At 40.5% G+C, this 72,089-nt stretch overlaps 2 protein-coding genes across 5 annotated transcripts; both read right to left on the bottom strand.

The window, feature by feature from the left end:
• Positions 1–2,537: 2,537 nt before the first annotated feature.
• On the bottom strand, positions 2,538–53,903 carry MOBP (myelin associated oligodendrocyte basic protein). Of its 4 annotated transcripts, XM_073010323.1 has the most exons (6): positions 53,029–53,903; positions 41,662–41,744; positions 22,869–22,934; positions 20,106–20,315; positions 19,498–19,847; positions 8,576–8,657 (listed from the first exon to the last, which is right to left on the bottom strand). In XM_073010323.1, the coding sequence occupies exons 4-5, from the start codon at positions 20,309–20,311 to the stop codon at positions 19,532–19,534; spliced, it is 522 nt and encodes a 173-aa protein (XP_072866424.1). In that variant the 5' UTR covers positions 20,312–20,315; positions 22,869–22,934; positions 41,662–41,744; positions 53,029–53,903; the 3' UTR covers positions 8,576–8,657; positions 19,498–19,531. The 4 variants fall into 4 exon arrangements, with proteins under 4 accessions (XP_072866426.1, XP_072866425.1, XP_072866424.1 ...); XM_073010324.1 differs by lacking the exon at positions 22,869–22,934 and having other exon boundaries at positions 8,568–8,657; positions 19,536–19,847; positions 53,029–53,898; XM_073010322.1 differs by lacking the exon at positions 22,869–22,934 and having other exon boundaries at positions 53,029–53,898.
• On the bottom strand, positions 51,989–52,386 carry LOC119625909 (reactive oxygen species modulator 1). The gene has a single exon (XM_038004126.2). The coding sequence runs from the start codon at positions 52,333–52,335 to the stop codon at positions 52,096–52,098; it is 240 nt and encodes a 79-aa protein (XP_037860054.1). The 5' UTR covers positions 52,336–52,386; the 3' UTR covers positions 51,989–52,095.
• Positions 53,904–72,089: the final 18,186 nt, after the last annotated feature.

Below are 72,089 nucleotides of genomic sequence, written 5' to 3' on the forward strand. Positions count from 1 at the left end.
CATACATATAGAGAAGCAATATCTGCTGTGGTCAACTCCAATTTCTGGTGAGAATGTGAGAGCTAGCCTGGTTCCATACCTTTAGTCCAGACCCACTCTCCTCCCATACCCACTCACCACCACAAGACCATCAACCAATTAAAATGAGCACTTGTCAATACAGGTTATGTGCAATGTACCTGTGATTCTTGGCATCAAGCCCCATGTGGGTGGCAAAGATGGTAGCATAAGAGGAGAAGATGGTATTATACACTTAGGTGTGCTCCCCTGTCCTCTGAGGTAGTTGCATAGTTTTGGCATCAAAAGTTATGGTTTGGACCCTCTGTTTTTTAGTTGGAATTTTCATTTTTGAGTCTTTACATACTCAGTAAAACCATAAATGACTTCATCTTTAATACTGTTTCATTATTTACTCAGTCAGCAAATATTGACTCTGTTGGCCAGCAACACTTGTGATGAATGGACTTGCCCATGAACTTAGGAGCAGACACTTTCATTTTTATCTTTTAAATATATTACAAATATAAAAGTGTTTAATGCTGCAGGGTTCCATGAAAGGTGGACTCCAAAAGAAAAAGCATTAAGAGTGAAGAGCAAAAGTTGGTTAGTCCCTTAAAAAATTTTAAACAGGGGGCTCAGATTTTAAGACAAAATAAATCTTATACTCACATATACACACAAGCCTGATTTTTCCCCAGTATAAATAATGTCCTGGTATAACCAAGCTGGCTGTTGCATTCCCTGTATGAGACAGTCACTATATACCATTGTTCTAAAGTAGTTATATCCTAATGGTGGCTTAAATGTTTAAAACATACAGCTGCCTGGCCAGGCATTGTGGCTCACACCTGTAATCCCAGCACTTTGGGAGGCTGAGGTGGGAGGATTAACTTGAGGCCAGGAGTTCAAGGTGAGGCTGGCTAACATGGTGAATCCCTGTCTCTACTAAAAATACAAAACATTAGCTGGGTGTGGTGGCGCATGCCCATAATCCCAGCTACTTGGGAGCTGAGGTACGAGAATTGCTTGAGCCTGGGAGGCAGAGGTTGCAGTGAGCCGAGATTGTGCCACTGCACTCCAGCCTGAGCAACAGAGCAAGACTCTGTCTAAATAATAATAATAATATAGAGCTGCCTTAAGAAGCAGCTTTATAAAGCCTTGTTGGGTAAGATATGTACACTAAAGTTTTTTCATTTTCACAGATACTTGAGTTTTACAAGTCAGAAGGGAGAAGAAATTAGAGTGAATTGCCAGTCAAACCTCTTGGATGGGCAAGGACCAACCTGAGGTTTACTGTATCAGGAGCCATGACTTCCTGTCAGTGTGATTTTCAGCAAGGAGACATAGGGAATTGAAGGGAGGAAAACTACCTCTCCCGAAACACAACAAGCAGCAGAAAGAAGAAAGCTACAAAAAGTAAAAAGGGAAGACCAATCTCTTTTCCTTTCTTCCTCTCTCCTCACTTTCTCTTCTCTCTCTCTCTCTCACACACACACACACACACACACACTCTTTCATGAACACATTTGGTACTTTGGTACCAGATGCTCCCTCCTCCTTCTCTGGACTGCAGAAATTCTCTTAGTAGGACCCCAAGAGCTCACCAAAAAGAAACTTAGACCAGAAGAGGAAAAGTGTCACATGAGAAGCTGTGTTCAAACATTGACTGAGGACTTTTGAAGACTTAAAACAATGCAAGTAATAGTAAGTTAAAATTGTAGGTGAACACAAGTTAAGGAAAGCAGATTCAGCAGTGATAGGACTAATCCAACGTAATCTAATGTAACTGTGTCACCAGGCCATGTGGGAATTAGAGAGACTTGGAGACAGAATGCACCTGGCTGTGGGTCAGCACCATTATCAGGGCTCATTGCTGGTGGCTTGATGGTGGGAAACTGCATAAATCAGAGCAGGACTGGTTTGGGGAAAATCAGAGTCAGCAGCCAGGGGCAAGAACTGGAAAGAGAAAGCAGTGAAGTATAAAGTCCAGAGCAATAAAAATATAGAAAGGTTGTTAAGTAGCTCTGCTACAAATCTATCAACCAAGATCTTCTATAAATTTAAGCTGAAAAAAAAAAAAAAAACAGATATTGTGATCAGAGATGTAGGCACTGAGGTGAAGAAAGAAATGGAAGATAGGAGTTAGAAGAAAAGAGGTGGCAGTACAGATTGTTTGGAGGGGCATGGGGAGGCTACAGTAAATAGAAGGCTGTGGTCTCTTTCTGCCCCTAACTGCTCCTGCCCCACCCCCTACCTACTGAGGCAGTGAGCAAATCAGATAAGATCTCAAGTCTCAGAAAGAAGCTGTGGTTTAGGAAAATAATGCAGTTGCAGTTATGAATAAATATACTAGACAGCTGAAAGCAGTTGATCTTTGAGCCAGAGGAGAAAACGCACAAAAAAGGAAATGAACTAGACGATCTGAAAATTAAGAGTTAACTGGCAGATTACCATGGTAAAAAGATGAAAAGTTAGGGTCATCAGACAATGCAAAAATCCACATTAACAAGAATTGGAAAAAAAAAAAAAAAAAAAAAAAAGATGCCATTTATATTCTAAGCCAAATAATGAAGTGTCAGCAAGGCATCCGCTGGAAGAACAAAAATTTAAACTTGGAAAATGATTTTTTAACTGCTGCCAGCCAAAGCTCTAGTTGAAAATACATGCAAAATCTTGCAGCTGGCAATAGAGATCCTTAATGATCTCCCTGAACAGAAAACTAAGGCTTTGCTAAAGGATCTGACTCAGAAAGCTCATAAGCCCTAAGAGAAAGAACAGAAGCTGTCACAGCTACAGGAGAAAGGATGTTCACAAAGAATTCAAGAAATGTAGGGTGAATTATCATAAAAACAGATTATGTAAAAATCTGTTGAATCTCCATAAGAACAAAAACAGGCAGGATACCAGGCTTTTTCTTCTTCCTGCATCGAGATTTCTTTCTGGAAAGAATAGAGATGCTGCCTTCTTAAGACAAAAATTACAGGTAGCAAACCCAAAGGTTGATGTGCTTAAGAGATTAGAGAAATAAAATCAAATCCAGGAGGATCCACTAAATAACTTCCATCAATAAGAGGTCCTAGAAGCCAGCCTAGGGCTTCTAGCCTGGGGCATCCCATAGCATGCCCTTGTGAGTGCTGAGGTGCTCTAATCCCCACTATGCCATCCACCTGTTCTTGTTAGGAAAGAGGTCTGCCTAGCAGTGAATTGTTTGTGAATGGACTTCCACCTTGGAAGAGAAGGATATATAAGGTGTAAAGAAAAACTTTACCCTCTGATCTGCATGTAAACATGATTGAGTTAATAAATAGTCAAAATGTCTATTGAGTCCCACTTCCTCTGAATGACAGACTACCCAACTCTCCTTGACGGTGGATGCAATAGGATTATCTCCATTGCATCATTAATCAAGTAGAACTGCCTGGAGGTAGCATGGGCCACCACCTGGGCCAGGGAATTATTTTCATTGTATTTCAGAGATAGAGACACTCTAATATTGACCCTGGTATGGTTTCATTAATAGAGAATGACCCAAGAGCTCTTTCGTTCTGCATGAAGGGTAGATTTGGTTAATGTTGATGTAAATAACTTCCCACCTTTATCAGAAATACACACCATTAACTCACTGCAGAAAGGACTTCCACCACCATCAGTTACCGTCTCAAACAGGGACCCAGACGTTCTTCCTCACCCTTTCTTCCTAGTGATTTTAAACCTCTTAACTAAAAGACCACCATCCCTGCTGAAGGAACTTTAGAAACTTACACCCTCTTGCTCCAAAAGAAAACTTTCTTTCTAGACCCCAGTAACTTGGCATTATTTACCTTTCCCTCTATAAAATCCTTGCATCTTTTAGGTTCTAGAGAGGGGCCCACCAGTCTCTCCAGACACCACTACTGGGTCCCACAGATCCCCAGCCTCAGGTAATGAATTGACTCTTAAGAGAGTGCATATGCTTCACAACCCAATATGAATGCTGGAAATTAGACTTAATACTTTTTTAGAACTTAGTTTTATTAAGAGATCTTTTTGAGCCAAATGATCAAAATCTGATAGATAACTGATTTGCTATGACGTCAGGCCACTACTTAAGCTGTAGCTTCCTGTTTTCTCTACTCTCCTCAAATCTATTTTACATTTACCAATGTCGTTTATATGTCAATGTAGCTTATGCAACAGAAATGGATTTTAGTGCCATGTAAAATATAATACTTTTATATAAATTTGTTTAAAACTGAAAATATAGGAATAATTATCAGGACTGTTTCCTAATCTGTGTTCTTTTGCTCATCTGCACTTTGGTTAACCCAGTCAGTTGATCAAAGTCAAAGCACTGAACTTGATGATAGGTAAATTGTTGCCTAAGAGGAAATGAGTAGTCACTGAAATACCAGTCAATTAAACCCAAACCTGTGATGTCAAAGAGTACACTCTTTAATTCAGTAAACCATTTAGAAAAATCACTAACATGAGGATTCTATCAATATTTGTTGCATTCGTGAAAATGTAGTCAGACTCTTTTGTTCCAGTAAAATCCTTCATCTATATGAAGTTAGGAGTCAGCATAGACACTAAACACTACTTTTGTTGATGTGAAGGTGTGGCCTGGAGTCCTGCTGGCTCCATTTTCCTCTTATCTCATACAGTGGGATCTCCAAGTACACTAGGGTACTCTAAACCAATCTCTGTTTAGAAAATTCTAGGTTGCCACATCATGGTAGTAAGGTAAAGGTCATGGTTTCAGTGGCCATGGGGGTCATGAAAATCTCTCTCATTTCCCATTTACAAACACAAAGCATCCTGTGATGTAAGGTGAATGCGTAGTTGATGTTCAATAAGAAGTTATTTTATCACTCGCCTTATCCAACTGTTCCTGCAAGAGTATACCTCTACTACAATAGAAAGAGTGAGTATGCAAATTCTCTCCAAGTAACAACTGCACACCCTACTCTTGGGTCAACAGTATCATCTTTTTCCACTAAGGACACTTCATCTTACTCAGGCAGAGATACTAAATACCTGGTAATGGTGTTATTAACTGGACAGAGACGTATGTGATGGAGTCAGGCAGGAAGCCCTCCCAGGGCCCTTCCAGCCCTGAGTTTCCGCATTCTCTGGTGTAAGAACAGCAGCCTAGATGGACAGGGAACAAATTACTATCTCAGAGTACAAGTCCATCTCCCTGTAATCTGGTGGAATTTTTGCAACTTCCCTTCGTCAAAGTTTCCCCATGAATCTTTATTCGCTGGGAGGATTAGACTCTGCATTTTTTTTTCTCCAACTCTTATTTCTTCCACCTGGAACCATATGAGCCTCAAGTTTAGATCTGGAATTTAGATCTAAATATGAAGTCCTAGGCAAAAATGTAGTGGCAAAATGTTATCTTGAATTTTAAATAAATAAATAAAAATATAAATTCATCTGGAGAAAGAATTATATGGATCATTTCAAAGATGTGAGTTGAAATGATTTCTTTATAACTCTCTCTCCCATCCTCATGCCTCTGACCCCAACGCCATCACCCACATTGTGAACAGGCCATCTTTGCAGAGGAAATCAAAACCACAGGCAGAAACTGCCTCAAGGTCCTGCTACTAAGTCTGTAGATCCACCATAATCTACACTCTCGTTTTCTCCTTCCCTCTTTTCCAGTGAAAAGGCACCCCTGCTCCATGCCTGATCCTCTCACCTGAGCCTGATTTGGCCCCCTCAACTCCTCAGCTGCTGGCTCCATCAGTGATCCACTCCTTCTCCTTCACACACCCACTCCGCTGCCGCCCTCCCAGCAGCACTTTCACATGCTCAGGTGCCTCCTCAGTAAGTGCAACACTCCAGCCCCTGCCCTATTCCTCTGCCTTCCTTCATGGTCAAGCCTAGTGGAGAGGGTTGCATCTACAATTGCAAATTCCTGTTCCTCGCCTCCCATTTACTTCACACAGAGAGTGCCTTACACTGTCACCAACAGCTCCTTGTTGCTAAATACAATAGACACCTTTGACTTCTTAAAAATACCTGAACTTTTGAAAAAATATTCCTATAAAAAACAACAAACAAACATTCATTCTGTCAACAAGTGTTTATTGAGTTCTTACTAGTGCCAGGAACATGGGGGGAGGGGGGAACTGGAGCAAATAAACAGATGTTGGCAATCATGGAGTTTACATTAGGAGGGGAAAAGAGCCAAGCATTAAACAAGTAAATAAATGAACAGATTAGTTCCAGAGGGTGATAAGTGCTATGAAGACAACAAAACTTAGAGTGATCAAATAGAGTAACTATGGAAACAGCACCGAGTTTTCAAGGGAAGCACCTCTGAGATGATATTTGAGCGGAAGGCACCTGGCCAAGATCTTGGACCAGAGTATCACATGTGGAGTGAACAGCAAGAACAGAGTTCCAAGGTAGGCACAAGCACTGAGAATATATCACAACATACCGTTTATATGTACAAAAAGAAAGAACAGAAAGAAGGCAAGGAAGTGTAGTCTTGTTGGGTAGGGAAAGAGCTTCTGAATCAAAAGCAGAGTGAACCAAGCCTGGAAGAACAATGAGCCTTGTCCCCTGTGGGCTACGGCATGGCCTCTTCTCCCTTCCACTGGCCTCCTAGGTAGAAAAGCACTGGAGAGATTGGGGAGGAGAGTGCAGAAGGATTCATTGCCTGCATCTTTTCACTCTCCAATCCCGACTTTGGGAGCCAATAAACAATGTAGCTAAGTTTGGGCCCAAAACAAGCCAGGAAGACTCCCAGAGTAATCCCAGCTGGAATTTGAATAGAGACGGATTCACTCCAACCCCTCTTCTCCCACCACCCCAACTCTGGGTTGAATAGGGAAAGCAGTTCAAAAGGGCTCCTGCAAGGCCACTGCTGAGAATACAGTGCAGCCCTAAGTCAAGACCAGGCCACTGAAGGCGGTGTGTTGGCGTACAATCATCTCATGATCAGCTTCAGTGGTCAGGTTCCTCAGGGACTTGGAGAAGTCCCCAGAATTTGTGTGTGAGAGAGAAAGTGAGAGCCCAAAGACATTCTCTGAAAGCTAAGTTTCCCGACACACACACACACACACACACACACACATACACACACACACACCAGTCCACAGGAGCACAAGGTGATCTAAGGATCCTCCACTTGACCCAGGGGAAAACTCCCTCCCCGCAGCATGTGTTTGTGTGTAGGGGACGTGGTAGATCCGGGTGGAGTGAGGATCAGGGTTAGTTCCTAGGACCCTGACCAAGAGCCCATACTAAAGATCAAAGTCCTCTGCAAGAGTTTTGGGCTACAGATAGTGGGAGAAAAACAGAGAGAAGAGATGGGAAGTCAATACCCAACCCTGTCCCATTATAATTGGGTTCAAACCCCCTCACATCAGGAAATGGCTTCCCGCACAGGGAGAGAAATCTTGGACGGCTTAACCTCCTATAACTCACCCCTTTCCACACTTAACTCTCTTCTCCCCCAGGGCAAAGTTCCTCTCCTATTTTTCCTGATCTCACTCCACCATCAAATGAAAATGTGAAGAGGCCAGCCAGGGAAAGCACTAGGGGGACCAGGCCTCAGACTTTCCCAGGAATTAGCGGGTTAGATGTGGAAATAGGAACTCTGAGCATCCCTTCTGGTGGTGAAGTGCCATAAGGCCATGAGCCTGTGTCCCGAGGTGGGGTAGGGTCGCGGGAAACCGCCATGTATTTAGGATCACTTGGGAGAGGGGCTGGGGGTAGGGCATTGTGGTTGAAGCCAGATAACATTCCCAAGGTCACACAATTTGAAAGCAGTCAATTCTAGAGCTGGGATGATTCAGATGGGCTGAGCAAGGCTCAAAGGCAGTGCCTTAGAGGACTTGCTCTCACCCCAGCTGGGCCAGGAGGAGATGTTCAAAAAGCCTCATGTAAGGTTGGAGACAGGGCCCTGAGGAGTGGGAGAGGGCTGCTTTTCATGCCTTTTCTCTCTGCTTCAACACAATTCGCTGGCTACAACTGACACATGGATTTAGACAACTCCTACACTCTCTAGGGATTTCTTTGCATCTCTGGATCATATGGCAGTCTAATATCTTACTCAGAAAATAACTTGGATCTTCCCCAGAGCCAATTATGGCTCTGACTGTGGGCTGGCACAGGGAACTAATTAAGGAAACCAAATGGCACAGAGAAAGAGAGAAACCCAGAGATTAATTACAAAGGAGAAAGTCAAAAAGTAAAAGTTGAGCTCAGCAACAGGATGCCAGGGATAGAAGGGAATATTTGGAGGACAACATGTGGGTTGGCATTTGAGTGACCCTGACCCTGAGCCATGAAAGACCCTGGAGGCCTGTGCATATCCTGGAGAAGAAAGGACTGCAGGTGAAACAAAAAGAACTGTGCATGGAGCTCTGGAGCCTGCGGGTGCTGCTGGAACCCCCTGACTGGAGTACAACACACAGAGATAGCCCTGCTCACCTCCAGGCAGGCTGCCCTGAGGCCCCCAGGCCATGGGGACCATGAGCATCAGCAGTTGCTGCATCAGCAGGTGTTTGTCCCTGCATAATATTTGAAGCCAGATAACTTCATCCAAGGGTAGATGAGTTGTGAAGCAATGAGTCCAGGAGCCAAGGCCGTTCATTCACTTTAAACTCTTCCTTGATCACTTCTTTTTTGGGGTTGGCCTGATCTTCCTTTTCAATCTGGTTTACAAAGAGAAAAAGAAAAACACATGACACAGGTAGGTGATGTATACTCTTTCTCTCTCTCTCTGTGCTCAGTTAATATAATTGTGGATTTTGAGACTACCTTTGAGGGATTCTGCAAAATCCCTCTCTTTAATTTCTTAATTCTGGTAGTCTCTGGTCAAAAATTATATGATAATATTTTTTTCTTGGCCTGAGTCTAGGAAAGATATTCTTTAAAAGTTCTATTTTAAGTATGATAATTATTACTTTTCTGGTTAATCATTGTAGATAATTTTGAAACATAGAAAAACACAAAGGAAATTAAAGTACGCCCACTCCTGGAAAAAAATTTTTACTACTTATAGACATGAAGATGTGAATGTACATACATATACACATAGAGTATATGCACTTACAAAATTGTGAACATACTGACATGTTTCCACTTTGATGGGGGAACAAATCTTGTTCAAGAAGGAGATAAACAACATCCAATAAGGACATTAGACATTATAAACGTGTGGCCCAGACAAGCATTGCCTGCAAGCTTACCCAACTGAAATGTTGTGTGATATCAGCTTTAATTTATTTAGACAGCAGAACTCTATGTGACTGCCTTTGAAATGAAGCTATGTCGAATAGTTTCAGCGCATCATCAAAGTTCTTAGTTTAAAAAACAAATACACAAAAACCAAAATGCATGCATTAGGAAGTTCACATAATTTTATTCTAGGGACAAAACTTATGAGGATCACAGCTTTTGTGTAATTTGGAAAGTTTTTAATATTATAAATAAAATTTATATTCGGGTATTAGCAATAGCATTTTGAAAATCCCAAATGATATATCAAGTTAGCAAAGCTGATACCTTTCATACTGGATTGAGGATACCAGAAAAAAATAAACGCAGAAATATGTTATTAAAACTTGTAGAGTGAACTGTAGCCTGGAAGGTTGGAACACATCCCTTGAAATTTGAGGAAGGAATCTCTACACTTTCTGGATTGCCTGTATGACCTCCAGACATGTGGCTGCGTGAGTGTTTTCGAACTCCCCACAGATACTGCTGAATATAAAACCCAGGTGCTGAGACCAGCACGGAAGCCCACAGATCCCAGGCATCACCCTCAGCAAGTATCTCTGCAATCAGCCACTGTGGCATCCTAGGTAATATGAGCATCTAATTAACTAATTGGCACTTTATTAGCAATAGCAGCCACATTGATGGTAATGGGGATGACCAGTTTATACAGCAACAGCCCCTGAACTCCAAATCAACCAGGAAAGGCAACTGAGTTGGAGATAATATGCTAGTAGTTAGGGTTAAATGACACAATGTATCCATTAAATAATTGTTCCAATAATATCCACTTACCTAATACTATAATATGATGAACTAATGAAGTAGATAATATCCTCATTTTACAGATGGGGAAAGTGTGACTTAGAATGAGTAATTCAGACACAGGAAATCTACAGGCATCAGAGCTCAGACTCAAACTTTTTCAATTCATGCCTTTTTTTTTCCCCGTTTTAATCTCCAGTTGTTGGAATGATGCCAGAGCCCTTCTCACTGTGCCAGACTGACTACAAGTGTATTCATAGGGCTCATTCAGTCAATAACATCAGCCAGGCCCTGAGTGAGGCCCTGGGGGAATGACTGTAAGATTCTCTGATCCTGACTTATGCACACTCCATCCAGCAAGGAAGATGGACAAGTAAGTGAACTGATCAACAAAGATGTCCAAATTATAGCAGTGGAAGTATCAAGGGAGCTTCCAGAAAGGGAGACCATCTGCTCAGCAAGAGGTGTGAAGGCTCTTAAGTCACAGGGCTATGCCAGTACCCCTTACCACTGACAATAATGATGACTCTTTAGACTCTGCTTCCACAAAATACCCCCACATTATTCACCCTGACAAACCCAAAACAGGAAAGTAACAGGTTACTAGTACACAAAAGTCATGTCCTATATAAAATGCTCTAGTCATCATGTTGTAGCACAGCTTTGAAAGGTTGAAATTATAAAGACTGCCCACATAGCTGAATAGAGGAAACAGATAATTCACGGCCATGTAGGGTTTGAGAAGAAAGTGTCATCAGTCTTTGGCCCACACATGGACAACTACCACATGACTGTTCTTCAAGATGTTAACTCCCTCCAAGACTGAGATTGTCCCCAAATGTGAACTGAAATTGAATCCACCTTGTAAATCCAATCCCTAGAGCTTTGGTAACCATCTCTCATAACCATTAAGATGATATCAGGCAATTTTGAACAATTACCACCATAGTAATTCTAATAGTATTTAGGACCTCTGTGATTCTTTACATCCGAAGAATGCTCATGCCAATTCTCTGTTTTGATAATACAGTACATCAGTCAAGAGGCCATGAGAAAAGTTGAGCCATATTTTGAAATGAGGATATAAAGAAAGCACAGGAATAAACTAACAACCCAACCCAAGCACCTTGTGTTATTAGGCTTGGGCCTTCAGACTGTAATCCCTTGTAATAAGCCAGAGAGCCAATTTGGCAAGAATTTAATCTTGTTAAAATATTTCTCTAAAAATTAAATGTTTTAAACAAAATAGCAGTTCAAAACAAAAAAAAAAAAAGGCATATAAATTGAAAAGAAAAATATCAAACCATCTCTATTCAAAGACAGCATAATTTGCAATATAGAAAACCCTAGAGTCTACCACAAAAAATCTAGAATAGGTAAGTTTAGCAAAATCACAGGATACATGATCAATATACAAAATTCAGTTACATTTTTATATACTGGCAATGAACAATTAGAAATCAAAATTGAAAAAGAATGCTATTTGTGATATCACCAAAAAGCATAAAATCTTAGGTATAAACCAAACAAAATATGCGCAAGATCTGTACATATTGTACTAGAATCTACAAAACAAAAAAAGACCTAAATAAATAGAGAGCTATACCATGTTCATGAATTATCAGACTCAGTATTGTTACAGTTCTCCGCAAATTGATCTATAAGCTCAACACAATTGCTTTCAAAATCCTACCATAATATACTGTAGAACCTGACACACTGAAAATTTATATGAAAAAGTAAAAAAAACTAGAATAATTTTTTACCAGAACAATTGTTTTAAATGAAGAATAATGTTGGAGAATTCACACTAACTGATTTCAATACTTACTACTAAGCTACAGTAATCAAGTATGATTTTGGTGAAAGATATATAAATTAATAGAAAAAAGTAGAAAGTCTAGAAATAAACCTATAAATATATGATCAACCGATTTTTGGCCAAATTGCAAAGGTAATTCAGTGGAGAAACTTTTCAACAAATGATGCTGAACTGAAATAATTACCAAAAAAAATTGAGCCATATGCAAACCATATACAAAAAAAATTGAACCTCAATTCATACTTCACACCATTACAAAAAAAATTAACTTAAAATGGATAATACTGTAAAAGTAAAACCTAGAATTTAAAATTTCTACAAGAAAATATAGGAGAAGATCTTTGTGACCTTGAATTAGAAAAAGATTTCTTAAATACAACACAAAAAGTGTGACCTTGCTGGGGACCCCTGGGGAACAGTGTAGACATGTACATCAGTATCTCATCTGTATCTCATCAGAGAGGTGAAGAAACTGGGGTATCAAAAATTAAAAATTATTATTTTATAACTTATAAAAATTATAAACATTTATAAAATTTATAAAATTTATAAAAATTACTATTAAAGACCAGCATGATAGTAAAATTTGATAAATCTGACTTTGTCAAAACTTTGGCTCTTCACAAAACACTATTAAGAAAATAAAAAGGCAAGTCACAGACTTGGAGAAAATGCTTGCAAAAAACATTGTTTATAAATGTCTTGTATCTAAAATATTTTTAAACCCCTCATCTTGTATCTAGAATATTTTTAAACCCCTCAAAATACAATAATAAAACAATCCAATTTTTATATGTAGAAGATTTAAGCAGAGATTTCACCAAATAAGTGTCTTTGGTGGATTATCTTTGTGCTCATTAAAAGATGCTCAACTTCACTAGCCATTAGGAAAATGCAAAATTAAAACTACAATGAATACCATTACATACCAATCAGAATGAATAAAATGTTTAAAGCTGATAGTACCAAGTGTTAACAATAAGCCCTGGTTACTGGCAGGAATGCAAAATATTACAACTTCTTTGGAAAATAATTTAGCTGTTTCTTATAAGTTTAAACAAATATCTACCATATTACCCAGCATTACCAGTCCCAGTTATTTACCCAATAGAAAGGAAAACTTACATTCACATAATGTTCACAGCTTTATTCATAATCACCAAAACTGGAAACAAACGTCTTTCAACTGGTGAGTTGCAAACCGTGGTATGTGAATCCATATATATGTGTGTGTGTGTATACACATGCACGTATGTATATACATATATGCACATACATATAAACATACACATAGAGACTATATGGATGCATATGTATACTATATACATATATACTGTATGTGGATGCATATATATATATAGTTGTGTTCATCCAAGGTTGAGTTTTTCCCAGGGGTGTAAGACAGATATTCAGAAGGCAAGGGATTCTAGGGTATTTGTGAAAGAGATTAAAATGCTGGGGCCGGGCACGGTGGCTCACGCCTGTAATCCTAGCACTTTGAAAGGCCGAAGTGGGCAGATCATGAGATCAGGAGCTCAAGACCAGCCTGACCAACATGGTGAAATCCCTCTCTACTAAAAATACAAAAATTAGCCAGGTGTGGTGGCGCACGCCTGTAATCCCAGCTACTCAGGAGGCTGAGGCAGGAGAATCACTTGAACCCAGAAGGCGGAGGTTGCAGTGAGCTGAGATCGCGTCATTGCACTCCAGCCTTGGAGACAGAGTGAGATTCTGTCTCAAAAAAAAAAAAAATGTTGGGCCATAGTTGCATATGGATACATATATGTATATATATATACACACACACACACGCACACACACACATACATACATATATACTCTATATATACTACTCCACTATAAAAAGAAAGAACTATTGACTCATGCAACAACATGGTTCAAAAGCACTATGTTAAGTAAAAGAAGCCACACTCGAAAGGCTATAATAATATATAATTCCACTTACATAGAATCCTACAAAAGACAAAACTATAGGTACAGAAGATAGGTCATTGGCTACTACAGGTTGGGGAGTTGACTGCAAAGGTGAAATATAAGGAAATTTTGAAGGATAATGAAAATATTCTATATCTTACTTGTGGCAGTAGTCATAGGACTCTGTGCACAGAAATGTATGCCAAAAGAGTTTAATTTTACCACATGTAAATTATACATCAGTAAGCCTGATACATGTGAAGTATTGTGTGAGCATATAAACTACACGTGCATACATGACACTTTTGAAGTATGTGCTTCCTTTTTTGTCTGAATGCATGCAATTGAACTGTAACTGCCCAAAAGGAAACCGCTTAGTGATAGGATAAACACAATTCTGCTTATGCCCAGCTACTATTGTCCTGCTGAGTGCTTTTCTCCAGTGATGCTTAGCTGCCCAAAATCAAGCATGGTGAAGCCAGTTAGTTGGGTTCATCAAAGGCTGGGGTTTTCCCAGGGGTGTAAGACAAATATTCAGAAGGCAGGGGATTCTAGGGTATTTGTGAAATATATTAAAATGTTGGGATATCATTTCTAATTTGGAAAGTGAAGAGTCTGATAGATGGAGATAAAAATGGAGGAGTCAGAGCACTGGAGGCACATGGTAAAGTTTAAGAACAGTTGTTGTGAGGGCATTTGGCAAACAAGTTGGAAGAGAAGCAGAGTGTGGATGTGGAGTTGTGTGATTCCACTGATGATTTCAGAGGTGGCAATCTGTTTCCTTCACTGGAGAAAGAGCTCCTTAAGAACAAATGATTTATATACAGCTCTGTTGAGCTGAGCTCAGCCAGCCCTAACTACTGCCTAGAAGCCTGGTCTCTAACATTCCAGGTATACCCTAACCTTCTCAAACTTCTAGCTCACTCATTCTCCGGCGTGACCCACCTCTGTCTTAATGCCTATTAATGGGTCTCTCCCTACTTTGCACAATCTAACAGCTTTTCTTGTTCCCATCAAAGGCCAATCCCTCCATACGTGCTATGGAGGAGCCTTATTTTATCAACTCTCTCCATTCCCACTACTTTGTTTCTAGCTTGATCTCAATCCTGCACTCCTTCCCATCAGAAAGTCAAATTGGCAGGCATTTATATGCAAGGGAAAATTGGAAGTTACAATGTGCTTAGGTTTCCAACTTGGGGGGTTAGTTGGACAGCTGTGTTATTTGCTGAGATAGCAAACAAAAAGAAGAACAAGCTTTGTAGGAAAGAAATCAAGCGTAGACAGATTAGATTTTCCAATATCAAATTGATCTGCTGAGTGAATAGGCTCATATATTAATGTCAAGGATGAATTAAGGTTTAGAAGTTATCAGCATGAGAGTCATAATTAAAACCACAAGAGAAGGCAAAATCATATAAGCAGAGAGCTCAGTATGGAACCCTAGGGCACCTCAAGGTTAAGCAATTGGCAGAAGAGTAAGCACTCACGAGAAGATGGAGAAGGAAAGTTCCTGCAGAGAAAAGGAGGAAGAGAGTAAAAGAAACCAAGAGAACAGAGAGTTTAAAGACTGAATGAGAGAACAGCCCAACAAATCCAACAGAAAGCACCATTGATATACAGACTGGGTTCAGCATTCATTAGGAAAAGCAGCATGAAGGCCACAGGTAACCATTAGAGCAAACACTACTGGTGCCTTGGCCATAACCCCTTGCCCTCACCACTCTTGTGCTCAGCCCCACATCCAGGTGCCAGCACTTGCCTTTCTTTTCCTGAGGGTTTGTATCTTGCTGCTGCAGCCCACTTTGCCATCTCCTTAACAAGCTAGATGTGTCAAAGAATGAATGCCCCCACCCTTGAAGCAGCATTGACTAACGAACGACTGACAAGAACTGGTGTATAAATATCCCAGTTCCTCCAGCCCTCTGGTGAGATAACTGACACACATGTCTACACTGTTCCCCAGGGGTCCTCGGCAGGACTAAGCTCCAGGAACCCATGGTGAGAATTGGTTAGGTAATGTTTTTTTTTTAAATTGGCTCTTTCCCTCCCTTGTCTTGCTTCCCACATTTCTCCAGTGTCCCCTTCACCTCCCAAATAAACTTCTTGCCCTTGCATTGTTACTTCTGGAGGAATCTGCACAAGAGGAATTCCAGGGGCAGGGGGTGCTAAGGGAAGAAATTAGAACACAATGAATTGAAGAGCAAATGGGATTTGAGGAAGTAAAGATGATGAGTTTACACTATTCTTTTTAAAATTTGTCTAAGGTAGAGAGAAAAGAGGATAGGGCCAGACATGAACACGCAGTCAATATGAGAGAGCAAAACATGCCAAAATGCTAAGGAAAAAGAGACAAGATACAAAGGCTGAAGTGGTTAGGAGGGTTGCTAAGTTGTACAGCAAGACCCCAAAGGAGATAAGAGGTTGAAAGATCACAGGGAGGGGTGGGGGACTGGCCTCATCAGCGAATAAATGCTTCATCCTCTGAGGCTGAGGGGAAGGATTTAAAGACAGATGTATATTCTGATGAATGTGCAGGGGCTGGTGGAGCCGAGACAGTCTGGGGAGTAGCTGGGGTTCATCCATTTTTGGTGGCACCAACCCACCAGGCTATAAAGCTTTTCCCAAACTGTGCTCAGCAGCTCTATGCACACATGACCATCCTCAGCAGCTGGAAAACCATTGCAGGCAGGTGGTGAGCTTAATCTAGAATCAGGGATTTATAAAATGAGTGTTGAAGGAGAATGAGAGACAATTGGGTTAAGGCTATCAGAGAAGGCATAGTTAACCATGTGGTCTGGACCAGGTAAGGACCTGTGACCAGACAGAGGCTATCACACTCCAAAACAACACACAGCTCCCAGGACTGGAAGCCTCTCTGGCTAATCTAGGCCTCTGCAAAAGCATCTGCTCTGCATAAGCATTGTGCTGTAGGGACCACCAGGATGTATAAAGGCCTGCTCCCAGATAGGAAAGACGGTGTGCCACAGGTAGGGCAAAATTCAAGAGTTCAGTCACCCAAACTAATAAAAGCAGTAATGCAACCTGAGACACAGGTAGAACAAGAGCCTGAACAGAAAGCAAAGAGCTCAGACCTTTTCTCTAGCTCTGCTGTTTCCTGGAAAATCACAGTCTGCCAGGCTGCTTGTGTGCAGGGCTCAATTTAATAATATAAAACATGTTGTGCAGAAAAAAATGAGTCAAAGGCACACACAGCACTTCTGAATATATGTGACTGATTGACTCCAAATTAACCACCCACAGCCATGGTGGTTTTCAAAGAACCACAGATCCCCAGCTCCCAAAAGCAGAATACTAAAACCAAAAGAGGCCCAGGACATACCTGTTAAACCCAAAGGCAAGGACAACCTTGTGAATTCCTAAAATCTCAGAACTGAGAGGACAGAATAAACTAAGAGGGAGACACCACTGTTACCTCCTATCAAATATTAAGAATGCTACCATGTTTAATCAGGATGCGGCAACCATACAATCGGTTTCTAATATTACATCATTCTCTGGTTTTTGAGAAGACCTATCCAAAGGAGTTATTAAAAACCCAATTAGGCCTTTGCCAAAATTATTTAACCTCTACAAGCAATACTTCAGAAATAGCACTGTTTCAGAAAGCAAGTTGGCTTCAGAAAATCTTTTTTATCCTTTCTTCATGTGCAAGTTAGTAGCTTTGCTTAAGAGCAAATATTTCCTATCAACCTGCCTCCCACTCCTTCGATTCAAAATAGTCAATCAGTATCAATAAAAGGAATAGACAACATGACGAAGAAGTGGCTCCAATGTATTACCTGAAGACCTTTGGGAATCTAAGAAGGAAAAATGAATATCTCAGGTAGGACTCCGATAGTGTACAAGTGAAGTCATGGGACATTATGAATGAAGCCTTTCAGATCCTCTGTTCCCAGGTAAGGGACAATGGCTAAGAAGGTAATAACAGCCTGTGGAGGCACCTTCTCTGATACCCAGAGATTAGTTAACTGAGGGAGTCAAAGCACGCCAGCACTAGGATACCTCCTGAATTTAGGTGAATACACTGAGCAAGGTTAGGTCCAGACAAATCTGTGAGTATGGTGAAGTTTGCTTTCATTGTCTTCTAACACCTTTCCGTGTCCTGATTGAACTTCAGCCACCCAAAGCCACCACCATAGGTGACATGCCTTTTATACAACTAATTTCCTCTGTTTTATACATTTTCTAACTACTTCCATATATCAATACTTACCTCTCCTAGGACCCTTCTACTCATGCTCCTTAAGAGGGTCTCAGTTAATGACTAGGTAACCTGTCATACAACTTGCTGTTAAAGTTTTAGTGAGTAGTTACTTCCTTCACAAATTAAACTTGCCTAATCTTGTGCCTTTTTAATGCTTTCACTTTTGGTACATTTCACTTTCCACATTTCTTTACCTCACATCACAAATAATCTGGATTATTCATTTATGGGTTGTTTAGGTCAGCATTGATCATTGTGTAGTCTGTGTACTGTCTACATAACTGTACCTTGAGGGGAGGGGGTGGTGAATTCTTACTAAAAAGGCAGATGCCCAGGCCTTAGTGGTGACACAAAAACCATATTCTCTAGGGGCATCTTTAACATTCTCCCCCATTGACTTTTCTTCCTCCTAAATCAGTAAACATCATGTGATACCTACACACAGTAGATGCTACAGAAGTGCTGGGTATCAGAATACAATTAACACCAACTTATAAACAGGTTCACTTCCAAATAATAAAAGCTCTAAAAAGTTGGCATGCTGATATACCTTCAGAACAGTAAATAAATAAATAAATAAAAATAAATTTAAAACTTGGTCAGGCATGTGTGTGTTGGGGCAAGAATTTAGGGGAAATCTCTGTACCTTCCCCTTAATTTTGCTGCGAACTTAAAACTGCCAAAAAAAAAAAAAAAAAAGAAAAGAAAAGAAAAAAAGAGAAACAAAACGAAAAGAAAAGAAAGAAAGAAAGAAAGAAAAAAACCTAGCCTACTAAGATAGGGTAGGTGAACATGTTCATCCCTGGCCCTCTTTTTGTCTCTACATGACTCACCTTGCTTTTGCCATCTACTCATCCTATCCTAATGTCCCTTGTAAAGCCCCAAACTCCTGTGGCAGAGCTAGTAACTCCCTGCTTATGGTTTTCATGGTCCCATGTACATGCACATTACGAAAACATTATGGCACTGATCCCTACACGATGACACCTATTCTCTTACATGGTCCTGGTGAATCTCAAATAACACAGCTTCCTCACTGCCATATGCCCTTCCCCCAGCACATCAAATGGAACTTTACAGGTATACAATAGGATTTGTTGAGTAAGTGAATGAGTGAATGAATGAAAGGTATTGCCACTGAGATTGACATGAGATGAAGTGTGTTGGGAGGATGGATGGGTCCAATGGATTACCCTCTCCTTTTACATATAAGGATATTGATTAGAGTCACCATTCCTTATCTCCCTGAGGCACAGGCATTCAGGAACTCATTTATTCAATCTGTTACCATGGTCTATAATCTCAATTGATAGATTAACAACTTCCAGTCCTATTAAACAAAGGAAGCAATGGCCACAGCCACCCAAAGTATGCACCAATAGCATCTAGGAGGAAACCAGAAGCCACACTAGGTATTTCAACCAGAGGGGGTTTAATGGAGGGAGTTGATTACACAGGTTGGGTAATAAGGCTGAAAAGGGCCGTGGAGACAGCCCGGTGTTAGTAAACACAGGAAGCAGCTACTAACCTTAGGGCTGGGGAACAAAAGGGAAGAGATGGTGTTACCAGAACCTAGAAGCTTTGACGGGGGACCCCCCACGACTGGCGCCTGGCCCTCTGAGGGGGCTGCTGCGCTGCTGTTGCTTGGACTTCTGAGGGGGACGCTGCTTGGCTGGCAGTGGTCGGACCTCTGGGCGGGGGCGTGGCTGACGCTCAGACCTCGGAGGGGACCGTGGCTGACGCTCAGACCTCGGAGGGGACCGTGGCTGACGCTCAGACCTCGGAGGGGACCGTGGCTTGGCTGGCTCTCTGACCACCGCAGGGGGCGCAGCTGGCTGTTTCTTGGGCTTCTGAGGGGACGTGGCACGGCGGCTGGTTCTGAGAGGGCCAAAAGAAGCTGGAGGCGGGAGCCAGGGCTCTCCTCTGCTGCTTAAGCGACGCTGGCAGGAGCTGGAAACAGGTAGGAAGGCCCTGCTCCCCCACCCACCTTCCAGTCTCCCTGGAGTGCCTTCCGGTGTCGGAGCCTAACCCGGAGCCGACTGGGGGGAAGAGTGGGGTGCGGAGCGGGAGGGGCGTGCCCGGAGCCGAGACCACGCGCTGTGCCCAGCCGTGCCGCGGGGCTGGGCGACCGCTCACCTGGTCTTTTGGCAGGCGCAGCAGATCCAGTCCTCCTCTTTCTTCTGGTAGAAGCAGCCGCTCTTACAGATGCTGTATTTCCGATCCACTATCTCCTTCTTGGAATTGAGGAAGGTGAACGGCGGGCAGCAGTGTATGCTGAAGTGCTCGGAGTACTTCTGGTTTTTGGAGAGTCTGGGACCCTCCTTGGCCGTTTTCTGACTCATCTCACTGGAAATCGCCGATGCAAGGAGGCAGAAAGAGACACAAAAGCACATCAGGCAAGGGAGCCCTCTACTCAGGAAGCCCCCTGCTACTCCCATAGTCCAAGGTAACATTCAGGGTGGTCCTACAGAGCAAACCCCTGGAAGAGCAACTTTCCCCCAACTCCGTGGAAAGGAACTCTACTAAGAGTTCATTAATTTTCATTTGTGTGTTTTTAAAAATCCTGTTTTCAAGGAGAGAAAGAAACATGGGCTCTTGTTTTCCTTATGTTTTAGAGACTCATGTAACATAGGAAAACATTTAAAACCAAACATATTCTTGACTAAATAATATTCTAGAGTTAGGAAAAGACTTTTCTCTAAAAAGCAAAAAAACACACAAAAAAGTTTATTATTATTTATTATTAAAACCATCATTCATGCAATAAAATAGTACACAACAAGGAAAAAGAACAAACTGCTGACCTGCTGACATACATCAACACATTTTGATCTCACAGACTTAATGTTGAGCAAAGGAAGTCAGACACAAGAAAACAAGCTGTATGATTGATTTTATATGAGGTTCAAGAACGGGCAAAACTAATCGATGGTGCTAGAAATCAGAGCATAGTTATATTTGGAGAAGGTGGGTTCTGACTCAGAAGGGGCAACAGGGGAACTTGCTGGGGACTGAAAACATTCCTTTTAGGAATGTGACAAATGCAGAAATAGTCCTACCTAACACTACAAAACACCAAAGTCCACAGGGGACTTACGTGACTATCAAATAACAAGAATCAACATGGTTAATGGGCATAAACCGGATACTGAGAATGTCTCTGCTCTCCACGAACTCAGAGTCAGGTTGGAGACGCAGATGTGCCGTATGTAATTACAAAACAGTGTTATGGTGACCAATACAATTGTGTACAAAGGTAAAGGAAATCATGGGAAAAGGATGGATTCCTGGAAGACAGAACCTATAATCTGGGTTTTTAAGGATGAGTACAGAAAAAGAACTAAATAACATTGAGGGGATATATTAATTTTTTTGTCTGTTGGTGTGGTTGTCTTCTGCTACAAATAGAAATGACAGCTGAGAAGCAGGTAGAACGCAGTTACAAATACATCACTTTTGCATCTCTGTGATCATCCAAATTGTGTGTCACATCTGTTATGGATGTTAAAAATATTCTTTCCCAATATCTCACTTGATTTTATCACGCAAAAATAATTAGTTTTATGTAATTAAGTATCTTAGATCTTATCAAAGGTTTTATATTTTTCCCAGAAAGTTTTCCCCACTCCATCAGCTTTTAACATACTCATATGCCCCATTTGAAATGAAAATCCTCTCTGGATCCTGCTCCCATGTCTTTTTGCTTCCCTATTACCCTCCTCTTTTGTATAGGCAAAGTTCTTGAACAGTTATTAATACTTTTCCCCTCCATCTTTGCATCTCCCCCTCACTCACTCATCAGTGTACCCACTGTGGCTCCTGGTCCTTTCCTCCCAAGGAAAAATGACTCTACATAGCTCCCCAGAGACCTCCATGGTGCTAAACCAGTTGTCTTCATATTTGGTCCCCATCTAAACTCTTTCCTTTCCTGTGACACCACATTCTCTTAGATCTCCTCCTCTATCTCTAGTCTCTCCTTGTCCATTTCCCTTATAGGCTCATCTGCTTTTGCCAAACCTTTCTTTTTTTAACCCTAAACTTTTAATGTTGGAGTTATTTAAGGTATAATAAATACTAAATGATAAATGAAGATAACTTCACCCATTTAATTTAACATTTATTATACACTTTGGTTTTGTCTGGCACAGTGCTCAGTTCACATACTGGACACAAAGCTAAATCATGCTTAGTCCAGTCCTCAAGAAACTTATCCACCAGTGGGAGATACAGGCAAGTTTAAGTGATTAGAACGCACATAATGTGCTAATGGCCAGAAAAACCTCATTTACTGAGACCAAATAAGTACAAGTCACTGAGATGAGGAAGTGGGTAGATCAGATAAACATCTTGTTCACAATGAGCTCACATTGTAGGTAGAGGAATGTCCACAGACATCAGTAAGTGTGATACAAGGCCAGCATGCTCTGGAACATGAGAATGTGCTGGCGCAATGGCATGAAAAGTCCACAGAAGAGAGGGCAATATGTTGGGCTAGAGAACAAGGTGAAACTTCATGGGCAGAGGCATTTCATCTGGCCAAAATGAAGGCTTGGGAATGACTGATACCTAAGCAGATACACAGTGAATTGCATTACCCCTGAAAGCCCTCATCCTATCTACACTGCAGAATTGGAAGACGTAATAGAGCTAGGACACAGGCAGTGAAGCAGGTGAAATGTCTAACCTATGTGACCAGGAACACAGTCATGCCATCAGCTAATCAGAGGTCTAAGTAGATGAGAAGGAGGGAGATTATCTCATTGGTCTGAGATACCATGAGTTTAAAGAGCCAAGGGCATCCACAAAGAAACGGGCATTCCAAACTCAGGACCTAAAGCTCTCATCTTGAGAGCCCTTCACCTCATGGAAGGGGGCAAAACTTGGGCATGGATGAGATACCTGTGAACTCAGCGAGGAATCAGTCAAGGGAAGGCTTCCAGGAGGAGGAGTGGACCTGCCTTCAAGCTGTGGGAAGAAGGAGTAATGGATATTCAGAAAGGTAGGATGAGTAGCAGTCTCCTAGGAGAGAAATTGCTGAATTTTCAAACGGAGATGATCAGATATATTCAAAGGAGCCCTTTATCCAGACAGGTATGTATAGACCAATGAGAAGCTGCAGCTGACTTATAGGGTCAGATTCATTGCAAAGACCCTAAACGTCTGCCAAGCCCTTCCCCAAGTCCTACATAGGTCGCTAAGTTCATCTAGAGTTTCTCCTTCCATGAGAAATAATGAAATGAAACACTTTAGGACTAACCTTCAGGAGTAATTTCTTTAGGTTCCCAGCACATAGACATTGTTACTCAACTCTTCACAGGCAACTCAGACATTCCCAATTCCTCCGGCTTTCTAGGGTCACCTTTTCCAAATGGCTCAGGCACCCATCACAAACAACAGAAAATCTAGCTCTTATCCCAACTGTTTAAGAAATATGGGATGAGGAGATTTGAAGTCCACTGTGACTCTGAATTCCTTCCCTAATTGAATTCTCAAATCCCACTCAGTGCTCCAGCTGATGTAATGCCTGGGTCACTGTATGCCCATTTGCACTCCCGCCCAGTCATTTCTTCTCCCCAGCACTTCAAGGGAAAATTGTTTCTTACTCTGTGACAACTTCCCTCACTCCCTGTCTCCCCTGACCATGTCCGGCACGGGACAGCATCACCTCCAGTTATCCATCAATGCATGGTCCTGAAGGAAAAAGTAATTCCCTTCCCTGGAAGAACCTCACCATTCCCAGCACAACCACCTGAAAATGCATCCAACTTTCAAAATAATATTTTCTCCCTCCTTTAGTAAAATGTTTATATTTTTGAAAAGACTGGTGGGCGGATCACGAGGTCAGCAGATTGAGACCATCCTGGCCAACATGGTGAAACCCGGTCTCTACTAAAAATACAAAATTTAGCTAAGTGTGGTAGCACGTGCCTGTAATCCCAGCTACTTGGGCAACTGAGGCAGGAGAATCACTTGAACCCAGGAGGCAGAAATTGCAGTGAGCTGAGGTCGCGCCACTGCGCTCCAGCCTGGGCGATAGAGCAAGACTCCATCTCCAAAACAACAACAACAACAACAACAATGAAAACTGGCCTCCTGTTTTCCCCGGTGGCAGAAATACAGCACTTAGTTGGGGTACCTGGTTAAGTGGTTCTATATACTGACTCCTCAACTGTTGGCCCCACGCCACCCTCCAATTTAAAAACGTTAAGCCCCACTTGCTAAATGAGAGTCATCGTTTCCTAACACACCAGGATTGCTAGTAAATTCCTTGGAAATACAGGCTGTTAAATTAAGTTTAGCCTAAAGCCACATCCTTACATATTTTAAGTTCCGCCTAACGGTTTATTTGTACATAGTAAACTGTAACCTAACTGGATGTGTACATTGTAACTGCGTCTTATACCAATTCCAGAGTTTTGGTCAATCACAGACAGTCAACTGTGTTCAAATAAGGCAAATTGCAGCTGTAACCAGTCCAGCTGTTTCTGTACCTCACATTCGGTTTCTATTTGTCACTTTCCTTTTTCTGTCCATCGATGTTTTCTGACTGTGTGGCGGCCCTGGAGTCCCTCTGAACCTAATCTGGTTCTGGGGACAGTCTGATCTGTGAATTGTTCTTTGCTGAATTAAACTCTGTTAAATTGAATTTGTTTTATTAAAGTTTTTCCTTTAATAAAGCAAATAACTAAGAGCGAAGAAGTAACAATTTACTGAGCACCATTGTGTATGGTTGTTTTGCATACTTTATCTCATTTTATAATGTGGCGTTATTAACGAACTAAAGATGGAAAGTCTAAGGAACACGACTAAATCCATAAGCCAGTAAGAGGCAACAAGGGATTTGAATCCACATCTGTGTAACTCCAACATCCTGAGGACTTTAGCCAGGTCCAACACTGTTTTGTGCTTCCTATAGACTCAACCCTCCTCCCAAGGAATAGGATTCCAGGTGCTGGGCCCAGACTAGACTTCGGGGAACTAGAGATGGACCCAGGGGTGGGATAAGGCTCAAAGATCCATGGGTCTATGTCCTAGGGTGAGAAAGACTGAAAACTGGGGAAACAAATCACTCCAGAAGAGAAAGATAGAGAATGGAGTTTGGAGGCTTCACAATAGAAATCAGGACTTCTCTGCCAGAGCCAGAAGGGTCCCTGTCCAGGACTAGCAGTAAGCTTGGGATGGGCCGTGAGGGAAGTGTGACCCACAGGTACTTCTGCAGCTCCTCCCCTCCAGTCCATTAGTGGATTAAAAAATCTATATTCACTGCTGAAAGTTAGAAAACTCAGATGGATGAAAATAATACGCCCAGTGTGGTGGCTCATGTCTGTAATCCCAGTACTTTGGGAGGCCAAGGCAGACAGATTACTTGAGGTTAGGAGTTTGAGACCTGCCTGGTCAACATGGTGAAACCCTGTCTCTACTAAAAATATATAAATTAGCCAGGGCAGGTGCGGTGGCTGACGCCTGTAATCCCAACACTTCGGGAGACTAAGGCGGGCGAATCACCCGAGGTCAGGAGTTCGAGACCAGCATGATCAACATGGAGAAACTCCGTCTCTACTAAAAATACAAAATGAGCTGGGCATGGTGGTGCATGCTTGTAATCCCAGCTACTTGAGAAGCTGGGGCAGCAGAATTGCTTGAACCCAGGAGGCAGAGATTATAGTGAGCCAAGATTGCACCATTGCACTCCAGCCCGAGCAACAAGAGTGAAACTCCATCTCAAAAAAAGATAAAAAAAAAAATGTAGCCAGGCATGGTGGCAGGTGCCTGTAATCCCAGCTACTCAGGAGGCTGAGGCAGGAGAATCAATTGAACCCAGGAGGCAGAGTTTGCAGTGAGCCGACATCATGCCACTGCACTCCAGCCTGGGCAACACAGCGAGACTTTGTCTCAAAAAAAAGAAAAAGAAAATAATACAAATTCGTAAATTCTTACCCCATGGTGAGTCACTTGTAAAATATGTTAACTTTTTTTCTTTGAGAATATTTACATGTAAATATACAGTTAATAAAAAGTAGGACCACACCTTACATATTGTTCAAATTTATATTATTGAAAAAATCACTCACTTTTCAAGTTTATGTTATCTGTAGTGCTCTCTTACGGTTTTTTAAATTTGTAATAAATCTGTTAATATAATTTTCTCTATAGTTTATAGTCTATATTTATATCTTCTCTCATTTTGTTTGAGTACTTTTGTCAGAAGTTATCTACTTCATTTTTTTTTCAAAAGTAAGGAAGTGGTTTTCTTCTTTGTTCTTTTTTCCCCCAATTTATTCATTTCTGTATGCACTTCTTTTTTTCTTTTCTTTTTTTTTTTTTTTTTTTTTTTTTTGAGACAAGGTCTCACTCTGTAGCCCATTCTAGAGTGTAGTGGTGCAATCACAGCTCACTGCAGCCTCAACCACCTGGACTCAAGCAATCCTCCTGCCTCAGCCTCTTGAGTAGCTGGGACTACAGGTGCATGCCACTACACCCAGCTAATTTTTTTTTTTTTTTTTTTTTGCTGTAGAGACGGGATCTCCCTGGGCTCAAGTGATCCTCCCACCTCCCAAAGTACTGGGATTACAGGCGTGAACCACTGCACCTGGCCTATAATTTATTTTCTTCCATTTTCTTTATATTTGTGTTGTTATTTTTTTCCTTATTGAGTCAAATGCTTCATATATGTACATTTATGGCTATAACCTTTTCCATTGTACAACTTTAGCTGCATACCAGAAATATTAAAATAATTTTTAATCTTCATTTTAATTATGGATGAGTTCTTCAATTCATCAGTTATTACAAAATCTATTGTAAAATTTCCAAATGTATGGAGCTATTTTTGTTACATTGGCTCCTAATTCTAAGGCAGTTAGAGAAAGCAGTCGCTATGACAATGACTCCAACAGTTGTTCATATTTGCTTTATGACCTTGTTCTACGTGTGCTTGCAAAGACTGTGCATTTCTGGAAACAATCTGGGATTGTCTAGTGAGGATAAAAATGTGCACAAACTGTAGTCTAGCAGTTTACTCCTGGGTGCAGCAGCCATCTTGGACCACAGCTCAACCTCACAGGTGAAGCCACTTCCTGTGAGGTGGTGGAGCAAAAATACGAGAGGAGCCTGAATCCTGGAGGACTGTGGAGTTTGCTGTTTCTGGCCTGGACTCTTGAACTCTGAACACCTTTTACATGAGAAACAAACAAACTTCCAACTTGTGTAAACCACTATTATTTCTGTTACACGTAACCAAATACATTCCTAATTGGTTACACTCAGTTTCCTATAATAATAACACTTAACTCAGAGGGGTTTTGAAAATATGAAATGAAATAAAGTAAATAAAAAAGTGAACCTAGCACTGTAACTAATGTAAATAACTTACTTAATAAATTATATTTCCCTTTTGCTGATGAGAATTCATTTAAATGACCTAATCCTGCTGAATTTTTTAGACACACTCTATTTATCTCACTGTGTATCTCTGATGATACTTAAGCATTAATCACATATTTATTTACTTTAGTGGTTAAAAACAAATCATAAACACTGCGTGACATTTTCACAAAAGATACCACCTAATTGCAAGCAAAGGTAATTATGAACTCTGGTAGGATGAAGAAAAAAAAAACAAATTTGAAACTGTAAAATATAATCTTCTCCAGGTTTCCATATAACCTAAAAGTAAAGAGGAGAGAAAAGTGAAGCAAGTATTCAAAGAAGGAGAAGAAAGTGAAGGGAAGGACCCAAAGAAAGGAGAATAAAAACCTCTGCACCATTTATTGAGCACCTAGTATGTTCCATATGCTTTATATCTAACATTTGTAATTCCCCAAAACAACCCTCCAGGTAGTTCCTACTATCCCCATTTTACAGATGAGAAAATTGAGGAAGAATTTAAAAGTGAAATTAAAAGAAAGAAGAAATTAAAAGTGAAATCCCCAACATCATACAATAATAATTTTAAAATAGCAAACTCGTAATGGTTAATATGACTAGTAGACTGCCTAATATCCACTCTCCCCTTACTCAGTAATGAAACTTGATTTTGTTTGGCAGTGCTACATGCCTTGTTTAATCTATACAATTCCCCCATGTGACCACATTTTAGTCAATGAAAAGTAGGCAAAAAGTCTAAGGGAAGATGACCTTTCTTCAATAATAAGGCTTTTTATTCAAGAAGGAACCCTCCTCTGGTAAGTGCATCCAGCCCAACCCAATCATTCCTAGCCCCCAAGAGACAGGATTATTTCAAGCCTTTGGAACTTGTCCCATAGGGTTCCTTCCCCTGTCTTTTACCACTTAACAGTTGCACAACAAATGCCTCCATTGCGTTGAGATTCAACTCAAAGTCAAGATACTCCCTGAGAGCCTTTCCAGATCTGTCCCTTCCCCCAAAGAGTAACGATCATACCTCCTTCCTTTGTGTTCTGTGAATAATTCTAGGAAAGCATCTAGAAACTCTAGTGCTACCCTTACTGTTTCACTGTCTCCTTAAATTTTTTGTCCTTAATCCTGTTCAATGCCTCATTCAGAAGATGTTTGATTAAAAATGAGAGAATGAACAAAGGGTGTCTTTCACAACAGCTGCAGAGCCCTTAGCCACTTATTTCCTGTCCCCAGATGCTCTCTAGCAGTCCCATGTTCCATTGGGGACTCTGCTCTGGTTCAGGCAAAAATGTCTGTTCAACAGAGGAAGGGACCTTTCTAACTAACCTTGAAAGTTCTAAAACTGGGCTCTTTATGGGAAAAAGAAAGAGTTTGTGAACACACTGTATCTTTTTCTAATTCATGCAAATTAATTAGCTAACTTTAATCATTACATACACATTTCATTACACGTCCTAACAGTGGCATTAAGCTCTATGTAACCGCCAGCATCATAGTATGTATAAACACAGCTTTGCCATTCCCTAAAAAGGCTGCAGGAAGAAATTAAAACCGTGAGTATAAAGTGGATTTTTTGCCCTTCTTCCCATCCTTCCTCCTTTCTTTTTATCATCTTTTCTGAAAAAAGCAATTGGGATGTGGCATAATCATGTCATGAAAGTTGCAGGTGACCCTTAGTTCTGGGCAGTCCTCTGGAAAGGAAACAAAATGCAAGTGGTAAGCTGACATGCTGCAGCCCACATGCCCCTTCATATCTGCATGGCATCACAGGAAGTCAGACATGTAAATGGGTACAGAGTTTGCAGAATGAAGGGTAGATGCAGGTCAATATTTTGAAAGCAGAATAGTCTTCAATTATTTCACTAAGCTCCCTCACAACCATGAGCAAGGGTCTGTTCTTCTCTTGGTATAAAGAACTCAACATGGGAAGAACAGGAGACAAGCTTTGACCTTGACTATGCACCCAGGACCTGAACCCTATGTGAGAATAACACACTGGCTTCAGATATCAAAACTCCAAAGGAAAATAATGATCAGTCTCCAGATCTATTATATGAATTAAGGAATCAGATATTTAATATACACTTAAGAAAGAAATTTCAGGTTAATAAAGAAAGCAAGAAATTTCAAATTTATTCAAATCGAGATTGATTTTACAAAAAAAAAAACCACAACTTTTTTTTATTTATCTGTAATTGTGGAATTGATGTGATATTACAAGCCCAACCCATGATGAATATTGGCTGAGAAAGAAAGTGGAAAGGAGAGAGCAAACAAAACTCTAAGTTTATAGTGGCTTGGTCACTTCTAGCTGAAACCATCCCTTCCTACTTTGTAGTTATAGTTAAGTTCCCTAACACAACTATTTCTCACCTCCTTCTCTTCTTTCTCAAGGTAGATAAGAGTATGAAAAAGCTGAGTATCTTCATGACAATGAGGGAAGGGGTGACTAGTCTGGGTGGTGTCCTCTGCTGGGCCTTGCCATGGGGTGCCTCATCTGGTCTCACCCACCTTTTAGCATGAATGACACACATTGCATACTGACCACTTGACCCAACCAAAAACACTGGTCATCAGGCTCCTGACTCAGTAGCCTCCTATTCTGGTCCAGCTGTCCTCTCAGCTCCTTCACATCTATTCTAGGAAATGTTTTGTTCCCATACATTATGAGTGGGGAACCAAGAGCGTTATTCTGGGTCACTGGCTTAGACAGCCTCCCAACAAAAGCTGTACCGTCACTCATCGTCACGCTGGATGAGGATGAGAGCAACCTTTTCTAGAGGCTTGCAGTGCCCCCACTACACTATTCCTGTTGCAGTGTGTCACTGCCCCTCATATACACACAAAAAAAATGTAAACATATCTGGATGATTCTACCACACCATACCACATCCCCCACCACGGTTTTGAGGTTTCATCTAAAAAAAAGAAAACAAACATCTGCCTCCTTAGCTTTCTCTCTCTCGCTTGCTTTCTCTCTCCTTTCCCACTCTTCTGTGGGTTAGAAAAACTCTTCTTTCTGCTTTCTCCTTCTCTCTGGCAAAGACTCGACCTCTTTTCACCTCCAGGCACCAAACCTGAGGCTCAGTTTTCTTTGCAGAAAGGACATGCATTTTACACCATCGAGGAAACTCAGTGGTCTGAGTTGTCTGGTATGATTCGTGGTATGTGAGCTGCCAGACAATTTGAAAGTAACGATTACAAAAACCAAAAATATATTATTTTGCTATTTCCTAAATCATACCCATTGAGAAGCATAAGTTGTAAATAATAGTTTATAATAGTACTACTGATGGAGAGCTCACTGTGAATCAGGCACTCTTCCAAGTTCATGATATTTATTCATAGATTTAACCCTGGCAATAATCCTACGAGATAGATTACATTTATCCTTATTTTACAGATGAAGAAACTGAGGCCCAGAGAAGATAAGTAAATAAGATAAGCACAACTTATGATTGACCAGTGAGGTTAATTGTCTGTTATAATCTGTACCACTCTGTTCACACAGGGGAGATGGGGCCTCAGTGACATCATCAATTTGTCATTCACAGTCCAGAGGATGACATCACTGCGATATACCTAACACTAGAGAAAGGGTGAGGATAGTCATAATAAATTACCTATCCCAAGCCTCTTTCTTTGTTCCTACTTTAAGGAACAGAATGGAAAAGTGTTCCCTTCAATGACCTAAGAGTGTGCTCCACAGGACAAAGAATTCCCCCCATAAATTCATGAAGTAGAAAAGACTTGAGCAAATAAGGTCATGTTCTTCCTAAGCCTTCCTTTTCCTTTTTCTCAATTCCTTCCAGCACATGGCTGTAATTTCTCAAAACCCACACCATCACCCCATGTGCCTTCAAATGATTAGAAAACACTGTAAGGAAGAGGCCAGGCACAGTGGCTCACACCTGTAATCCCAGCACTTTGGAAGGCTGAGGCAGGCAAATTCCCCGAGGTCAGGTGTTCAAGAACAGCCTGGCCAACGTGGTGAAACCCCATATTTACTAAAAGTACAAAAATTAGCCAAACATGGTGGTGTATGCCTGTAATCCCAGCTACTTGGGAGGTCGAGGCATGAGAATCGCTTGAGCCCAGAAGGTGAAGGTTGCAGTGAGCCAAGATCACATCACTGCACTCCAGCCTGGGTGACAGAGTGAGACTCTGTCTCAAAAAAAAAAATGAAAAAATTGTAAGGAAGAGATGGAAGTAACTGGGAATTACAATTTTCATAACTGGTTTTAAGAACAAGATGAAGTGTCTAACATTTAAAATACTGAATTTTTTCAAAGCATGAAGAATTAACTTTGAAATATTTATCAATCTTCAATGAGTTTCTGTTAAACCTTGCCTCCATTTCACAATTTAATATTTACTCTTTGAATATCAATGCCCTTGAGAGCAATAAAATCTTTTAACCTTTCATTCTGTGAAGAGAAACAAAATAAAATATATTTTCAGTAAGAATAATAATATGCACGAAAAATTGTAAGTGGAATTTTACTAACTGATGAGGACAAGGGGAGGATAGTAGGAAAATCCCAAACTTTATTTCTGCGTATTCCCCAGAAACAGGAGTGGTAACAAAATTACCAAAACAGAAAAAGTGAAGCATTCACTATTCTTTATCTTTCCTAAAGTCAGCCTAGCTTATTAAGGAAGAGAAGATGAGTGGGGAGATCTTGCACATTTGCAAAGTATGCAAATACAATGTAAGCAGTAAGGATTTGATTGTTATTTAATTATTAATATTCTTATAATTAGCTAATTACAGAAATATTTTGTAGTCATTTGAAGACCAACTGAATATTAGACATCCATTTTTAAAGGTGCTTATGAAGAGGTTGTATTGACAAAAGAAAATACTTCTATAATATCAACTGAAAGCAGCAGGAAGCTAGGTCATTAACTATATGGCAGAAACTCGGAGTGGCCAGCCATCCCAGCTGAAGCCAGTTAACCGTCAAGGTGGTAGTCAGCTCGAAGGAACTTACAGCTCCCTCTGTTATCCTCAGTCACCTCCAGAGGTAGCACTCTCACCAGGGGCTGGGACAGGAGCCAGGGAGGGAACCATACACCCAGATCCTGCCTTGAATAGGTGAGATATATTAGTACCCTGGAGAGCAATTCTTGGTGGTAATTTTAAGGCTGACAAGGACCCCCTGAACAGTAGGTAGGAGCTACTGAGACAATTTATTTATGATCACAATAGACCCCACTGACAGGAAAGGCAGATGATATCAGTCTATATGTGCAAAGAATATATACATAAAATAACTGAAGGTAAAGGCAGCCAAATACAATACTAACAGTCATCCATTTGAAGATTTATTGAGTACCTTTAAGTGCACATAGTGAACAAGACCAAGAAGGTCCCTATGCTCACAGAGCTTAGGGTACAGAGAAGAAGACATTAACAGTTCATCTCTTATCCCATTAGTAGGATATCCAATGTATGACTGAAATGTGATTAGGGCTCTAAAAGGAAGGAACTGGGTGCTAGGAGACAATATATAAATGAGACAAATTTAGATTAGAGGGCTAAGGAAGTATTTCTGAAGAAATGAAATTTAATTTGAGATCCAAAAGCTAAGTGGGAGCCATCCATACATGAGGGAGAAAACAGTTACAGAGACAGACCTTGAGACTTGATGTCCCCAAGAAACCAGAAAACAGAGTGGCTGAAACAGAGTGAGGGAGGGGAACATTGAAGCTAGGGCCAAGGCATGATCAAGACCAGACAGACCCTTGAAAGTGAGCTAAGGAATGGGAAGGATAGGAAGGTGTTGAAAGGTCTTGACTGAAGGAGATATATCTTCATATTTAGGTTCCATGAAGATCACTCAAGCTCCTTGCAATATAGATTAGATATAGGAGAGGAATATAGGAGAGGAAACAGGAAAACCAGTGAGACATGGCAGAGACTTTGACAAGGGCAGTGGCAGTGGAAGTTGATTTTAGAGGCAAAATTTATAGAACATAAGGACAAACTGGATGTGTGACTTGTTGTAAAGAATAAGGCAAGGATGTTTGTCACACTTATGACTTAAGCAAATGCCCAATGAAGCAATTTACTGAGGTGGGGGAGACTGCGGGGGAAAAGATAAGGGTATAGTTTTAAACATTTATGTATTCAACAAATATTAATTGAGTACCTACTATGTTCCACACGGGTTAAGCCTGAGATGCTTCTAAAGGTCTAAGTGCTGATGGTGCCACCTAACAGACTAGTCTGGGATAGGTCAGAGTACAGCATAAGCAAGAAAAGAAACCTAACAGTGAACAGGACAAGCAGACAGACTGAATGTCAGCAAGGAAGCACAGACATCCAGGATGTCTCCAAGAGAAATTAGGTAGACAGTCAATCATTTTTCTAAGGTGGGGGAATGGTTTAGGGATGGGGAAGAAAGAATCAAGAGTTTAATCTTAGACATGTTCAGTGTGAGGTACTTCTGAAACCTCCAAGTGTCTGTAGAAGGGAAGGATTGGTCATGCAGATTGAGAAATCTCAAGAGAGAAGGGCAGAAATGAATTGAACTGTGTTTGACATAAAAATGAGATTTACAGCCAAAGGAACATAGGAGAACACCCAGGGAGAGAGGGAGTATGGAAAAAAATAACTGAAAAATATTTTATTTACAATAGCAACAAGAATCCTGAAGTACCTAGAAATAAATGAAAGACTAAAATATATGGATTGTTTTGACAAAAAATTTCAAAACTTCAGTGAAAGTATAAAAGAATGCATGAATAAATAGAAGGAAAAATTGTCCATAGATAGAAAAAAATCTTTATCATAAAGATGTAAACATTTCCAAAGTGAGTTCATAACTTCATGCATTTCTTGCTAAAGTCACCAAAGGTCTTTTGTGGTATGTGATGATCTGATTTGATGGAAGGGCAAAGGAAAATCAAAGGACTAAGAAAATTCTGGGGCCGGGCGCTGTGGCTCATGCCTGTAATCCCAGTACTTCGGGAGGCCAAGGCAGGCAGATCATGAGGTCAGGAGATCAAGACCATCCTGGCTAACATGGTGAAACCTTGTCTCTACTAAAATAACAAAAAATTAGCTGGACGTGGTGGCGGGCACCTGTAGTCCCAGTTACTTGGGAGGCTAAGGCAGGAGAATGGCATGAACCCGGGAGGCCAGGCTTGCAGTGAGCAGAGATCACGCCACTGCACTCCAGCCTGGGTGACAGAGCAAGACTCTGTCTCAAAAGAAAAGAAAAAGAAAAAGAAAATTCTAAAAAGAATGACAGGACTTTTCATACCAGATATCCAAACACATTACTAAGCAATAGTAATTAAAATATGTGCCATTGCCCAGAAACAGACAAGTGGAACAGTTCTATTCAAAAATAGAACTCAGGAACACATCCATATTAACAAGAGAACTTGATATATGATAGGAATATTATTATAAATTGGTAGGGGGCAGATGGATTCTTCAACAAATAATGTTGATAAAATTAACTTGCAAGGAGAAGTGATTACATCAAAATTAAAAACTACTGGCTGGGCATGGTAGCTCATGCTTGTAATCCCAGTATTTTGGGAGGCTGAGGCAGAATCATTTGAGGCCAGGCTGGAGTTTGAGACAAGCCTGGGCAGCATAGCAAGACTATCCCTACATTTTTTTTTTAATTAGCTTGGCATGATATCACATGCCTGTAGTCCCAGCTACTCAGAAGGCTGAGGTGAAAGGATCTCTTGAGCCTGGGAGATGGCGGTAGCAGTGAGCTATGATCACAACACGGCACTCTAGCCTGGGCAGCAAAGCCAGACTCTGTCTCTAAAAACAGAAGTTAAAAAACAAATAAAAGCTATTGTACATCAAAAGACACAATAAACATAGTCAAAAGTTAAGGAACACTGGGAGAACGCAACACACATAATATACAAATAATTCCTACCCAGAATATTTAAAGAACTCTTACAAATCATTAAGAAAACGCAACCCAAAAGAAAATTGGGCAAATCATATGAAAAGGCAATTTACACAGGAGGAAGTCACGGATGACCCTTAAGCATATAAAAATACATTCAAACTCATCAATTATCAAAAAGACAGAGATTATAACAATTGATACCATTCTACAAGAATCAAGAAGATGGGTAAAAGTTAAATAGCCTGACATCAAGTGAAGAGAGTCCGTAGACAAACAGGAACCCGCACACACAGTCGGGGAAGAGCCCCTTCGGAGGAAGTGGCTGGAAGTATAGTATGTACTTTCATACTGTACCCTACACATACACTACACATATGTATAGTAGCATGGATCACAACAGAGGGAGTAATTTTATTTATTTTATTTTATTTAATAGTCAGGAAATGGATGGACTACCCTAAAAAAAGACAAGAAGAAATTAGAAGAAATACCCTAGAAAAAAAATTACAATAGCAAACACGTGGAATGAGATACAAACCAGGCACTGTTCAAGGGCTTTACATATTTAACTTATTTCATCCTCATAACCTCATAATAGCCCCGTTTTGCAAATGAGAGATTCAGAGAAGTCAGATAACTCAACCAAGATCACAGAGCTAGTAAATGGAGTCCCAGGACCCCAACCAAGGTAAACTAGAATGTATACCTAACCCTGACACTATGCTCCTTCTAACACAGCAAACTTGAACAGGAGGAAAGCAAATCATACAGACTATTTTATAGACTAAAAGGATTATTTTATACAGCTGAGGTTACAAGTTAAAAGACCAGTACTGGTATAGAAGAAAATATTCCAACATATAAACGTATAAAGTTTTAGTAACCAGGATGTTTACATTAAAAACAAACTGTAAATTTAAAAGAAAAGTAGACAAATGGAGAAATAATATAAAATGAGGTATCTTTTATAGCTAGCAATCATATTACAAATATTCTTAACTATGTAGTACTCAGAGAAAGGCAAAGGATAGTAAGGAAGCATCATTTGTGTCCATCCTGATTGGTCCTCAAAAACGGGAAATGACGTCAGGTAGGGGGTAGGGGGAAGCAGCCAATCAGAGGCACTGGCGAGGGAGGTGGCTCCATTCAACCACCACTGACTGGACTCGCACTTGGTGAGAGGAACTCCCACAGGCCGGTGAGCCCCAGGCTGTCAGAAAGAAGCCACGACTTCCTGCAAGTGAGGAGTGCACACGGGTGCTTCTACAAGGGCTATTTTGGAATAATAACTGGGGGTCCAAAGATTCCACTCCTGGTCCAGGTTTTCACATATGCCTTTCAAAAACTTTCACAGCCTTCCAAAAACTGCTCAGCCCCAACTCCTTAGCTGTGATAAAAATTATCCATGTTTCCTGAAGAGTAATTTCATTCCACATTCACCCTTAGAGACCTTTAGTAGTCTCTAAAACCTTGCTAATCCTCTCAGACCAGAGGCTGAGCCTTTTTCTCTGAGTGTAGATTCACACACTAAAAAACAATGGCTTCTGTGTTCGTCAGTCCACAGGAGCAAAAACACAAAAATCTAGGACCCAAAGGTTAGCTGTAACTACTACATGCTGTCTCTAAAGATGTCATTATCTGTCTGTCCTTGTTTATCCATTTGTCTCCGTGACAACGATTATGTTTACAAATTAGTACAATCAATGTTGAACAGTAGATTATTGGTGACAAACCAGGGCCAGGTAATGGAAAATTTCATACACATATTTATTTGGAATCTGGGTGCTTTTCCACAGAAAGCAGCAAGATGTCAAAATCTAATACTGATGTGGGGACCTGCTAAGACTATGAAAAAATGAAAACATAAGAGAGTCCTAATTATTTTGAAGGCCCATGTGGGGACACAAAACAAAGCCATGTTAAATGCCCTCATTGTTTTGCTTTGTTTTAGGCAACAAGGACCAACTAATGTGGTCCAAGAACCACACTGCCCACCTGCAACTATCTCATAAAGTTGTGCAAAAGTCCCTTCTGATGAACAAACTCTACATGCTTCCAGCTATTCTAAGGGAAAGGAAAAGGTGTGACCTAAGGTTGTTATCTTTAGCATACAGATAATTTATTTAGCAACATTTCAGGAGTAAAACCTTCACTTATTATAGTGGGGCCAGATAAACATTCAAGAAGTGCAGTAGTTTTCTGAATGTTACGTAAATAACATGATACCCTTCAGTTTCTTGTATCTAAAATTATACAATACATGGTTTTAGCTTATGAACACTCAAATTTAGCCTGAAATTGTATGTGGATGAATATTCCACAGGCTGAGGGGACAGGCAGTCCCAGCTGGTCTCTCCGTTTATCTGCTGGCCAGCCCTGACTCTAGACTCACTTTTCCCTTATCTATCTACCACATTGCCACAGAGATGATGTGAAATTTGATTATATCTGTCCCTACTCAAAAACTTTAAGGATCCCCTTAGTTACAGAACCAAGTCCTTTTTTCTCAGTTAATATGGCACATAGACCCCTCATGGCTTGGTCTCTGTCCTTCACCTCCCACACCATTTCTTGCTGGTACAGGCCAGAAGCATTATCCTGTGATCAGAAGATGGACCTTTCCCTGGAATGCCTTTTCCCCATCATGTTTGTGTGGTAAATACCTTTTCATCCTTAACAACCCAGCTGAGGTCTTACCTCATCAGGATTTGATCCCCCAAAAAGATCTGTCCCTCTCTGGGCTATCTTTATAACTTGTATATACTTCTATTTGTGGATTATGTTATAATAATGTGGCTATATGTCTGCAACCTCAGCATGAGCTCTTTGAGAACAGAGTTTCTGTCTGAATTCTCAGCGTTCTGTTTCACCATCCACTCAATGAATGAACGTTGAAACTGATTGGATTGAAAGTGTCTTAAAAATCCCCAGGTGCTTCTGTCCCCTGGGATGTGATGTAGGACTCGGGCTGCTTTTGTCAGGTTCCCAGCAAGGGTAGTTTAAAAATTAAGGTTTTGGCATAAAATTGTCTCTCCATAGAAAGCATCCTAATTTCAAAGTGTACTAGGTTTTACAATTATTTGCCTTTCTTAATCCAGTGTTTGTGGTGTAAGAAATAAGGAAATAAGGATGGTTTGTTTCTCCTATGAAAATGATAGGATTTTGAATGTATACATATGCAGGTAAAACAAATCCTCTTATAATTCTTTCCTGAATGATGGGGAAGACAACCAATCTCCCAAATTGTATTGCTTTATAGAAAAACCTAAATGATCTATGGTCATAGCAGGGGACTTAAGAAGAGAACTCAGATTATCTGATGGGTTAAATTATTGCTCCGCCTACAACTAGTAAATGGTGATAGCTACTAAGCTGCCTTGGGTTTTCCAGGGGTTCCATTCTTTGAGAGACAAAGAAGAGGCCAAGCTGGAGACACAAGCTGAAATAAGCACTAGGTTGTTGACCATCCTATTCCCAAATTTGGTGTTCAAGATCATCATTTGAGTCGCACAATAGCAATTACACTGGTAGACTTCCTCGGCTGAATGAAATGCCACTTATCTCTGTTCCATTTTGCAATCTCTATGCCTCCATCTTTATACTTACCATGTTATATTAAAATCATTCATTCATTCAAAAAAGCAGTCACTGAGCACATATGATGAGCCAAACATAAAGTTAGCCCCTGACAATATGACAATGAACAAAGACCCTGACCTCAGGAGTGCACATTCTAGCAAGGAGGACACACGTTAAACAAGTACCATCTTCAGAAGTAGTTGTTTAATTAGATTTGTGACTAGTGCCTTGAAGGAAAAGTACAGTTGGCAATGAGTCTATGTAGATGAGGATCTTAACTAGGATAAGAGGTCAGGGAAGGCTTCTTGGAGGGTAGGAGCTGAAGAGTGAGTCAATGTTATTGCAGGAGAGAGAGGAGTAAGCCTAGAGTGTTTGGGACAGAAGGCTCTGAGTTGGGGTTGGGGAGGTACATTTGAGGACTTAGAACAAGACCAGTGCGACTACAACAACGTATGTAAGAAGGAGAATGGAGCAGGATGGGCTAGAGAGGAAATCAGAGGCTGAGTTGTGAACTGATACACTTTGTAAGTCAAAAAATACTAGAAGGGAGGGAAATCCTTAATATACTGAAGGATATTAAAGTAGAAATATGTCATAATCAGAGGTGCATTTTTGTAAGCTCACTTCCATAGCTTTGAGGAAAATAGTTTTTGTGGGCAAAGCCCAGTCCAGAAGGCCATGTGAGTAATGATGGTGGTGACAAAATATTCCAAGAGTAGAATTAACAAGACTTGGTAATTCGTTGCACATAAGAAGTGGTAATGAGAAGGAATCAAGGGTATATCCAAGGTATGTCATTTGAGCAATTAGATAGGTGTTGGAAGTATCTACTGGAGAAAAAGGTTTGGGGAAAAAACAGAAGCGTGAGTTCACTTTTAATGCATTCAAGTAGAGGTGTTTGAAGGTTTCTAGATGAAGATGTCATGTGAATATTTCAGAGGAGAAGTTAGCTAGAGATAGAATTTGAAAGTTGTTGGAGTATAGGTAGCAATTGAAGCCATGAGAGTGGATGGGATTGACTTGGTGACTGAATGAGAGAGGTAGAAGAGAAACTAGGAGCATGTGACATCATGGGAATCAAAGGGAAAAAGTATTTCAATAGAAGGAATGGTCGACTTTGTAGAATGATTCTGAAAGGTGGCATGACATGAGGACTACAAGAGTACATCTGATTAAGTAGTATGAAAATAATTGGTGACTTTAGCAAGAGTTGATTCCATGGAGTTGTTGAAACAGAAGTTGAATTTGAGGGTTTATGGAGGGAATAGTGACTAAAGACAGAAAGAGAAACTATGGGCAACCCAGCCCAGAAATTTGAGAACAGTGGGAGAGACTGGTAGTAGCCAGAGAAGCATGTGGTTTGCAAAGGGTCCTTTGTGGGGACAGAGGGAGATGTTTGGCTGGTTTGTTGAGTTATTTGTAGTAATGAGATAAATTGGAGCATGCATAAGTGCTAATGGGATGTAGAGAGGAAGAAATAGAAATAATATCAGAAAGAAAGGAAATAATTAATATTCTTGAGAAAAACCTGAGGAGCTAGAGTGCAGACCACATGCAAAATCGTTGGCCTTTGTTAGAAGAGAGAAGGCTTTTGACCGTATGAAGTCTCCATCTAATAGTTTCCATTTTTCCAGTGAAATGGAAAAATGCTGAGAAAAAGAGAGTTGGAGGCTTGAGAGGAATAGAATGGGTTTAAGAGAGATTTTGTAGAAATTAGACCGGCCAGTTTTGAGAGTCTAGTTGAGGTCGCTGACCATTAATTTGCAGAAATACAAATCTGCTTCACTCTGTTATTCTTCAGTTTTTCTTAGCAGCCTGAGTGTAGACATAGAGGAGATGGATAGGTTCATCCCGGGTGGAATTCACCAGACAATTTGCAAGAGAAAAATTGACGTGATGGATCCTAGAATCTATCAGTAATGTGAAGAAAATAGAAGGTAGAAAAAGGTGATAGATGAATGGATAGGTAAATCAATGGGAGGTGAAAGGGCAAGTCAACTAGAAGCACCTAGTGAAAGAAGACTTGTAATGGGATATGTATAACAAATGAAAAGAAAGGAAAATGGTGAATGAGATGCTAGATGTTTGCACTGTTTGGTTGATGGAGTCGTTTCAGGTATTGACAATGGTCACACAATGACAATAGATGGATGAGCAGAGTGGATAATTCACTGGAGTGGTGAATAGTTCATTCAAGTAAAGAGTAAAGTCACCTAAGTGGAGAGGGAGTGGGCAGCCCAGTGAAAAACCATCAGCAAAGGAGGAGGTGCGACTTGGAGGCCCAGTGAAGTCTGGCAGGAATGCAGCACAAGCTTCAAAATGCAGAGATTTAACTAGAGGGTGAAGGCATAGTAGCCTAAAAGTGGCAATGGGGAGGACACTGACCCCACTCTCAAACCTGGAGCTACCTGGAGTGTAAAGTGGCCTTCATTTGAAAGGCTAACACATAAAGCCTTGTTCTCAGAGAACAGGCTAGATTCAGTTAACACAAAAAGATGGAAGGGCTCTCCTGCAGAGAGTTTGGGAATATAAAGGGAGGAAGTCTGTTTATCAGAGAATGGCTGTTCCACTGTGCATGATAAGTGGGTTTGTCAAGTACAGACACACGGTGGCTTGGGTCATAGACCCTCTGGGGTAGATAAATTTTTTTTTATATATTTCTGCTCCCAGAACCTAGAATAGGGTGAGCCACCTGGACATACTAAGGAAGTGTTTAACTCTTACTGAAAATTTGATTGCTCATTCTTTTGCTGATTCTGCATTCTACTGTGACATTCTGAATACTAGTCATCATTACACAAAAATTCAGATGCAGATCCAAAAGGCTATAAGCAATTCATTTGTACCTGTATTTTCATCCGTACACATCTGCTGATTGGATCTCTGTTATGAGCTTGTCTTGGTATCATTTGCTTCTTTTTTTTTTTTCCTAAAAGTGAAGCAGTAGAATATGCTCTGGTTAATACAGTGTTTTGGTTACTCAGGTTGCAGTTAATTCAAGTGTGTTATATATGGAGCTTCACTCTCACAATCCTAGGGAGCATTATGACATTTGATCTACATGCCATCTGACAGCTGAGGGATGGAGGAAAGATATAGTCACAAAATCACATGTAAACTTTTAATAACCACCTTAACATTATACAGAAAAAAAATGCTATATGTCCAGTTAATTCACTGTCATTATATAAAAAATCTGTAGTTCTTTTTTCATTTCTCCTAGTAAAGTTGAGCTTTGCAAGCCTAATTTTTGCTTATAAACTTGATAAATGAAATTCCAGAGTCTGGGTCTAAAAACACAAATCTTCACAATCAAATAAATCATCCCAAGAAAGGAGCTTAAGGAATATCCTCCTCCTTTTCTACGGCTCTCAAAGAAGAGATGTGTTCAAAGAAGAGATGTGTTCTTTGTGCTGTAAATTACAGGAAAAAATCCAGTTTGATAAAGCATTAAATTGAGAACTCCAGAGGATATTAATATTGTTTTCCTATGAAATATGGAAGTTTACATGACTATTCATAACCCTTGGTCCCATTCCTTATTAATATATATCAGATCTTGGAAGGGCTATTTGGGGAAAGAAAAAAAAAGATCTTATAAGATTATAAAGATTCTAGACACAAAAATAGCCTCCAAAAGAACCCTGTAATTCTGATTGTTTCTCTTAGTTGATCATTTCTATTCTAGTAATAAGGATGTAATTGAAAACTTTGCGTAATGAACTATAGAAATCCTTGTAAGAGTTTTAAGTGAAATCAGATAAGGATCACTAGCATGTTTCTTTTCTCCCCTCTGCTTGACAGGATAATTGAAATCCTATGAGTCTACAAGCTTCTTATTTAGAAAAATGATCAGGGCCGTGCACGGTGGCTCACGCCTGTAATTCCAGCACTTTGGGAGGCCGAGGCAGGTGGATCACGAGGTCAGGAGTTCGAGACCAGTTGGCTAAGATGCTGAAACCTTGTCTCTACTAAAAATACAAAAATTAGTCAGGCGCAGTGGCAGGTGCCTGTAATCCCAGCTACTTGGGAGGCTGAGGCAGGAGAATCGCTTGAACCCTGGAGGTGGAGGTTGCAGTGAGCCGAGATTACACCACTGCACTTTAGCCTGGGTGACATAGCAAGACTCCATCTCAAAAGAAAGAAAGAAAAGAAAAGAAAAGAAAAGAAAGAAAGAAAGAAAGAAAGAAAGAAAGAAAGAAAGAAAGAGAGAGAGAGAGAGAGAGAGAGAGAAAGAAAGAAAGAAAGAAAGAAAGAGAGAGAGAGAGAGAGAGAGAGAAAGAAAGAAAGAAAGAAAGAAAGAAAGAAAGAAAGAGAAAGAAAGAGAGAAAGAAAGAAAGAGAGAAAAAGAAAAATGATCAGTTGTGATATAGTAGCAAGTATTGAATTTAAACTCCTGCTGAAACAATAAAGCTGAAAAAAATACACAGAAGAATTATTCTCAGGCACTGAATGGCAATCATTGCAGGGCTATGATCCTTGAGAGAAAGGAAGCAAAACTCTACATTCATCCTGGATTTTTCTGTGAAGATATATTTCAATCTGCTGTACAGGAAAAAACATTCCTGGGAGAGATGGGAAGAAACAGGGGTAGGAGTTATGGGATGCTAAGGCCACGGGAATCTGGAAGGGTGGAGGGGAGAACAACAGACAATAGGGAACCACTGGGAAAATATCCAGTCATGTGTTGCTTAATGACAGGGATAAATCCTGAAAACTGAATCATTAGGCAATTTTGTCATTGCACAAACATCATAGATGGTTTAGCCTGCTACACACTTAGACTACATGGTATAGCCTATTGCTCCCAGGCTACACACCTGTACAGCATGTAACTGTACTGAATACTGTAGGCAACTGTAATGCAACAGTAATTTAACGATTTGCATATTGAAACATATCTAAAATAGAAAATGTACAGTAAAATGCAGTATAAAGGATTTAAAATGGTACAGCTATATAGGGCACTTACCATGAACGGAGCTTGCAAGCCCAGAAGTTGCTCTGGTTGAATCAGTAAATGAGTGGTGAGTAAATGTGAAGGCCTAGGACATTACAGTATACACTATAGACTTTATAAATGCTGTACACTTAAGCTACACTAGAATTATTTTTTTAATTTTTTCTTCTTCAAAAATAAATGTTAGCTTACTGTAACTTTTTACTTTATAAACTTGAATTTTCTTAACTTTTGACTCTTTTGTAATAACACTTGGCTTAAAACACATCATGTAGCTATCATGTAGCTAAAGAAAATTATTTTCTCTTTATATTCTTATTCTATAAGCTTTTTTCTATTTTTAAAATTTTTAATTTATTTTTTACTTTTTAAACTTCTTTCTTAAAAACTAAGATGCAAACACACATATTAGCCTAGGCCTACACAGGGCCAAGACTGTCAATATCACTGTCTTCTACCTCCACCTGACATCCCACTGGAAGTTCTTCAGGGACAATAACACACATGGAGCTGTCATCTCCTATGACAACAATGTCTTCTTCTGGAACACTTCCTGAAGAACCTGCCTGAGGCTGTTTTACAGCTACCTTTTTTTAATACAGTAGAAGGAGCACACTCTAAAATAACAATAAAAAGTATATTATAATAAATATATAAACAAGTAACATAGTCATTTATCATCATTACCAAGTATTATGTACTGTACATAATTGTATGTGCTATACTTTTATACAATTGGCAGCACAGTAGATTTGTTTACATCAGCATTACCACAAACAGATGAGTAATGTGTTATGATGTTATGACAGCCATGGCATCACTAGATGATACAAATTTTTCAGCTCTACTATCATCTTATGGGACCACCACTGTCATTGACCAAAACACTTTATGCAGTGCATGACTGTATATAATTTCTCTCAGATCCTTGGCCAAATCCAAAGTTGCACAATTGCAGGGTGAAACTGTGGGAAGCCCCTTAAAAATTCTTGCTAAGAGGCTGATAACCAAGCAGAAATATCTGAATTCACATATCAATGAGGAGACATTGTGAGACCTTGGTGAACATTCCAATCTTTTGAGACCCCAGAAAGCTCTCACCCTAGAATAGGGACAACTCATAGAAGTAAATGCAAAAATAAAATAGATCTGACCTAGCAAGGCCTAAAACCAAGACTTGACAGGATCAGAGTGGCTCTCTGGTAATTTAAGGTAATCCAGAACCTCTACAATCTATTATCCACAATGTCCAGCATACAATAAGAATTACCAGACATTTAAAGAAACAGGAAAAGGATACCAATTTTTTTTTTAACGGTCAATGGAAACAGACCCAGAGATGATCATTATTGATATGTTAAAGAAAGTAGAGAAAAGATAAACATAATGTATGACAAAATGAGGCTTTTCCATAAAAAATAAGAATTTTTTTAAAAAAATCAAACAAAATAAATCAATCACCATGTGGGGAAGCAGAAGGAATCCAAGATGGAATGCAGGCTGTAACTAATGAAACTGACTACAATAAATAAATCAAATGAAATGAATCACATAACCACACTGAAGGGAAGGGGGAAAAAAAGGATATGGCTGAAGTAACTTTGAAAAATAGTTTAGATAATCCTACAATAGTAGAATTAAGCAAATAAATACATTATAGATAATGAGAATCCAGTTTCTTACTATCCAAAGAATGAGGTTACAAAAAAGGAAAGGAAGAAGGCTAGAATGAAACTTGTGCTGCTAGATTGGAGTCAGAAATACAGAAATAAATATAGGTGTGTGCATATGTAAGTTAGTGTACACACACAGATTTCCTAGCTCTGTCTGCTGAGAAGCTTTAGAAGAAGTAGCACCCCAATAGCAAGGAATATACCAGATATTGTTTGGCTGTGTATCCCCACCAAATCTCATGTTAAAATGCAATCCCCCGAGTTGGAAGTGGACCCTGGTGGGAGGCGATTAGATCATGGTTTCTCATGAATGGTTTAGCAGCGTCCCCCTTGGTACTGTCCTCACGATAGTGAGTTCTCATGATATCTGGTTGCTTAAAAGTATGCAGCACCTCCTCCCTCTCTCTCTTTCTTTCTCTCTCTCCTGCTCTCACCATCTGAGATGTCTCACTTCCCCTTTGCCTTCTGTGATGATTGGAAGCTTCCTGAGGCCTCCTCAGAAACAGAAGCTGCTATGCTTCCTGTACAGCCTGCAGAACCATGAGCCAACTAAGCTTCTTTTTTTATATAAATTACCTAGTGTCAGATATTTCTTTATAGCAATGCAAGAATGAACTGATACAACAAGTAATACCAAAATTTTGTTTTTTAAACTACCATCAGTGTACTAGGCTAGACTGGTAAAGTGTCCAGTAAAAGGAATCATGGCTTATTGAAGAGGTGATTGATTTGAGACTGAGAGAAAATACAAGTTTATCCTGGAACAAATTGTGATGTCTGAAAATGCTCAGAGAGGTTGGCAACATGTGAAAAAGGCACAGGAGCTAACCTAAAAGAGCTCCTACCAAAGTTATTTGAGCAAGAAGGTAAATAAGAATAGTATTGGATTATAAACCAAGGAATAAAATAAATATTGTTGGGCCTATACTGATATAAATAAATAACTGAATAAATAAATAAATGGAGTAGAAGAGATAATCTTCCTTAAAGAATCATTCCAATTAATACATGTAGAAGCAATGAGGGAAATAGAAAATCACTATTAGAATACCACAATAATAATTTCTGCAAGCATCATTGACTAATGGATGCTAAAATTAGTAGATGAAAGTGTAAGGAGAAACACAATATTTGTATCATCTCCAAATATCCCCCCAAGAAATATTAACTAACTGAAAAGAAAAGAACAATCACTTTAAAGTGGAGAAATCTGGGAAGTATCATCTCAGCCAAATGATCAAGGTTAACATCACCAGTAATAAGACAGATCATCCTCATTTATTCTCTGATATGAGAAGCACATATCATCTCTGTGTAATTCTTTTCAATAATATATAACTTCAACCTAATCATGAAAAGACATCAGAAAAATTCAAATTGAAGGACACTATATACAACTTATCAATGTTTTTTAAAAGTCCCAAGGTCATGAAAGACAAGGAAAAACTGAGGAATTGTCATAGGTTAGAGAAAATTAAAGAGACCTGATAACTAAATGCAACGCAGTATCCTGGATTAGTGCCTGACAGAAAAAGAACATTAGTGGGAAAACTTGTGAAATGTGATCAGACTCTATAGTTAATTAATAATGTATCAATGTGGCTGGGCATGGTGGCTCAAGCCTATAATCCCAGCACTTTGGGAGGCCGAGACGGGCGGATCACGAGGTCAGGAGATCGAGACCATCCTGGCTAACACGGTGAAACCCCGTCTCTACTAAAAAATACAAAACAAAAAAACTAGCCAGGCAAGGTGGCAGGTACCTATAGTCCCAGCTACTCGGGAGGCTGAGGCAGGAGAATGGCATAAACCTGGGAGGCGGAGCTTGCGGTGAGCTGAGATCCGGCCACTGCACTCCAGCCTGGGTGACAGAGCAAGACTCCATCTCAAAAAAAAAAAACAAAAAAAAAACAAAAAAAATGTATCAATGTTAATTTATTAGTTTTATTAGTTGTGCTACACAGTTACATAAGATGTTAACATTAAAGAAAGCAATGTAAAGGGCATACTGCATGTATTCACAACGTGGGTAATATCCCCTCCAAGAGATGAAAACTGGATCTTCAGTGGGGCAAAAAAACCTTACTTGCTTTATTTAATTTTTTTTCAATCTCAGACTTATGTGAGAATTCTCTTTTTATGTGCAAAGCACAAATATGTACAATACATAAACAGACATACTGTACATCCATAGTATTAAAATTTAATGGAAGGGGAGAAGCAATTAGGGAAAAATGGCTTTTTAGGGGATGATGTGTATAATTCAGGTGTTCCATGTATAATCATCTGCCATATAACAACATTTCAGTCAATCAGGGATTATTTAAACAATGGTGGCCCCATGAGATTATAATATTGTATTTTTATTGTGTCTTTTCTATGCTTAGACATACAAATATTTACCATTGTGTTAAGTAGCCTGTACCATCTAGGTTTGTGTAAGTACACTCTATAATGTTCACACAATGACTAAATCGTCCAATGTCTCATTTCTCAGAACATATCCTTGTTGTTAACCAACACATCACTGTAATTTGAGTCTGTGTTTCATTTAAGTTAATGCCATCCATGTGTTTTTATTAAATAACTTACTTAAACCATCAAGTGCCAGTGACTGGAATTTGAGTAATTTGAGTCTGTGTTTCATTTAAGTTAATGCCATTTATATGTTTTTATGACAATAACTTACATAAACCATCAAGTGTCAGTGATTGGAGTAGGAACTCTCAAATCCCTTGTTTGGAGCATTCAGAAAACCAGCCAAGTGAAGAAAAATAGAGCTAAAAATAGAGCTAAAAAACATATTTAGCTCCTGTCTCTCTGTATTTCAACCATATTCAATTGTCTCAATGCATTATGGTTCCTTCTACCTTGGACTAGTATTTCCAGAAATACCTCCCCAGCTCACTTTACTTGTGTAACAGCTGCCCAAGAACACAAGATTTCAAGTCAAATATGCCTCCCTCAGGGAAAACCTTCTTAGCCACTTAGTCTAGATTAACTCTCAAGCACCCTTATTACACAACCTTATAGCTTCCTGTGCTGCTTCTCCTTTGTTTTTATGGTGTACAGTGTGTGATGTTTTGATACATATATTCTGTGGGAAATGATCTTATTTTCTGTATTCTTTCTTGATGCTCTGGCATCTGGGGCATTGCTGACCCTGGAGATGCTGCCCCTCCCAGGGCTAGCTGATTCCTAGAGATAGCAATTGCCTCCCCTGTGAGCTGCCATTTATAAGCAAATCAACCAGTCCAGAACCCAAATTCACCAACTACCTCCTTTATTGAGCTCTTACAAGTTGAACTAATATTCTTCTGCCCTTATCACTCCAGGACCAGATACCAGACAGCTCCTACCCCTTAGAACCCCATGAAATTATTCAAACTAGCCAATCTTAAGCATGCCTCTTCTGCTTACTCTGCCTAGGCCATTTCTCCCAACAAAAACCACAATAAAGGCTCTCACCCACGCTTTTTCACCCTCACTCCTTCTGACTCCTGACCTAAGACCTTGGTGCTTCCCCATGTGGCCAGGTGGCCCTTCCCCACATTCCCCCTCCTCCTGGGAGTGATGAGTAAAACACTGTCTTTTCCATGGCAACCATCTCCTGATCTGGTTGACCTCACCATGCCTGAACAAAAACAAAATCAGAAGTACATTTTAAAACAGGAAGTTTCCTTAACCACCCAGAGCACAGTTGACACCAGGTATTTAGCTAATGCTTTAAGGGTGACAGAAGCAACAGAAGCCAGAGTGGCCTGCACAGCTATTATAAGAAGTCACTCTTGCAGCACATGATGGGATCTAATCCTAGGGGCCAAGTACAGCCCCACAGATTTCCACGTTGCGGGAAGCAGCTTAACCCCTATTCCACAAGACTCTCTGGCCTCCCAACCCTTCCATGTCCTGGCCCCCAATTATTTTTTTTTTCCTTTTTGAAACAGAGTCCCACTTTTCTTTTTGAGACAGTCACCAAGGCTGGAGTGTAGTGGCACGAACATGTCTTAATACAGCCTTTACCTCCCAGGCTCAAGTGATCCTCAAGCCTCCGTCTCCAAAGTAGATGGGACTATAGGGACGCACCACTACGCTTGGTTAATTTTTGTATTTTTTGTGGAGATAGGATCTCCCCATGTTGCCCAGGTTGTTCTTAAACTCCTGAGTTCAAGTGATCTGCCTGTCTCAGCCTCCCAAAGTTCTGGGATTACAGGCATGAGCCACCACGCCTGGCCAGTGGTCCCCAATTCTTTTTGGCTGAGTGAGAGAAGGGGGCCCTCATTTTTTACTCCAGGATGGTCCATCTTGGAAATATCTTTGAGTAGTCTTTTAAGTAGAAAACACTTTATCAAACTACAGAGTGACTTTCATGGCCCAGATGAAACAGTCATAATAGCTAATGCTACATTTTCCCAGTAGTTGAGTTCCTCAATATTAAATAGCACTATGTACAGAACTCCAAAATTTTAACCTAATTTGATATTTAGGAGAAAAAAGTTAATCTATGTCATCCAGAGAACAGTCTTGTTAAAGCCACAATGTGTTCACAGTACTACAAAGATCATACAATAGGTTAACCAACTGCTCTGCATTTAAATTTTTTATGACTTCAGTGTTTTCTCTGCAAACAAACAAAAAAAAAGAGGATATTTTATATTTGTTAATCTAAGGAATTCATGTCAGTAATTTTCTCAAAGTAAAGTAAGTCTGCTGGGAAGTCAAAGCCTCTATCTCTAGAATGATAAAACTGCCAGCCACTTCCGAACAGAAGTTCTCTTACTTACAAAGGAAATGAGAGTTCTGTCTCTACCAGGAACTCCTCTCAGGGGTAGGGACTTGAAGTTAACCTTGGTGATTCTGAGGAAACCACCACAAGGTTCTCTATAGTAGTTATAGAAAACCCACTGGACTTGAAGACACCAGAAGCCCTCATCCACATGAGTGCAAACATACTGTGTGGAGAAATGAGCTCTGCTCTGCGCTTGCAGAGATGGTGGATCTGGTAACTGAGTCAATGCCTCTACACACCTGTTGCTTCTTGGGAGCGCTGTGGTGTCTATTTCTCAGTATATGTTAGATTCCTTCTATGTGTAATTACTAGCTCTCTGGGTGTTGCCACTGGGCCATTGTAGCAGGTAATGCAGAACTGAATGGAAACAAGTACAAGAGGGGCATGCCAGCGTGCCAGAGGAGGAGCTGGGAAAGGACTCAGGCCTCATGCCAGAGGAGGAGCTGGAAAAGAACTTGGAATGGTGATGTTCCAGACTTGAGGTTGATAGAGACTGTTTCACTGAGGTTCTAGTTATTATATTATTATTCACTACCTCATCTTTCTGAACCTCAGTGATCATACTAGTAGTAATATAAGCCCAAATTAATTTTTTAATAGGCAGAGCTAACTCCACCCCTACTACTAGGAAGATCTTTTTGTTAAGTTAACAAAGAGGACGCCAGCCAGCCTGGAGTGTCTACCCAGGGAAACTCTATTGAGCCGTATCTGCTTTCAGCAAATGGTTGCACTTAGAAAGGAATTATTACATTTATTAAACTAATATTCAGAGAGCAGTAGACATGAATCCAACACACACAAGTAATGTAAATTGAATACCTCACTTTAAGCCTATAAGTTCATGTACAGGTCACTATAATTGCCATTTATAATCCAAGGGCAATACTTATACACTTTTGGTGATTCCTCGGGAATTATCTGTAAAAGCTCTAGATTTTTAATTTTTGGCAATTTGGTGTACGAAGATTTTAGGTACTAATTTAAAATCCTAGTAACTATTAGGTAAACAAGACCTTGAATTTTAAAATTGTATACTCAGATTCAAGTATGAATTTGGATTTGTATGATCTAAAACGCAAGTATATTCCTTTGAAAACTGCATAATTGTGAGAAAAGTGCAGACCAAACCCATACTGAGGGACATTTAGCAAAATAACTGGCTTATACTCTCTAAAACTGTCTAGGTCAAAGCTTCCTCAGGTATGGTTCCAAATTAAAGGAGGCTAAGGGGACAGGACAACAAAAGGTCATGCATGGTTCTCAATTGGCTCCTTGGACAATTGATGAAATCTAGATATCTCTAGACTTAAAAATAGTATTTTCTCAATATTAATTTTCTAATTTTAATTAATTCTAATTAAAATAAATTTTAATTAAAATTAATTATATGTGTGTGTATATATGCATATATTATATATAATATATGTGTGTATATATACACACATATATTTTTATATATACACACATATATATGGATACAGAGAGAGAAAGAGAATGATAAAGGAAATATGGTAAAACAGGAATATCTGGGTAATTTGGGTGCACCTGAAATTTTTTGTATTGTTTGCAACTTTTCTGAAAATCTGAAACAATTTTTGAAACTCACTCACCAACAAGTCTCCTGCTGTTCTAAATAGTCACGAAACAGCATATCCGCACACCTGGCAGCAGCTTGCTCTCTGCCTCCCTGATTTATTCACAAAGCATTAAAAAGTCCTTTCCCCGTTTTCCTGCTAGTACTGTAGGCCAAGTTTATTTTTTATTTTTTATTTTTTTTTTTTGACTACTCAAAGACTTTCTTTTATTAGTACGTGGGCTGGGATTGATGGGAAGGGATAGATGTAGTGGGCAACCATGGTTAGCATCGGATGCCCATTCCAATGGCCATGAATGTGCCAAACGTGCCGCCACTCTGCATCATGGTTTTCCCAATGCCGCCCATCAGCTCTCGACCCCGCATTCCGATCCTGAGACAGGAAAAGGTGCCGAAGAGCGCCCCGGCCGCCATGCCCACGGCGCAACCCATCACGAAGCCCATCTTGACGCGGTCGAAGCAGCTTGGCTGGGACTGTCCGTAGGGACCCACGGCCACCGGCATCTCACCTAGCTCGCGGCCTCGGTCGCTCAGCTCTCTGTAGGCCAAGTTTATTACTGGCCTCCCTGACACATAATATTTTTTCCTTTCTCTGTCATCCATAGAACTGAAAACTCCCTGTTGTTTCAAAGATATTCTGTATCAGACAAAGCATTAGTGCCTTTCCATTTAAGGTTGTTGGTCTACAGGGGGCAGAATTCCAAAAAGATTTGGGCTTTGTTGTTCCACTAACATCCCCCACACATAAATCCAACTGTGTGAGGAAAAAATTTGTTCCTATATAAGAAGAAAAACTCATTTTTAAATCATGACAAATAATGAAAGAAGAAATAGAAAAAAAAAAAGAAAAGAAAAGAAAAGAAAAGAAGAAGCCTGAACTACCATCCATCTGGCTCCAGGAACACAGGGCTTTGAATCTGAGGAAATCTAAATGAGGGCTCAGAGCCTCTCCTTGGGCTCATACAATTTCCAAACATTAGCAGGAACATTCCAGGTGGCCCCCTGCCCACATCAGAGTAAACGTGGTATCCTCTGTTCTTGTTTTCTCCATCCTTGTATGTCCTCCCTATCTTGCCTATTCTTACAGAAAGTTTTCCCTGGGATATAATGAAATGGCCCATACAAAAATGTACACTTGTCACTTAAAGATGAAAAGTATAAAATGAAGTAAAATAAAAACCAATGGAATCCTCTTACCTTCAAATAGCAGTTGTTGTGTGAAACAGATTCCGCGTCTATACCAGGTCCCTAAGGATTTGAGCCTACCTCAATGCATGCAGAATATATAGGGAGAGGTTATAGATCTGGGTTTTTCATTACACAAGGTGTTTTTGATGAGTCCTCAGCGAAGATCCACTTAAAAACAAAAGCTACACAAAGACTACAAAAAGGCCACACAAAGTTTAAACAAAAGGCTAAAGAAAGAGCAAACAAAAGCCAAAGAAAGTTTAAACAAAGAGTGAAACAAAGACAAAACAAAGGCCAAACAAAGACAAAAACAAAGAGCAAAAGAAAATCTAAACAAAAGCTAAGCTAAACTACAACCATATCACACACACACACACACCCCCCACATTCACTGTACAGCCCCCCAGCATTCATGTATTCCAGCTTCCTACCTCCCACATCCCACATAATCAACATCCCATGTGAAAACTCACCCCTCCAGGTTCATTCCACACAAACTCCAGTTAAGTTCCATGCCAAGTCCAACCACACCACATACCAGCTCACCCCACCAAACCACATACCCTTCCACCAACATGCTACACCACCACAGTGCCATCCCACCCAGCACCCCATATACCTCACTCCTACATAACAAGCCATACCCATAAGCCATGAACATGTTGCAATCACATTGACAAATTCCAGGAGTTTTATACTCCATGTAGATTAAATAACCATCCCCACTTCCTTCCGTAAAACACTCATGTATACCCATAGATACACCCCAAAACTAACATTCACACACACATGCCCTTGTACACTTGATTTAGCAAGAGTCTAATCCAGCCCAGTTACAACTAACATTGAATTTGGGAGTTTCCATGACAATTACCCTATGCATTCACATTTATAAAAACATGTATAAATCATCTCTTATGTTGAATAGTTTCTGCAAATGATGAATCTCATTAAATTAACAGTTTATTGGCTTCAGTCTTAGACATCGGCATTTCCTTATAATGTTCCTAAAATGTGGAGCCACACCTTTCTGTGCTCTGTTAAATGCCAGGGGTCCTGTAATTCTGCTTCTGCTATTTATTTTATATATGTAGAACTACCCACTAATAATTCGAAAGATGAAAGCTTACTTCTGAAACCAATCCAACCAACAGCAGCCTTGCCTTTTGAATTCCCAGAGCCCCCTGCATGACAGTGTAATATAAATGTCAACATTACCACCAAGTTTCTCTTTAGGCTCTTGTCTCAGTAAAGAATCAGCCAGGGAATCTTGAAGAGATAATCCAGTGAGACTACAAACGTTGACTATAATCTCTCTGTACACTAACATTTTTGTTTTTGTTTTTGTTTTGAGATGGAATCTGGTTCTGTCCCCCAGGCTGGAGTGCAGTGGCACTATCTCAGCTCACTGCAACCTCCACCTCCCGGATTCAAGCTATTCTCCTGCCTCAGCCTCCTGAGCAGCTGGGACTACAGAGGTCCACAACCATGCCTGACTAATTTTTGTATTTTTTAGTAGAGATAGGGTTTTGCCATGTTGCTCAGGCTGGTCTCAAACTCCTGACCTCAGGTAATTAGCCTGCCTTAGCCTCCCAAAGTGTTGGGATTACAGGCTTGAGCCACCGCGCCCGGCCTCTTCATACACTGACTTTATAGTTAGTTAAACATTCCTTCTCTGAGTAAATGAGTTACAGACGTATGCTGGTTGATTCACTCCCACTGTGATGCCAGTATTTTGCTTGTGTTGTACTGACTGTGACTGAGGGCTAGGGAGTAGGGTAGGATGATTTAGAGTTTGAAATCTGCAGGCCCTGACACTGGGATCATCTCAGGACCCATCTCAAGGATTTGAGTGAGGACTAAATCAGTTGATATGCTTGCACTGGTGGAAAGAATGCCTGGCATACAGAGTCCTGCACCAATGCAACTCTTACGGCCCTGGCTCTAAAGAAGGTTACCAACAGAGGTGGGTGGCAGTTGTAAGGATTTGTTTTCTATTCACAAAATAACGAGACTAATTCAGGCTATTTAAAAAATACAAGATCCAGTAGATATATTACAAAACTCTATCTTTATTAAAGACCCTCTGCTTCTCAAATCTTTCCAACCAAAGTTCTTAATGACACATTTTGGGGAAGTCCCATCTTTGATCTTCTACTCCACCATATATAGGGTGATATATCATTTATGCAACCCAAGTATGGAGGTTCCACAAAATGCTCGTAATGCCATCTCTTTCTATTTCTACTTAAATGTTAGTGCTTGCCCTTAGTGCGGTGGCACTCTCACTCCCAGAACCACTGGGGAGGCCATGTCTGAGTCAGTGTCACTCTTCTTGAATGGCAGCCTGTGTTCCACATAGAGCAAGACCTTCCAGGACTCACAGTCACAATTAAGAAACTTGCTAACACTACAGAGAATTTTCCCACAGAAACTTTGGCTACAGTTGACAATCCCCACATGTTATGAATTAAAATGTGTCCCATCTCCCATCTCTCAAATTCCTTTGTTGGAGTCCTAACCCCTAGTATCTTAGAATTTGGAATGAGGCCGGGTGCAGTGGCTTACGCCTGTAAGCCCAGCACTTTGGCCAGGAATTTGAGACCAGCCTGGCCAACAGGGCAAAACTCTTTCTCTATTGAAAATACAAAGAAATTAGCTGGGTGTGGTGTCATGTGCCTAACATTACAGAGGATTTTAACTCCCAGCTATTCAGGAGGCTGTGAATTGAGCATCACTTGAACCTGGGAGGCAGAGGTTGCCGTGAGACAAGATTGCACCACTACACTCCAGCCTGGGTGACAGAGCAAGACTCTGTCTCCAAAAAAAAAAAAAAAAAAAAAAGAATTTGGATTCAAATAAGGATTTGAAGACAGACCACAGAGGTGATCAAGTTACGAAGTCGCTAGGGTGGGCTCTGATGCAACATGACCAGTGTCCTTACATGAAGACATCTGAACAGAAAGACACATTTGGAGGGAGGACAGTGTGAAGTCATGGGGAGAAGATGATCATCTACAAGCCAAGGAGGAAGGCCTGGAACAAATCCTTCATTCACAGTCCTCAGAAGAAACCAGCACTGCCCATACCTTGACCTCAAACTTCAAGTTTTGAGAACTGTGAGACAATTCATTTCTGTTGTGTATGTCACCCAGTTGGTGGTACTTTATTTCAGCAGCCCTAGCAAACTAATACGCCACAGTGACAATAAGTACTATTTTAATTGGTTTCTACATTTATCAAAATAGCACTTGTGCAAAGTTATAATAATATTAAAAGGCTTATGTTGGAAAACAATAGTCCCTTGTGCTGCCTCACCCCACTCAAAATCCCAGCCACCAGAGGCAACCATTTTAAGCTTTTTTTTTTAGCTATCTTTCCTCTATTTATTTCCATATACTAAGTAATTCACACAAATAGCCATTTATATACCTATTTATGGTAGGTTATTGGCTTCCTTTTAAGGGTGTAGTTTTCTTACATTCTACTTTTTCCTCTCCCTTTTCCCTTACCTACTGAATGTAGTTAGTTAATATTTATATTATTATAAATATGTAAATATTCTCTCCTACAGAACCTTGTGATTAACTACGATTGTTTCCTTTCTTTGTACAAATTTCTTGTTCCTGGAATTAATAATCGCCCCATTTTTAATTTTATTCATTTATTTTAATCTGCTTAGTTTTAAATTTTACACTTCATCATTTTTTCCAAATATTCCAACAGATCTATCAACTATCTGCTAATAATTTCTAAGCATTCCAATATACTGAATGATCTTTCACATCTATTGTCTTCTGTAATCCTCTGTCATCTCGTTCAGATTTCAGGCTGGTTGCTCTCTAGACCCGACGCAGGCCTGGGTCTTCCCTTCATTGCTTTGCTGGAAAGAAATCACCTTGTCCAAGATCCCATGCCATCCTCATCTTTCCGAAGCATGCCTTACAATACCTTTCCTAGAAAGAGTATATATTAAGTGAATTTTTTCAAGTGTTTGTGTCCCTGAAAACTCCTTTACTCTGCCCTCATACCTGATTGCCTGTTTGGGTATAGAATTCTAAGTTGAAAAGTATTTTCCCTTAGGAAAATGATGTGGATGATACATTGTTTTTCTGTATCTTCCCCTCCAGTGTTGTTTTTGAGAAGTTCTAGACCTTTCAGATGCCCGTTGCTTTTTCTGTGATTTTTTTTAAGCCTCTGGAAATGTTCAAGATCTCATTTTGACCCCAGTTGTCCTGAAATTTCATCATTCAATGTGAGTATTTTTTCATCCCCACTTGGTGGAGCATTTTCATCTGGAAATTCATAAAATTCCACTCTAAAAATTCTTCCTTTTTGTTGTTGGTTTTGTTAATTTATTTTTCTACATTCTCTTTCTTGTTTCTTGAATTTCTGTCATTTGGCTTTTGAACTATCTAAATTGATCTTCTAAATTGTTACTCATTCTTCTCTTTCCTAGTTTCCAACTCTTTGACTTCTTGTTTTATCTTTCATGAAGTTTTCTTATTTTATTTATTATAACTATCTTTTTGAATTTGATACTTCATTTTGACAATTATATTTTTAAATTTCAAGACTTCATTCTTATTTGCTGACTTTTCTTTTTTCAAAGCACATAGCATTTTCTGTAAACTAGGAAACTAGGGAAATAGTAACTACCACACAGGGGGATGTTGCTTGGTTGTGGTTTTCTTTGTGTCTTTGTTAGTTTTGCTCCTTGCATTGAATTGGTTTGCTTACTCCACCTTTCTTCATCCTGGTTATTTGTTTCCATCTCTCCCCTTCTAACCAAAAGTTGTCCTCTTTATCTGGTGATCTTTCACTGTCTATTACTGCTTAATAGTCAGCCATTCAAGAGATGACTGGAGGCTCCAGGTAGAAGGATGGGTTTGATGCTGGGGAATGCCGCAGGCACCCATGTTGGCCTTTACAACAACGAACCTAGAAATATAAGTAGCTGGAGGATTTTTCCATAGAGTCATTCAGTTTCTTCAATGAAAAGCCATCTATTTTTCAGCCTGACAGGGGAAAGGAAGATACAGAAGTTTGAACACCATGCTATTGATATTCTGTTCAAAGTAGACAAGGGACCTGAGGGACTCACATGAGTGTTCCTCACTGTTCCTGAATCAGGAAATTTCTCCATAATAAACTTCCAGTGACCACAGCAAGTTAGTGCAATGACCCTGAGAATCCATTCTGAGTGTGCGGCTTGTCTATGCCTGATCCTTGCTTTCCACTATACCTGGATGCTCCAGGTGTAGAGACCCTCAGCGTTTCAACAGATAACTTTTGATGTGCTTTTTTCTTAGGCATCACTCCTGCAAGCACTCAGACTGAAACTTCCTCTACTCTGTTTACATCCTCCATCCACTTTACGTTTCCTAAAATTGTGTTATCATCTTCATCTTGTTGTCTCCTTTTCTTTGGGATTTAAAGTCGTTTTAAAAATGCTCTACTGTCTTTGTGGAGGAAAATATTTTTTAATCCTTTACCTTTTACAAATATTTTACTACTATAATTTTAGTAATTTTTTGGAAAGGAGAGTCGATAAAATAACCATATGTAGTTAACCTGCCACTTTTTACCAAAGGACAGTAATTGTAGCAAGATATAATTTATATATCATAAAACTCATCATATTAAGCTGTGAAATTTACAGAATTTTTAGTATATTCACAAGGGTGTGGAGCCATTACCACCATCTAATTTTGTAACGTGTTCATCACTCTGAAAAGAAATCCCAGGCTGGGTGTGGTGGCTCACACCTGTAATCCCAGCACTACGGGAGGTTGAGGCCGGTGGATCACTTGAGGTCAGGAGTTCAAGACCAGCCTGGCCAACATGGTGAAACCCCGTCTCTATGAAAAACAGAAAAATTAGCTGGGCATCATGGTGCATGCCTGTAATTCCAGTTACTCAGGAGGTGAGGCATGAGAATTGCTTGAACCCAGGAGGCAGAGGTTGCAGTGAGCTGAGATCGAGCCACTGCACTACAGCCTGGACAACAGGTGACACTTCATCTCAAAAAAAAAAAAAAAGAAAAGAAAAGAAACCCCAAATTCATTAGCAGTCACAATACTGTTTTATACTAGCACAGAGAGAAATTCAACCATAAAAAATGTTAGAAGGAATAGCAAAGATTTTGTTAGGGAGATTACCGAAAATTAATACAAATGAGTAAATTATTTACAAAAGAACATTTTCTTAGAGATGCACATGTCACTGGTAAGATAAGAACATCTTCCATTTTTCACCTAAAAGCTTAAATATACATCAAGTCATATCCACAATTAGACAATTATTATTTACTTAACAAAATTGTGTATCAAATATGTGTTGTAAAAGTTGATTTTTTCAAGTAGAAAGACAGAAGGTAGGCCAGAGAGTTTCTGATTCACGCCAATGCTATTTTTCCTGATATATATGAAAACTGAGTGTTTTGTTTTATAAATAATTATAAGACCAGCTGGACATGGTGGCTCAGGCCTATAATCCCAGCACTCTGCGAGGCCAAGGCGGGAGGTAACTTGAGCTCAGGAGTTCAAGACCAGCCTGGGCAACACAGAGACCTTGTCTCTTAAAAAAGAAAAGTGATAAGACCATTTAATTATTGTAAAGTAAATAACAATGGACTGATCGATCAAACCTGAGAGAAAATATTCATAAATGGTTCCTCATTTGCCCTTCAATCCTCTCTTTCAGTGTAAATCTGTCTCATCCAAGATTTTGACCTTAACCTCACAGATTTTTAGCACCACGTTCTCCAGCGTTCAATTGTCAACAGAGGAATATGATACCAATTGAGCTGCCAACCAGACAAAGCCTCTGTGTGTTCCCAAGCTCCACACCCAACATCTCCGTCTCTCTCCCTCTGCTCTGCTAGGGCCCAGTCACAATTGTGTTCTGGCCAGTGGTGACCTGTGTAATAATGTACATAGTGTTCCCTAATTAAGGGACTGACTTTTATTCAATTTCCAGTGTTAAAACTCACTCTGTAGGAGCCATACCACCACTGTTAGACTTCCTGCGCCCAATCCATGTTTGGAATTCTGTGTCATTTGCCATTAGAGAAGGAAAGTATGGATGTGGGGTAGCAATATGCAAGGATTCTAGCAAAAGGGGAGACCCAGAATAAGAATGTATCAATGTGATGTCAGCCTGCAGCAGTGGAGGAACCCTAATTCTACTTCCTGATACAAGTTTTCGCTAGACAAGAAATATGCACCATGGAGCAGAACCCAACACTGATGGAACTAAGCTTTGAAAAGAAGAATTACCATTATTTTAATTCTATGCTTACCAAGCAGCCAAACATTTGTCCCTTTGTGATCTAGTAGTTTATTAAGAAAGTGTCTTGAGAAAATCACATATCCCAAGTATAACTGACACCATTGTGAGTTAATAGATTGGAATTTAGTATCAGGCTGCTTTTTGTTGTTGTTTTTTAAGGCTCTTTTTTAACACTGCCTGGGCACAATAAGATATTTATAAATAAACACTACCTTCTCTAATTTATTGCACCTTGATAAACCAAAAATCTGATGTCTGACCTTATTGATCTGAAATCCACAATAAGGTGTAAACAGCACATGTGGCTGAACTAACCATAGCCTGTTTTCAACTAAATCTTTTTTTACCTAAAGTTTCCATTAACCCCCTCCCATTTACTCCAAATATCGCTTCTCAGCTGGTGACTGAATTTGAGAAAGATTAACTTCATTGGGAGGATTTCTCAAAGAGGGCTCTGACTACAACACAACTCTAGCAAGATTTCTTTTTAATAAAAAGAACCCCTACCAATTAAAATTGTCCCAACAGGCCAGGCACAGTAGCTCATGCCTGTAATCCCAGCACTTTGGGAGGCCGAGGCAGGTGGATCATGAGGTGAGGAGTTCGAGACCAGCCTGGCCAACTGAAAGGTTCTTGTGTCCGCTGGAACCCCCAGACTGCGCCGACAACAACAGGAGGCGGTGTGGAGCAACATGCTGTTTTGATGAGCACCTGAGTTTTTAGGCCTAAAATGGCCTCAGCCCCAAGTGAGGAAGGGCCAGGGATTTTATAGTCTCCTGTAAACAGGAAGTGTCCCAATCTGACCTAGCTGCTACGTGGTACCCAGATGGCCTCTTTCTCAATCTTCAGGGGCAGGTGTCTTCCAGCCAGGGTAGAGGTCTTCCGGCCAGCTCTCTTTCTGCTTCTGATATCTTGCTGACGCACGCTGCTGGTGCAAGTGGCCTTGCGCCTTGGGGCTGTGCCTGAAAAGGGAGGAGTTACTCATCCCTTCAAGCTTTCAGGCCACGGGGAGAATCTTTCACCAACATGGTGAAACCCCAGCTCTTCTAAAAATACAAAAATTAGCCAGGCATGGTGGCAGACACCTGTAATCCCAGCTACTTAGGAGGTTGAGGCAAGAGAACAGCTTGAACCCAGGAGGCCAAGATTGCAGCCAGCCCATGAGAGGTGAAGCCAGCTGGGTTTCTGGGTCCCGTGAGGACTTGCAGAACCTTTCAGTCTAGCTAAAGGATTGTAAATGCACCAGTGAACTCTGTGTCTAGCTAAAGGTTTGTAAAGACGCCAATCAGCACTTGGTAAAAACAGACCAATCAGCACTCTGTAAAACAGACCAATCAGCTCTCTATAAAATGGACCAATCAGCAGGATGTGGGTGGTGCCAAATGAGGGAATAAAAGCAGGCCACCAGCGCTAGCATCGGTAACCTAGTCGGGGGTCCTTCCCTATTGTGGAAGCTTGGTTTTTTGAGTCTTGGCATTAAATCTTGCTGCTGCCCACTGTTGGGGACTGCACTGCATTCATGAGCTGTAACACTCATCAGGAAGGTCTGTAGCTTCACTCCTGAAGCCAGGAGTCTATGATTTTTTCAAATCACTTCTAACCTGTTAGAACATAAAAGTTACATAAGTTATTAAAGCGAGTTATTATTTCTTTTGACTATGGCCATGAAGAATTGAATCAAGAATCTGTTCTGCTGTGGTGACAAAAAATAAGACCAAAAAAAGAATGTTTAAGAATCTCTGATATAAATTATAAAAATTAATAGTTGTGCTCCATGGTAACGTTAAACTTTCATTTTTAATTTTTTTATTTTTATTTTTTTTGAGACAGAGTCTTGCTCTGTTTCCCAGGCTGGAGGGTAGTGGCATGATCTCAGCTTAGTGCAACCTCGGCTCTCCGCCTCCTTGGTTCAAGAGATTCTCCTGCCTCAGCCTCCTGAGTAGCTGGGATTACAGGCACATGGCACCACACCTGGATAATTTTTGTATTTTTAGGAGAGATGGAGTTTCACCATGTTGGCCAGGCTGGTCTCAAACTCCTGATCAAGTGACCCGCCCACCTTGGCTTCCAAGAAGTGCTGGGATTAAACGTGTAAACCCACTGCACCCAGCCTAAATCTTCAGGTTTAAAAGAAAAATATATATTGTCTGTGGAATCCCTAAAGCAGTTCCCCAAAATCCCTATGTTTCCTCAAGGAACAGTATGAACAAGTAATAACGTGAATTTTTCTCAACCTGTCTTCCAGACACACCAATCTCACCTAAGTTTAGGTATCAGAGGGCAGGAGAGAACATCCAAATACCCTGAGCTGTCTGGAAAGAACAGCACATCAGAAACCACTAATTGCCTACTTGATGCCTCCTCTACCTTTTCTTCTAAGTCCCAGAGCCCCTCTGATACTTGGGTGGCAATGCACTTACTTTACAAAGAACCTACACTGCGTAGCTCTCCCTGCTCGTGGTGGTGCCCAGTAATGAATGATGTGCACGTGGGAGCCTTGCTTGGCCTTCAGGAATATTCTTTCAGGGTTAGACTTGCTCCACTGGCAGGCACCTTTTTATCCTTCCCCTTTTCCCTTCTTCCAGCCTGTAATATGGGATGTTTCAAATGGCCCTAAGGTAGACATCTCGTAACCATGAGAACTAAAAACTAAGGCAGGCAGAGCACACATAGGATTCTGAAACACGGAAAATATCTGGAGCCTCTGTGCAATCTTTGGATTGCCTACCTATGATTCACTTTATACGAGTGAAAAATGTGTTCCTATCTTAACTAAGCCCCCGTTAGTTTAGGCCTCTGTAACTAGTAGCCAGACAATTTCTAATGATACAAACAGGTCTCCGCAAGAAATGAAAGAGACATGGTTGGAATTAACCCCAATTTGTATTAAATATTCATGCCATAAAACTTTTAACACTTCAATTACTAAATCGAGTGTATTCCACCCAGAATTCTGTAATCTAAGTCAGTGGACAGAGTAAATGATGAAAAAGCAATCACAAATACTTGCAAGGTGTTTCTGAGGGGATTCTCATATGGTAGCGAGCTATAATAGTGGTCTACTGTGTATACATAGTTGTTGTTGTTTTTGTTTGCCTTATCGTGTAACAAGGAGTATATTGATTAGTGTATTAGTTTCTTATTGTTGATGCCACAAAGTGCCACAAACTTAACGGCTTAAAACAACACAACCTAAAATAGCTGTGTTATCTTACAGTTCTGAAGGTCGGAAGTCCAAAATTGGCTTCACTGTACTAAAATTAGGATTACCAGCAGGGCTGCATTTCTTCTGGAGACTGGGAAATAATGTGTTCCCCTTTTCAACTTGCATTTCTTCAGGAGGCTGCCTAGACTGCTGCTGTAAAGGCAGTACAAATTGAAAATAAGAAAAAAAGCCAGGTGCAGTGGCTCATGCCTTGGGAGGCTAAAGGGGTAGGATTGCTTGAGGCCAGGAGTTTGAGACAAGCCTGGGCAACATAGTAAGACCTCGTCTTTATAAAAATTTAAAAATAAAAATTAACCAGGCGTGGTGGTGCGTGCCTGTAGTCCTAGCTATTCAGGAGGCTTGAACGGGGAGGATCGTTTGAGCCTAGGAGTTCAAGGAGGTAGTGAGCCATGATCACACCACTGCACTCCAGCCTGGGTGACAAAGGGAAAACTTGTCTCTAAAAAAAGAAAGAAAAGAAAAAAGAGGCTCAGTTCCCCGTTTTGAAAATTGGGGAGAGCGGTCAAAGTGGTGCGGCCTGGATGAGGAGCGCTGCTGCGGGGGCTGGCGAGGAAGTGGCGGCGCTGCCCAGTGCGGGCACGGGGACTGCGTCGTCCCTGCCCCGTCATCAACCGGCCTGCACACCTGCTTAAACATCACTTGGAGGTGCCAGATGTGTGACGGAGACAGAGGCGAGGTTTTCACTAAGTTGGCGACAACAGTGTTAACTAGGAGTGAGTTGGGGGGCGATCCTGTAAGGACGGGATCCCCCCCGCGCACCCACCACCCTTATGTCCTATTCACTGCAGTCTCAGATTCTGGGAGGTCCTGGGAGGCCTAGAAATGGGAGAAGTCAGACTGGGGGGTCCTGGACCCTAAAGCCTAAATCTTGCCCTCCCTATGCCCAGAGCTAAGTGACCATGCCCAAGCTTCATTTGACCACGTGGACAAAGAAACAGGCTCCTTTCCATTAGTGAGAGTTTCAATTAATGCAGTCATCTTCAGAAAGCAAACACATAACCCCATATCCAGGATCCGATCTGCGACCATCTCGCCCAGCAGTGACTGCTCCCCTTGAACACGGAGAAGGGAATTAACTCGATTCTAATTAGGAATCCCCTAGCCATGTTTGAAGTCTGCAAGTCCAAACAGCAGACGTGGCTCAAGATGGTGGAATCCAACCATCCTCCAATCTCCATCTCCAGCATTCTTCCGTTATTGCCCGCTGTCTTCCAGATCAAACAGAACCAGACTGCTACATGGATTTTTTTCCCGCTTTCATCTCTTCCTTTCGCTCAAGGGCCCCCAGTTTTCTGAGTAACTTAAGTAATTACTGAAAGATGTCTGGGTTCACAGACAAAACCCTTTCAAAGCGAGGCATGGGCACCCAAAAGTTGAGCTCAGAAAAGCACAAAAAATAACTTTCCCAGTCCGAAGATTTAACCAGTCACACATTCAGAGAAACGATCAGCTACTTTGCCTGGTCTCACCTTCCTTTCCTGCCACCTCCTTGGTGCCTGGCTGGTCCCCAGGGTCTTATTTCTCAATTCTCTTTGGACCCCAAGACTTCCGTATGAACTTCACTGTGCTATAGGCAGGTCCTGTCTCCTCAGTAAACCACCTGTGCTATCTTACCCATCAGGCCAGTCACAGTGGCTCACACCTATAATCCCAGCACTCTAGGAGGCCGAGGTCGGAGGATCGCTTGAGGCCAGGGGTTCAAAGCCAGCCTGAGCAACATAGCAAGACCCTACCTCTAAAAAAAATAAAAAACGTAGCCAGGTGTGATGACGTGGACCTGTGGTCCTAGCTACTCGGGAGGCTGAGATGGAAGTATTCCTCGAGCCCAGGAGTTCCAGGCTGCAGTGAGCTAGAATTTCATAGCTAGGAGACTGAAATAAATAAATACATACATACATACATTCATACATACATACATACAAATAAAAAAAACAAAAAGAAAATCAGGAAAGAGACTTCCCCCTGTTTAAGAACATTTAGTTTAGAAAACTTATCATTCTAAGTTCTTTCCCTACCTTTTTGGGATGTGCATAAATCTTTTTAAAAGCTTAAATAAGCCCTTTTGCAGACTTCACAGCCCGGGAATGTCCTTCTCAAGGATCTGGGCATCATCTCTTTGAAATGTAAGCGTCAAGGGACATGGCCCCCTTATCTCCCCGTTCCTGTGGCGGGATGGGAGTCTACCTTCAGTGGGTGCCTCATTCCAAGTTGCAAAACAACCTCCTGTCTTAAAGAGAAGTTTGTTTGTCCTTTGGATACAGCAATTAGCTACACGGATGGCTACTCCAATTATCAGGTGAATTTAGGATGAACTACGTTTGACAAAGTCTGTAAACAAATTGTATTCATGATATCTTTGCAAGTTTTGTGACAGTGTTATTTTCTTTCTTCTAAAGTATTTGGAGAGGGAGAGAAGCGCTGAATCATTGCCACTGAAGTCAATCAAATGTCTTTTTTTTTTTTTTTTTTTTTTTTTTTTGGCTGAAAGTCATTGAAGTGTCTGTCTTAAGAGATACCGTCTGGTCCTCTTGCTAGAGGACTAGTTATTGTTTATCTTGAAAACATCTGAGCTGGCTGGGCATGGTGGCTCATGCCTGTAATCCCAGCACTCTGGGAGGCCAAGGCAGGCAGATCACCTGAGGTCAGGAGTTTAAGACCAGACTGGCCAACATGGTGAAACTCTGTCTCTACTAAAAATACAAAAATTAGCTAGGCGTGGTGGCGCACACCTGTAATCCTAGCTACTCAGGAGGCTAAGGCAGGAGAATCTCTTGAACCCGAAAAGCAGAGGTTGCAGTGAGCTGAGACTACACCACTGCACTTCAGCCTGGGTGACAGAGTGAGACTTCATCTCAAAAAAAAAAAAAAAAAGAAAGAAAGAAAGAAAGAAAGAAAGAAAGAAAGAAAGAAAGAAAGAAAGAAAAGAAAGAAAGAAAACATCTATGTATATGTCTACCTGGCAGATATACACGGAGGTATAAAAGGGTGAAAAATCTTTCTGTCCTCATAATCTCTTTAGTAGATTTCTTGTGATGTGCATTACATTCTGCCTTAATGCTTATTCGATAATAACACTATTTTCTTTTTCTTTTACTTTTTGGACATGTTTTCTAGGGTGGTAGGAGATTTTATTTTTAATTGTATTTCCCCAGCACTTGACTTGCGCCCTCTTTCTCTGTCTTCAAAGCTAGTGATGTACCATCGTCTCCATTTTCTGCCTCTGTCTCTCTGCTGTGCCAGCACGTGCCTCTGCTTTGCATCTTTTTCTGTCTCTCACCCCTAATTCCCACTTATAAGCACTCCTCTGATGATATTGGACCCACCTAGATAATCCAGAATAATCTTCCCATCTCAAGATCCTTAGGTTAATCACGTCTACAAAATGCCTTTTGCCCCATAAGGTAACATACTCACAGGTTCCAGGAATTAGGACATGGGTATCTTTGGGAACCAAATTATTTAGCCCACCACAGGACTCTGACCAGGCTAAGGGGACAAAAGTTTGATTACAGCCCATTAATAATGATAAATCTCCCACATTTTTGGGCTATGAACACAAGCGCCTGCCCTAAGGAAAAGGGCAAATAGGAAGTAAAATCGTCTTTGCACAGTCTTGCAGTCACCTGCTTAACTCAGAAAATTCTGTTTCTGGAGGTAAATATAGATTAATAGTTTACCCAAGCAAGGAGAAATGACTAATGTCTTCTGGAGAGAGGTAACAGTCTCCAAGTTATCAAGTTATTTCTTCAAACAACTTTTTAAATGAAATGCCCTACCCATATTCAAAGACAATAAAGTATGTGAATAGACAACATAAATAGGAAGTTACAGGAAAAAATGTATGCCAGAAACAAAAATGGAAAGGATCCTAACGATGGAATTATCTAACACAGATTTCAAAGTAGCTATGCTTATTATGAACAGGAGATAAAAGACAAAATTGAAAAATTTGGCTGTGACCTGAAAGCTATAAAAACTTCCTGGCAAATTGGAAAAAAAATAAAAAATAAAAAAATAAAAATTTTTAAACTCAGAAGTTTCAAAATGCAAATTACCAACTAAGCAGATTAGTATAAAATCAGATGAGACACAGCTGAATAGGGAATTAGTGAATCAAAAAGCTAATTGAGGCAGGGTGTGGTAGCTCATGCCTGTAATCCTAGAACTTTGGGAGGCTGAGGCAAGAGGATTGCTTGAGCTCAAGAGTTTAAGACCAGACTGGCAACATGGCAAAACCACATCTCTACAAAAAAACACAAAAAATTAGCCTGGCATGGTGGCACATGCCTGTAGTCCCAGCTGTGAGGATGCTGAGAGGTGGGAGGATCACCTGAGCCCAGGTGGTTGAGGCTGCAGTGAGCCAAGATCTCCAGCCTAGGTAACTCCAACCTAACAACTCACTGCTCTCCAGCCTCGGCAACAAAGTGAGACCCTGTCTCAAAAAAAAAAAAAAAAAAAGAAAGAAAATAAAAACCTAGTTGAAATAAAATATCCAGAATGCAGCACAGAGGGAAAAAAGAATGAAACACACAAAAGGAAAGCTAAAGAAAATATTAAGGAAGTCCAGCATGTAGTTAACTGGAATCCCAGAGGGACAGGAGAAAGAAAAGAAGAGAAAATCAACACTTGAAAACATGCTGGATAAAGATTGTATCTCAAGATATTGGAAGACATCAATTCAAAGTCTGAAGATGCAGTAAGCCCCTCAGCATAAGTAAAAAGAAATTCACACATCGACACACTTATAAAAAATTTTTAGGAAAAAAAAATACACGAAGAGAAGCAGCCAAAAGAAAAAAGACAGATTATCTTCAAGGAAGAAATAATTAGAATAAAAGCTGCTGAATAATGCCTTCTAAAACAAACCCCCCAGATGTTCTGCAGAAGATTAAAAAGACTCAGAATCAACACAACATAACAACCAACCCAGCACTTTGGGAGGCTAAGGTGGGTGGATCACTAGAGGCCAAAAGTTCAAGACCAGCCTGGCCAACATGGAGACACCCTGTCTCTAAAAAAGAAATAAAATTGAAAATCCAGGATGCAATCCAAAATTACTTAGGATATAAAGAAACAGAAAAATATGACCAAGTTTCAAATGAAAACACAATCAAAAAACACTTTACGAACAAAGATTAATACGGTGGCAAATACAAAAAATGATGCTCAACATCATTAATAATTAGGGGCAAATAATTATGTCCACAATGATGTTGCATTAGAAACCCATTAAATGGTTTTTTAAAAATTTCTGACAATACCAAATGCAGTTGAGGTTGCAGAGCAACCTGTCACCAAGGCTCAAATGCAGTGGTGCAATCTCGGCTCACTGCAACCTCTGCATCCCAGGTTCAAGCGATTCTCCTGCCTCAGCCTCCTGAGTAGCTGGGACTACAGGTGTGCACCACCACATCCGGGTAATTTTTGTGTTTTTAGTAGAGATGGGGTTTCACCACATTGGCCAGACTGGTCTCAAACTCCTGGCCCCAAGTGATCCGCCCGTCTCAGCCTCCCGAAGTACTGGGATTACAGGCGTGAGTCACCGCACCTGGCCCAGAACTCTTAAACATTGTTAGTGGAGTTGGAAAATAGTACAGCCACTTTGGAAGACAATTTGGCAGTTTCTCAAAAAGTTAAACTAAGTATACTTACTATATGACTCAGAAATCCCCCTGCTGAACTACCCTAAAGAAATAAACTCAATGGATACACAAATGTTTATTATCGTCTCATTTATAATTACCAAATACTTAAACTAGGACTGGAAATTCAATATCTTTCAACTAGTGAGAGAATAAACAAACTCTGGTACGTTCATTCAATGGAATACTATTCAACAGTAAGAAGGAATAAACTATTGGAACTTTCAGCAACAGGAATGAATTTCAAATGCATTATGTTAACTAAAAGAAGGTAGACACAAAAGTCTGCATAGTTCATGATTCCATTTATATGACATTCTGGAAAAGGCAAAACTAAAGTGATGGAGAAATATTGGCAGTTGCCAGGAGCAGGGATAGGAGGAGGTTGGGGAAGGCTATAAAAGAGCACGGGAGGATTCTTTGGGTGATGGAACTATTGCGTATCTTGATCATGGTGGTGGTAATGACCTCTATGTGTTGTGAAAACTCATAGAACTAGGCTGGGCATGGTGGCTCACGCTCGTGATCCCAGAACTTTGGGAGGCCAAGGTAGGATCCCAGGAGTCACTTGAGCCCAGGAGTTTGAGACCAGCCTGGGAACATAGTGACATCCCTCTCTCTACAAAAAGAAAAAAAATTAGCTGGGCATAGTGGTGTGTGTCGGTGGTCCCAGCTACTCAGGAGGCTAAGGTGAGAGGATTTCCTGAGCCCAGGAGATCAAGGTTGCAGTGAGCTATGATTAAACCACTGCACTCTAGCCCAGACAATAGAGTGAGATCTGTCTAAAAAAACTCATGCCTGTAATCCAAGCATTTGGGGCGGCCTAGGCGGGAGGATCACTTGAGCCTGGGCAACATGGTGAAACCTTGTCTCTACAAAAAATACAAAAATTAGCTGGGCGTGGTGGTGATCACCTGTAATCCCAGCTACTGGAAGGCTGAAGTGGGAGGATCACTTGAGCCTGGGAGGTTGAGGCTGCAGTGAGCCATGATCACGCCACTGCACTCTATCCTGGATGACAGAGTGGGACTGTGTCCCAAAAACAATTTTAAATATTTTTTTAAAAAATTAAAAACTTACAGAACTAAACAAAAATAATAAAATTTTACTGTAAATAAATCATATCTCAATTTGAAATTTTTTAATTAAAAAGCATTAATTCTAAAATAGGGGATAAAGAAAAACAGGTAAGACAAATAGAACATAGTGAGATGAACAAAATATATTGTCACCATCCATTCAGGCTGCCATAATAAAGCATCACAGAGTGAATGGCTTACAAGCAACAGGAATTTATTTCTCACAGTTGTGGATGCTGGAAGTCTGAGATGAGGATGCCCGCGTGGCCCCAGGTTCTGATGAGGGCCTTCTTCTGCCTTACAGACTGCCGACTGTTTTTTATACTTCATATACCAGAAAGAGAGCAAGAGAGCTTCCTAGGGTTCCTTTTATCAGGGCACTAATCCCATTCATGAAAGCTTCTCCTTTATGACCTAATCACCTCAAAGGCCCCACCTCCTAATACTGTCATGTTGGGGTAAGGATATCCACATATGAATTGGTGGGAGTCAGGGAACACAAACATTCAGTCCATTACATCAATCAGTAATTACACTATCTTAAATGAAGTAAATGCTCCAATTAAGGCGAAACTTTCAAATTGGAAATAACATACAATGACACACATCTTCTCCTCCTGTTCTTCATTCTGACCCTTCAACTTCTTGCAGAGAGAAGGTGGGACTGTGAGAACCTCAGAGCAGGACTGCTAGAGGCCGGGCGCAGTGGCTCACGCCTGTAATCCCAACACCTTGGGAAGCGGAGGAGGATGGATCACTTGAAGTCAGGAGTTCAAGACCAGCCTGGGCAACATAGTGAAACCCCGTCTCTACAAAAAATACAAAAATTAGGCCAGGCACGGTGGCTCACGTCTGTAATCCCAGCACTTTGGGAGGCCAAGGGGGTGGATCACCTGAGGTCAGAAGTTCAAGACCAGCCTGGCCAACATAGTGAAACCCTGTCTCTACTAAAAATACAGAAATTAGCTGGGTGTGGTGGCATGTACCTGTAGTCCCAGCTGCTCAGGAGGCTGAGGCAGGAGAATCGCTTGGACCCAGGAGGTGGAGGTTGCAGTGAGCTGAGATCACAACACTGCACTCCAGCCTGGGCAACACAGTGAGACTCTGCCTCAATAAATAAATAAATTTAGTGTAGTCTAAAGGTACAGTGTTTATAAAGTCAACAGCATAGTACAGTAATGTCCTGGGACTTCACACTCACCACTCACTCACTGACTCAGAGTGATTTCCAGTGCCGCAAGCTCCATTTATGTTAAGTGTTCCATACAGGTGTACTATTTTTTATATTTTTTATTGCATTTTTACTGCCGCTTTTCTGTTTAAATATGTTTTTATACACAAACGCCATTGTGTTTGAATTGCCTGCAGTAATCAGTACAGTAACATGTTGTACATGTTTATAGTGGCTGTGGTTTGGATATTTGTCCCCTCTAAGCCTCAGGTTGAAATTTGATCCCCAGTGTTGGAGGTGAAGCCTAATGAGAGGCATTTGGGCCCTGGTGGGGTGAATCCCTCATGATTGGCTTGGTGCCAGCCTCGCAGTAATGAGTGAGTTCTCACTCTATGAGTTTCCTTGAGATCTGCCTGTTAAAAAGAGCTTGCCGCCTTGCCCTCCCACTCTCTTGCTGCTTCTCTGTTGCCATATGATCTCTGCCCGTGACAGCTCCCCTTCTTTTTCCACCATGAGTGGAAGCAGCCTGAGGCCCTCACCAGAAGCAGATGCTGGCACCATGCTTCAAGCCTGCAGAACCATGAGGCAAGTAAACTTCTTTTCTTCAAAAATTACTGAGCCTTAGGTGTTCCTTTGTAACAACACAATCAGACAAAGAC

This window comes from Chlorocebus sabaeus, chromosome 22 (assembly GCF_047675955.1).
Source record: "Chlorocebus sabaeus isolate Y175 chromosome 22, mChlSab1.0.hap1, whole genome shotgun sequence".
Lineage (NCBI taxonomy): Eukaryota > Metazoa > Chordata > Mammalia > Primates > Cercopithecidae > Chlorocebus > Chlorocebus sabaeus.

Excerpts from the sequence above, each read along its gene's own strand:
- MOBP (XM_073010323.1), bottom strand. The coding sequence starts at position 20,311 with ATGAGTCAGAAAACGGCCAAGGAGGGTCCCAGACTCTCCAAAAACCAG. Across the intron at positions 19,848-20,105 it reads TGCGCCTGCCAAAAGACCAG|AACCAGCCGCCGTGCCACGT; the intron begins GTGAGCGGTCGC and ends TGGCCCTCTCAG.
- LOC119625909 (XM_038004126.2), bottom strand. The coding sequence starts at position 52,335 with ATGCCGGTGGCCGTGGGTCCCTACGGACAGTCCCAGCCAAGCTGCTTC.